Here is a 72,089-nt window from a genome sequence, read left to right as displayed (position 1 = left end):
TGTAGTATCTTTGTCTGGCTTTGGAATTAGGGTGATGTTAGCTTCATAGAATGAGTTAGGCAGCTTTCCCTCCACTTCAGTTTTTTTGAAGAGTTTGAGCAGGATTGATCTTAATTCTTTCTTGAATGCTTGGTAGCATTCACATGTGAAGCCATATGGTTCTGGACTTTTCTTTTTGGGGAGCTTTTTGATGACTGATTCAATCTCTTTACTTGTGATTGATTTGTTGTGGTTGTCTATTTCTTCTTGAGTCTATACTGGTTTTTCATGCTTTTATAGAAAGTTGTCCATTTTCGCCTAAGTTTCATACTTTATTAGCGTGTAGTTGCTCATAGTGTCCTCTCATTGTCTCCTTTATTTCTGCAGGGTCAGTGGTTATGTTTCATATCTGATTTTATTTATTTGCAACTCTCTCTCCCTCTCTCCCTCCCTCTCCCTCTCTTAGTCTAGCTAAGGGTCTATCGATTTATTTATTTTCTCAAAGAGCCAGCTTCTGGTTTTCTTGATTCTCTGTATGGTTTTCATGTTCTCAGTGTCATTTATTTCTACTCTAATCTTTGTTATTTCTTTACTTCTGTTTGCTTTGGGGTTAATTTGCTGTTCTTTCTCTAGTTTCTCCAGGTGAACAGTTAGTTCCCCAATTTTTGCTCTGTCTTCTATTTTAATATAGGCATTTAGGGCAATAAATTTCCCTGTCAGCACCACTTTTATTGCATCCCTTAAGTTTTGATATGTTATATTTTCATTTTCACTTCCCTTGAGATATTTACTAATTTCTCTTGTAATTTCTTCTTTTACCCACTGGTTGTTTAAAAGTGTGTTGCTTTCTCTCCATATGTTTGTGAATTTTCCAGCCTTCCACCTGTTATTGATTTTCAACTTCATTCCGTTATCCGAAAAAGTGTTTTGTATAATATCTGTTTTTTAAAATTTATTGAGACTTGTTTTGTGACCCAACATGTGGTCTATCCTGGGGAATGATCCATGACACTTGGGGAAAATGTGTATCCTGCTCTTCTGGGATGTAGTGTTCTATAAATGTCTGTTAAGTCTAGTTCATTTATTGTACTATTCAACTTCTTTGTTTCCTTATTGATCCTCTGTCTAAATGTTCTATCCATTGATGGAAGTGGTATAATGAAGTTTCCAGCCATCATTGTGGAGATGTCAACTTATCCCTTCATGTTGTCCATGTGTGCCTTATGTATTTTGGGACATTCTGGCTCAGCACCTAAATATTTATGATTGTTATGTCCTCTTGATGACTTGCCCCTTTTATTAATATATAGTGTCCATTTTTTGGTCTCTTTTAATTTTTTTACATTTGAAGTCTAATTTGTCTGATATTAGTATAGCTACCCCTGTTCTTTTCTGGTTGTTGTTTGCATGAAATATCTTTTTCCAACCTTTCACTTTCAACCTATTTTTGTCATTGTATCTAAACTGAGTCTCTTGTAGACAGCATATAGATGGGTGCTGTTTTTAATCCATTCTACCAGTCTGTTTCTTTTTATTGGCCAGTTTAATCCATTAACATTTAATGTTATTACTCTAAGGGCTGTACTTTTTTCTACCATTTTGTGTTTTGGATTTTATTTGTCATATCTTGTTTTTTCTCTCTTCCCTTTTACCCTTCTTCATACTTCATTTCTACTCTCTTCTCCAAACCTCTCTCTTATCTTTTCCTTTCAGCCTGTAGCACTCTCTAGTATTTCTTATGGAGCATGTCTCTTATTCACAAACTCTCTTGGTGTCTGTTTGAGAATATTTTAAATTCTCCCTTATTTTTGAAGGACAGTTTTGCTGGATATAGAATTCTTGGTTGGCAGTTTTTCCCTTTCAGTATCTTAAATATATCATACCACTGCCTTCTCACCTCCATGGTTTCTACTGAGAAATCCGCATATAGTCTTATTGAGCTTCCCTTGTATGTGATGGATTGCTTGTCTCTTGCTGCTTTTAGAATTTTCTCTTTGTCTTTGACATTTGACAATCTGAGTAGTAAGTGTCCTCGTGTAGGTCTCTTCAGGTCTATACAGTTTGGGGTATTCTGTGCTTCTTGGATCTGTAATTTATGTCTTTCATAAGCGGTAGGAAATTTTTAATGATTATTTCCTCCATTTGTTTCTGCCCATTTTCCCTTCTCTTTCTGGGGCACCCATTATGCGTATATTCACGTGCTTCATGTGGTCATTCAGTTCACTGAGACCATGCTCGTATTTTTCCATTCTTATCCCTATCTGTTCCTTTGTGTGTAGGATTTCAGAGTCCTGTCGTCTAGTTCACTAATCCTTTCTTCTGCTTCTTTAAATCTCTGTTGTAAGTCTCTATTGTGTTTTTCATCTCTTCTATTGTGCCTTTCATTCCCATAAGTTCTACAATTTGTTTTTTCAAACTTTTGGGTTCTTCCTTATTTTCACCCAATATCTTCTTTATATCCTTCATCTCTTTTGCCATGTCTTTCCTCAACTTGTTGATTTGATTTTTGAATTGATTTACTGTGTTTGTTTGAACATCTTTAATGAGTTTTTTCAACTCCTGTATCTTGTTTGAAGTGTTAGTTTGTTCCTTTGACTGGGCCATATCTTTTTTTTTTTCCTATTGTGACTCTTAATTTTTTGTTGGTGTCTAGGCATCTGGTTTCCTGAATTAGTTTATTCTAGAGGTCATTTTCACCCTTTTACCTTGGATTTTCTTGTTGATTGGCTTTGTTCTCTATCTCTTCTTTGTTATTCAGTTCAACTTATTCTAGACTTCTAACATAGCTTCTGTTTAACTGATAAGAACTTTTAGCTCTTGTTATTCTGGTTCTTGCGCTGCCTATATGTCTCTCTCACCAGCTGGTTGTCAGATTAGCTCTGCCTCCCAGTCTCCCCCCGAAACCAGGCACCCAGTGTAGCCTGTGTCTGGGGGGTAGTCACTGAGCACCATAGCAAGTTCTTTGTGTGTGGTAAAACAAGTCTGCTGGATTCCAGCAGTGCTCTGTTTTTCATTGGCCAGCAAGCCCTGGGTTTGTTTTAGCACTGCTTTAACAGTTGGGTCATTTCTCAACTTAAACAGGGCTGGGTTTTCCCACGCAGGGGGTGTGTAACAGCTCCAGTGGGCTTGGGATAAGGTCTGGAGAGGTTCTGAGAAGTTCTAAAAATTCTCTTGCACTTTCTGGTCTGCGCAGCAGGTGGCACTGTTTGATGGCATAATGGTCCTCAGAAGGTGTTTACATTCTGGATCTGAGCCTGTGTCTGACCAGGCAAGACTAAATTACCTCTTGGAGCCTGGCTGAGTCTGGCTGGGCGGGGCTGAATTGCTGGGTGGGGCTGAATTACCTCCTGAAGCCTCTTTCTGACTGGGTGGGGCTGAAGCTGTGGGGTTCCTGTGCCCTCACTTTGCTGATCCCAGTCTGACTCAGTGTGGGTCTGTGCCTCCCACTCTCCCTAAGGCAGAGGACTCCCTCAGCTGCCACAGTTTTCATCCGTCCCCCAGGCAAGTTTTGGGCCACTGACTACTCTGTTCCTCAAGGGTTGGTGAAGGGCTTTCAGACCCAGGGCTGGAAACAGTTTCTGCCCATGTTTTCTCAGACTTCATTCCTCACTGATCTTGACCTTGGAATATCCTCCCCTATCCTTCTTGTCTCCAAATGATGGGGCTCTGTCTCACTGCTGTGAGCAATTTTATAGTCTGTGTCCCTGGTGGGAGGTGAGAGGAATTCCAGCTGCTGGTTCTGTGTTCTTTCCATGCTGTGGGATGGAGTGAGAGTGAGGGGAGGGGGCTAGCCAGCCTGGAGTGGAGTTCTCCTACCTGTTATCTCTCTTCTTCTTCAATTCAGTATCTGTAGGGTCCTTTTTCCAGCCATACCCTTCTCCAGAGTTCTGAATAAGTCAGAGTTATCCCCTATTTTTGCTGAGTATTTCGGGATAAGTTTTCAGTAGCTGTTTATATCACCACGTTGATGACGTCAGCCCCCAATTTGATTTTTTTTGTCAATTTTGTTCAGTTTTATGACCAGCTTTTTGAGGAGAGGGTGTGCTGATCTTAGTATCCTTGGAGTCCTAGAGTTTAGCACTCTAGCTAGAGTCCTGACCTTCAACATCCTTGACTTTTATCCTTCTTTTTAATATATTTGCATTTAATTCTACATATTTCCTTCTTACAATAACTTACTCTGAATTGCTTGTTTAATAATTTATAATTTCCATTTTAATTGTTTCTTTGCCTCACAGGCCATTTATAAGTGTATTTCTTAATTCCAATATGTGCAGGATTTCAGTAATTCTTTTTGTTATTTATTAGTGGCTTCATTAAACCATTTAAAAATAACATACTCTAGACCAGTAGCATTTTGTCCCCCTGAGGACATCTGATGATATCTGGGGATGATATTTGTTGTCATAAATGGGAGAGAGGGTCTGATTCTGGCATCTGTGGGTAGAGGCTGGGCATGCTGCTAAATTTAGTATACTGCACATTATGGCCTCTCCCAAGAAAGAATTTGCCAGTCCAAAATATCAATAATGCTGATGCTTAGAAACAACTTTAAACCTTTGAAATTTGTCAAGACTAATCTTAGGTCTAGCTTACCATAAATTTGGAAAATGTTCCAAACCTTCTGGAAAAAAAAAGGCTGTTCCATCCCTTTTAAATGCAGTATCCTCTATTTGTTCATTAATTATTTTGTTAATGGATTTTGTATTCTTATTAAATTTTCACCTGCTTGTTCTGTCAGTTCGTAAGAGTGGTATGTTAAATTGTCCCATTATCGTTATGAATTTATCAGTCTTTTAAGTTTTGTCAGTTACTGATTTTTATATTCTGAGTATTTTTTTAGACTCATAAGAATGTAAATTTTTTTTCTATCTTCTTGGCTAATAGACCTTTTGTCATTATGAAAGTCTCTCTCACAATGCTGCATACTTTACCTGATACTAGTATAACTACACCAGTTTTCTTGTTAGTGTTTCCATATTTTTTCCATACGTTTATTTTCAACCTCTTTGTATTTCACTATAGTTAAGTTGTCTCTTACAAGAATAATATGTTGGGTTTTGGATTTTATACACTTTAATAATATTTGCCATTTTATTGGGATATTTCTGCAACTTATATTTAATATTATTACTAATATAGTTCAGCTTATATCTGCCATCTTACTGTTTTCCATTTTTCACCTTTTCTTTGTTCTTTTTATCTCAATTCTTTAAACTGTTCTGATACAGCAAATATTTTTATTCTATTCTCTTTATTTTCTTTTTTGTTAGAGTTTTTTTTCTCATTATTTTAGAGGTTAGGTTGACTTAAATATCACATGCATCCTCAACTTATAAGAGTTTAATGTGGATTAGTACTTTATTTCTCCCCACACAATTCTAAGAATTCAGAATACTTACCCTCTGTTTATTATTTAACATCTTTTGTGTTATTTGTTGTCATGTGTTTTATTTCTCTGTTCTAAAGCCCACAAGATATTATTATACTGTTGTGTGGTGTCAGTATACATTTGTTACCCACATATTTGCATTTCCCATTGGGCTCTCCATTCCATCCTGCACACCCTTGATTGTTATCTGGGATCATTTTCCTTCTACCAGGTACAGGTAGAGGTACATGAGGGAGAGGGTCTGATCCTAGCCTCTAGTGGGGAGAGGTCTGCTGGCAGTAAATTCTCTGTTTTCTGTTTTTGTTAGTGTGAACATGTCTTCCTTATTTACCTTCACTTTTGAAGGTTAATTTTGCTGGGTATAGAATTATAAGCCAGTGGTCATTTTCTTTCAGCACTTTGAGGATGTTTTTCTGTTGTTTTCTGGCCATTATTTCTCTTGGGACATCAACCGTCTGTCCTATTAGTGTTCCTTTGAACATATTGTGCTTTACACTGGCTGCTTTCAAACCCTGGAAGTGAATTCAGAGTAGTTTAGTTGGAGAACCCTAGGGTCCTTGGTTGTGTAGAAGGGAGCATGTGGGCTTGGGGTAAGTACCTCCTCTTGGGCCTTGCAGGTTGCTCACCCCATGGGAAGAGCACAACCAGAGGAAGGCTCAAGCAGAGACTGCTAAAGAAGGGCCAAAGATATGCATCTTTTTTTGTGGGTCAGTAGTGGTACTAATACTAAGCATTGAGTCTATAACAAATATTTAAAGAGCAAAATTTGGACTAAGAGCAAAATAAAATTGGTTATTAGGATGGCAATACACAGTGCAAATATTATAGGCTTTAATAATATAGGAATTATACAAATAAAAATTAGGCAATGAAGGGAAAGAGATGGGAGGTAGAAAGGTATGCTGATTACCACATACGTAACAGCCAGGTATCGAAAGATACAAGTTAAGGCTTAGCAGTAAAATACAGTCTGTTTTCCACAATGCATTTTTCTGTTAAATGAATTAATCATAAGTGATTTGAAGTTGGTAATGATGATGCTGGTATACTATGGAAGCCACACTGATTCATGTGTATTATTTCCCAACATGTTAATATCTCAAACCACCAGTGAAAAGAAGCTGACTGTAGCACAACACACAGGAGTACAGGACTGGACACCATGCTTCAGTTTCCCCAGAGTTTTCGTTTTGCCTCACTTTGTCCATACGCATGGTCTCTGAGGGCTTGTTGCATATTACTCCCCAATCATTGTGCATTTTGTTCTTGTTTCAAGAAGTCAGCTGCTGCAACCCTTATAAATATCTCCTCCCTTCAAGATATTCTCATCTTAATTTTCTTAAGAATGTATTTTCTCTTTATTCCTATATTCATTAGAGCTTTAACATCTAAAAAAATCTTGGTAAGTTCTTTTCATTGGGATTATAATTGTTTTTGCTCTGATACCAAAGTTGCATAGATTTTGAATAATCTGCCCTTAGCTCTATTTGCCCATAAATATGTTATATTAGGGGACAGTTTTAAAGAAATGAGTTTTTCCCCCTCAGTGTCTCTCTCTCTCTCTCTCTCTCTCTCTCTCTCTCTCTCTCTCTCTCTCTCTCTCTCTCTCACACACACACACACACACACACACACGTTAATAACATGAAAAAATACATAATAAATCAGACAGCAGCGAAGGAGGAAGAGAAAGAAGAAATAAACTAATTTTTTGTTGCCCATTTAGGAAACTATATTAATCAGGGTTTCACTAGAAAAACCAAACCAATAGGATATGTACATTAAGAGATTTATTGTATTAAATCAGCTTACATGATTGTGAGGCTGGCTAGGCAACTCCAAAATCCATTGGGCAGGCCATCAGTAAAGGCAGGTTGGAAACTCTTGGGCAAGAGATGATGCTGCATTCTACAGGTGGAATTGGATCAGGCCCACCCAGATTATTGAAGATAAACTCCCTTCCTCAAAATCAACTGACTATAGATGTCAATTACATCTATAAAATACCTTCACAGCAACATCTAGATTAGTATTTGCTTGACTATATCTGAGTACTATAGCCGAACCAAGCTCATGCATAAAACTGACCATCACAGAAACCATCCGATATTTTCTAAAGAGATGATTGATGGCATGGTATCATTTGTAGTTAAAGGTATGAAATTATCTTCTAGCAGATGTGCAAACCTGCCTAAAAATCTGAAGTGCAAAATCAAATAGCAGAGAAAGAGCACATATTGAAATATTGTGATGAAAAAGTATACCATAGAATGTGAATTAGAAGCAAATATATATATATAGATAATATCTATATTTTCTACTAAACTAAAGCTGTCTGTTAAGAGATAAAGAATTTCTGGTTGGATTAAAAAGCAAAACCCAAGGAGTGTGGGGAAGTTGGTGGAGTAGGGAGCTCCAAGACCCAGTCCTTCCACCAAAACAACTATTAAACAGATAAGCACTGCCTAAAGCAACTAATTTGAAACTCCAGAAACCAGAAGAACACCATACAGCATCCAGGGAAGAGCAGAATAAAGAGGCTAATAAATTACAGTGAAGAACTGTAATTGCTCTCTCCACACAGGCAGCTACCAGTGCCAGTGCACCATTCTAATGGCAGGTGTCATGGGGTCTGGTCCTTGGCTAGCTGCTGTTGACAGCAAGGGACTTAAAAAGATTCTGCCCCAAGAACTGGGGTGTTCACAACTGACCACTGACCACGGCTTTGGATTAGTGAATTTAGATTGCTGGGTCCCAGGTCTGAGGGCAGCAGTTTTTTCAGCCCTCCCTAGACAAAGTTTGTGGCAGCCATTGTTTCAACCCTCCCCAGAGAGGGGCAAGGATGGTGGAGATTCAGAGATGCAGGGCTTCCTCAGGGCTGTGGGGAAAGTTAGCTGATGTCTTACATTTGCTGAGCAGGCCAGGAAAACTCAGCTTTGGGAAGCCATCAGAGAAGCTCTTGGTGTCCTTCCTGGCCCCCTTCACAGGGCACTTTGGAGCTTGTCGGCACCCCCTTCATGGGTCCTTGACCCTGTTTTGGCTGGGAAAGACTGAATTGAGAAAGCACTCCCTGGGGTGACTCTCCTCCCAGAATTTGCCCTGCAGGCAAAAGAAGCATGAGACAATGAATGGAGTGTAAAAAATTCCTCTTGGGACAGTCTGACACAAAGGCCTGCTGGCTTCAGATACCTGGGAGAGGGAGGTTTGTCCCTTGGGAAACAGAGGGGACAACAAACTCCTGTAAATAGGGAAACTGCAACTGACGAGCAAACCCCAGGACAAGACAGAGGCACAATAAGACAGGGAAAACCCTGCACAGTGTATTTGCCTTGGGCAGACCTTCCTGATAGGAGGGCTGAAGCTCAAGAAACAATCTGTCTTATCACCAGCTGTTTACAATACCAAGAAACATACATCCCAGAGAGTAAATCCCAGAGTTAAATTTTTAAAATATTGAAATGAACAGTGTGCAACAAGGGTACAAGACAAAGAAATAGGAAATGATGGCCCATCCAAAGGAAGAGGATAAAAATACAGAAAACACTAAGAAAGAAAATGAGAATGTAAACATACCAAAGAAAGCCTCTGAAAAAAGATCTTAAAAAAGGAGATGAATGAAAGTACAGAGAAGGAACTACAGGATATTAGGAAAACAATGAATGAACAATATAAGAGTCTAAGTAAACAGATTAGAAATTTTAAAAAGGAACCAAACAGAACTACTGGAGTTGAAGACCATAATAACTGAAATGAAAAATGCTCAGGACGGTTTAAATAGCAGAATGGAGCTGGCAGAAGAAAGAATAGTGAACTTGAAAACAAGACATTTGAAATGAAACAGGCTAAGGAGTAGAAAGAAAAAAGAAATATTAAAAGTGAAAATAGCCTAAGACAGCTAAGAGACACCATCAAGTGCATGAACATACAAGTTATAGGAGTCCCAGAATGAGAAGAAAGAGAGAAAGGGGCAGAAGGAAAAGTCAAAGAAATAATGACAGAACATCCCCAAATTAGCAAAAGATATGAGTATGTACATCCAAGAAGCACAGAGAACATTAAACAGGATATGCATGAAGAAAAATATACCCTTCATACATTGATTACACTATCAAATGCAAAAGATGAGAGGGTTCTGAAAGCTGCAAGAGAATAGCAACGTGTTGTATACAAGGGAATCCCAGTAAGATTGAGTGTCAATTTCTCATCAGAAATCATGGAGGCAAGAAGGCAGTGGGTTGAAATATTTAAAGTTCTGAAGGATAACAACTGTCAGCCAAAAATTTTATATCCAGTGAGACTCTCTTTCAAAAATGAAGGAGAGACTAAGCATTCTCAGATAAACAAAAGCTGAGGGGGTTCATCACCTCAAGACGTGCCCTACAAGCAATGCTAATGTGAGTTCTTCAGACTGAAACAAAAAGACACTACACAGCAGTTCAAAGCAGCATAAAGAAATAAAGATCTGTGGTAAAGGTAACCATATGGATAAGTATAAAAGCCACTATTATTGTATTGTATTGTTTGGTATGTGACTCCACTTCTTACTTCCTACAGGTGCCAAAATGCAAATGCATAGAAAGTAATGATAAATCTAGGTTTCTGGACATACAATGTACAAAGATATGTGGTAACAAGTACAAAAAATGGGGGAGGTGTGACTGGGGCATATAGGGAATGTATGCTATTGAAGTTAAGTTGGTAACAAATCAAATAGAAGTGTTATGTATTTAGGAAGTTATATTTTAACTCTATGGTAACAACAAGATGAAAAATATATCAAGATAGAAATGAGAAGGCATTCAGTACGGTACAAAGAAGAAAACAAATATCAAAGTAGGCTATCATGGGCATGAGGGACAAAAAAGCTGTAAGACTTACAAAGGCTAAATAGAAGATGGCAGAAGAAAGACCTATATTATCAGTATTGACTTTAAAAGTAAGTGGATTAAACTCTCCAGTCACAAGGCAGAGATTGGCAGAATGGATTAAAAAAACAAACAAACAAACCATGACCCAACTATATGCTGTCTGCAAGAGACTCACCTTAAAGTCTGTGAAACAAGTAGGTTGACAGTGAAAGGATGGGAAATAAATATACCATGTAAGTAGTAACCAAAAGAAAGCTAGGGTAGCTATATTATATCAGATAAAATAGACTAAATCAAAAACAGTTACAAGGGAAAAAATGATCATTACATACTGATAAAGGGGACAATTCAGCAGGAAGATGTAACAATTATAAATATATATGCACCTAAAAGCAGAGCCCAAAATATATGAAGCAAATACTGACAGATTTGAAGGGAGAAATTAATAGTTCTACATTAGTGGTAAAAGACCTTAACACACCACTCTCAATAATGGATAAAAATCTAATCAGAAGATTAATAAGGAAATACAGGACTTAAATGATACTCTAAACCAGCTAGGCCTAACAGACATATAAGGTTGAATTCAAGTCAAAAATCTTTTTTAAAAAGGCATTTTATAAGACTAAGGAGTACAGTGCTCAATGAATACATAAAATGGTCATATGGAAAGTTCCATAAGCATTCTTTTTAGGAAATCTGAAATCAAAACAAATCACAGAATATCTAGAAGGGAATTAATTGTAAAGATCGAGTCCTATACATTCACATGGTACAAGTATATATTGAAAGATACACAATGGAAAGTGAATGTGTTTAAGTATAAATGCAAAGCTCAGGCTCATTGTAATTACAATAGATATTTCTAAATAGTACATCATTGTATTTCTGTCAATCCCCCTCCTCACAATTAGAAACTGCCAAGTTTATATAATTTCATAGGGGAAGTCTAGCAAACCTTTATTGAATGATAATTCTAAAGTTGTATAAGCCAGTTATCATTTATTAAGGGAAAAACGTTCCAAATAATTTTATGAAGTAAGCAAACATGGGTATCACGGTTCAATGAAGAGTACACAATAATAGAAAACTACATGAAATCTCATGTAAGTTAATTCAAAAATCTAAAGTAAATGCAGATGCAATTCATAAACATATTAGAAGAGTGATGCAGTAAGTTTAAGTGTGATTTATTCCAGAAATGCAAGAATGGGTCACTATTTTAACAGTCTAGTAATATAATAACATTAATAGATATACAGAGAAACCTTGTGTTTATTTCCATAATCATAAGAAAAAAGCATTTGACCATTATATGTCTATTCCTGTTTTAAAACTCTCTGTAAAATAGGAATGGAATGTTAATGTATTACTTAAATATATAATTTAACAAAAATATTAAATACATAGAAATACATCTAAGAAAAGCTATGTAAGACTTTTAAATAAAAATATGTTTTATTCAGAGATTTTAAAGAAATATCAAATAAATGGAGTGATATAAAATGATTATGGAGTTTAAATATTTTGAAGGTATCATTTCTCCCCAAAGAAATATATAGATTTCATATAATCCTAATTAAAATCCCAGAAAATTGTTTTGGTTTGTTTTGTTTTAGTGGAAATTGATGAGCTGATTTAAAAATCTATATGAAATTGCAAAGGGCCAAGAATACTGAATACAGTGTGAAAGAACAAAATTAGATTATGGAATTAAATGTCAAGTAAAGTAAGAAACATGCACAGTCTACACACTACCCCAAATCTACCCCTAAATCTATACCCCAAACTACAAATAAAAAAAGATCTATTGTACTCCATCCATTATACTCTAGTGGATATCAGTTTATAATGCAGTCACATTAGTTAAGACAATGTAGTATTTTATAAGGACAAATAGACTGGCACAGAACAAGGAGTCAGAAACAGGCAAGGTATACAAGATAAGATCACTATGACACCATTTAAATAAATCAAAAGTAGTCTGCAAGTTATTATACTGTATATATTTTTGGATACATATAATTGTATATAGGAAATGTAAACAGATACTGAGGACAGTAGATTCTTCTGTGAAGCAATATTGGAAAACAGTCTGAGGAAGGGGCACTTAACGCGGTGTACCTGTGTTGGAATATTTTATTTTATGGAACAAAGATATTTGAAGTCAATAAATCAAAAATGCTAAAATTTGCTGATGTTGGTTGTTGATTACATCATATTTGTTAGTTTTTTCTCTATGCTTGAAATACATTTTGTGATTTAAAATGCAACAAATAAGTAATGATTGAAAATGGGAGAAAAAAGAAAAAGGAATCTCTGATTTCTATAATGGACCCAGGAACTGGATTTGGAAACTTTATGGGGAAAATAAAAAGATGTAAGAATATGACAATTAGCCAAGATGTTATTCAAATAGAGAAACAGCATGAAGACATTTTCAAACGTAACACAACTTGAGCATACAGCATCTTTTAGTCCCTTTTGGGAGTATGGTAGGGGTGGTGGAAATAAAGCTACCCAATAATGAAATCCAGCCAAATGAAAGAGAATGAAGAGTGTAGTAAAAGGAGCAATGCAGCACCCAATGCCAGAAGCTGGGGGTGCAGAGTCTAAACCTTCCAGATAGAATGAAGTATGACCCCAACTCAGAGAACACAGCATGGAAGTTCTTTATTGACAAAAGTACTCCATGATCAAACCTAATCAAACAGGGAAGAATCAAAACAAAATACTCAGAAATGGATAACTCCAGTGAAGTGACTAGTGATGAGAAATGAATTAATTTAAATAAAGAATTAAATCAGTTCTATGTTGGACACTATGATTATAGAATGTAAATGTTCCAATTCTTGACAAGGAAATTTGGGGGATGTGGTGGAGATCTTGGCAAGAAATTTAAAAGGGCTACCTACTAACCTCTTTTAGTGTGAATTCAATCACTACTGCTTAAAATGAAGTAGAATTTTAAAAAGTATAGTACCTCCACAGTCTCTTAAAGTTGGAAATTCATAGTTTTAACCTTGAATAATTTCAGGCATTAATATCTCTTGTGGAAAAGAATCAGCTGAAGTTAAGCAGTTTCCTTATTTTCATTGCTTTTCTTTTTCCTGTTAAAATCAGACAACATTTTCATTAAAATAACATGGATAGCAGGATCCTGTTTTAATAAGATTGTTTCCTTCCTTCTGTCTGTCCAATCGTCTGTCCATCTGTCTGGCTATGTGAATCAAAAATCTAGAAAAATGAATAATTTATGGACAGTATGATTTTTGGGTTTTTAAAATTTTGTTTTGGTTGTACTTTTTTTGATACTTTGCCATATTTGAAAAGTTTATGAAGAGCATTTGTAATTTGAACTATACAGACATTTGCTGCAAAAATCAAAATGGGAGCAGATATAGAAAGTTTTGTATAAAACAGCTGATAGGTCCTCATGACTGCTGGGCTACTGGGAACAAAGGAGGAGGACGATTTAAAATTGTGCTGAGAGAAGAATGGCAGAACCACAAACAGAATAGCAGAGAACAGGATTGGTGGGAGCAAGCAAATTCCTTCTGCCTTGCATACATGAGTTTCTGGGGTTCGATATAGAGATACAGGGTTCAGGCTTACAAGAGGGAACGCATGAGAAAGAAATATTTAGGAGTCAACGCTTTAGAAAAGTGAGCTGGAGTCATTGAAGAAGATGGGATTCCAGGGGTGGCACGTGCCTGGGGAGGGCCTATGGGTCCTGACAAACTTACAGCATCAGTGAATTCAGGCAGGACCAACAGAAGGAGATATTCTATGAAAAGGGTCATCTCCAGTCACTGAGCATAAAACCAGGGCAGAAAATGGCTGAAGCATGTGTGACCCAAATTTATCTCAACACTTCACAGTGCAGGTTGCAATAAAAATATCTATTTTGGGCCCTGCCATTCTCAAATTTCAGACTCTGCTTGGGTCACGGTGACACTGGAATTCTTTCTCCACTTCAGCATTCACTCATGGCATTTGGAAAGGGAGAAAATCACACCATAGTTGATTTATCAGTCTGCCTGGGGCTCCAAGGATTTTCAGTGGAAACCAGACTCAGAGTCTGAATGTGCCACTGACTTTTTAATAAAATATTTTTGTTGGATTTTTTTTTAATGAATACACTTATCAAGACCTTATGTTATTTGAAAATACTTAACTAAAAGCCAGCATATTGAGTTTAGAACTATTAAATGTATTCCCAGTTAGTAGGCTGGAGGGCTGGGTTAAAGATTATTACACACATCTGCTGTCATCCATCATACCTTAATGCCAGTTAACTATCACTTCTGGGCTGGAGTAAATCAAGTCAGACTCTCTCACCAGGTGAGCCCAGTTACCACCTGTTACTTTGGCTGGGTGAGAAGCCTAGCCATGATATTTATTTAGTAGAAATATTTGACTTTGGCAGACTGTTAAAAGAAGTAATATTTCAAAATAATGCAACAGAGCAATATTTATGAAACTATTTGCACAGTGTTACCAGGATGCTATCTCTCCTCTCCCATTGTAAATCACTGTCCAGCCGGGTCAGAGGAGCAGGTTTGCCAACTATTTAGATCCTGGAAGATCTGTAGCAGAGATTGTTATGTTGAAGAAATATGGATTAACAGAATTTATTGGTGGGGGAAATTCTGGCATCACAAGAATTCCACACGGGAATGTGGAAAAGAACTGACAGATTGAAACCCTTGACTTGGAGGGGAATGCAGGGAAAGAAGAATGAAAGCAAACCATGCTCACACCCAATAAGTATGCCTAGCCCTGCCCCACTCCTCTCGACCCTCCCTGGCTGGAGCCAATCTACTTTGAGTGGTTGATCCTATGTGATTGCAGCTTGGCCACATTAGTTGATCAGGAACTTCCCAGTGGCCCTGTCCACTTGTAGTTAACATTCTTGAATCTGGGCATGACATGGATTGGAAGTGACATACACCAAACTCTGTGTGTCCTGGAGCCAGCCTCAGTGGCTCCGCCACTGTCACATCAAGCTCCATCACTCTTGGCAGCTCATTGGCTGCACCCATGACAACTGTCAGAAACTTTCAAATGTCTGCTCTTTTCTCCATCATGATTGCCTGTGCAGCCTGGACAAGGAAGGGATGACATTTGGGACAAGGGAGGAACGGGCAGTGCCTTCCTCTTTCTGCCTTCTCCACCTGTCAGTTTGGGTTTTCTCTCAGCATATCAAAGTCTGGACCCAGTTGCCTTGTCATTTAGAAATGCATGTGGTAGTAACCAGATCTGAAAACCATGTGGGGGAGAGAGAAGTTGGGCACGTCTCCTTAGAGAATGACACATCGCTAGGAAATTAAACAAGCAAAAGAGGCATCACAGGAGGCTATCTGTGACCTTTGGAAACATGCTCCTTTGGGAGATAGATGGATGCTCTCAAGTCATCTATACACATGAATTCCTTTGCATTTCTTTTCTCTTTCCCTTAAAGTGGAATAATTTGGCATAGACGTATCCAAAACAGCAGAAGTTTTCTTGCTGGGAGGTCTTAGTTGCCTATTGATTTTTCTTTTTCTCCCTTTAATGACATGTTCATTTTAACAAAGGATAGAGGAGCAAAAATATGGGTCTTTGTTAAAGCCAAGTTCCTAGGCTGTTGTAAGCTCTGCATGAATGCATGTCTGCACATTCTGTAATTCATTCTCCCTGTTAACGTTATTGGGACAAATGTGTAAACGAGGAAGTGCTGTTTCTGGTCCATCCTCATTTTTCCTAGTAGCTTCAACAGATAGTACCAGGGTTCCTTTGCCTGCCTTTTTTGTGGATCAAAAAGAATATTTCATTTTTTTGTTTAGTTTGTCTGAGTTGTTATGAAATTCCGTACAGATTTCACACAAACTTTGTCACTCAATTGCTTCATCCCCATCACTTCCAGTGGGCTTCATCTCTAGGGCTCTTGCCATTCTTATTCTCTGATGCTCCCTTTTTCATAGCATCTTGTTATGTTGTAGAGGCAATATAGCTTACACGGCTCTCAGAACTGACAAAATGCCACGCAAACATTGTTTTTGTTTTGTTTTTCAAGTTTTATTGACATATATTCTCACACCATACAATCCAGTCACGGTGTACAATCAAAGGCTCACGGTATCATCACATAGTTGTACATTTATCACCACAATCAATTATAGAACATTTACAGTATTTAACAAATGAACAACCCATACCTCTTATTCCCCCTTATTAAACCCTAGCATTGGTGTGGTACATTTGTTACTGTTGATGAAAAGGCTATTAAAATATTACTGTTAACTATAGTCCAGGGTTTACAATAGGTACATTTTTCCCATGTTCCACTCTGTTTTTAACTGCTTGTAATAATGACATGCATTTGTTCTAGTTTATGAAAAAACTTCATGTATTTGTACTATTAATCACCATCATCGTCCATCACAGGGTTCACTGTGTTTTGCAGTCCCATGTTTTAACCTCTAGCTTTCTTTCTAGGGACATATATGACTTTAGACTTCCCCTTTCAACCACAATCACACACATAAATTCAGTGCTGTTATTTACACTCACCATAATGTGCTACCTCACTTCTATCCATTTCCAAACATATAAATTCAACCTAGTTAAAAATTCTGCACGCATTAAGCATCTGCTCCCCATTCTCTACCCTCATTCTATCACCTGGTAACCTATATTCTAGATTTTATGTCTATGAATTTACATATTATAATTAGTTCATATCAGTGAGATCATACAATATTTGTTCTTTGTGTCTGACAGATTTCACTCTATGTAATGTCCTTAAGGTTCATCCATGATTCTTTCCTTCTTACTGCTGAATAATATTCCATCAAATGTATATATCACATTTTGTTTATCATTTCATCAGTTGATGGACACTTGGATTGTTTCCATCTTTTGGCAATTGTGAATAATGCCACTGTGAACATTGGTGTGCAAATGTTTGTTCTTATGCCTGCTTTCAGTTCTTCTGGGTATATACCAAATAGTGGTATTGCCAGGTCATAGGGCAACTCTGTACTTAGCTTTCTGAGGAATTGCAAAATCATCATCTGTAGCAGCTGCACCATTGTACATTCTCACCAGTGATGAATAACGTGTTCCTATTCTCCATTTCCTTTTCAACACTTGTAGTTTCCTGCTCGTTTAATAGAGGCTATTCTAGTAGGTGTGAAATGATATCCCATTGTTGTTTTAATTTGCATTTCCCTAATAGCTAGTGAAGCTGAACATCTTTTTACGTGCTTTTTAGCCATTTGTATTTCCTCTTTGGAAAAATGGCTATTAATGTCTTTTGACCAATTTTAAGTTGTATTGTTTGTTCTTTAATTGTTGAGATGTAGAATTTCTTTATATATTCTGGATATTGAGCCCTTATCGGAAATGTGGTTTTCAAATACTTTCTCCCATTGAGTCAGCTGCCTTTTCACCTTTTGACAAAGTCCTTTGAAGCACAGAAGTATTCAATTTAGAGGAGATCCTATTTATCTATATTTTCTTTCTTTGCTTGTGCTTTGGGTGTAAGGTCTAAGAAACCACCACCTATCACTCAATCTTGAAGATGCTTCCCTACATTTTCTTCTAGAAGTTTTATGGTACTGGGTCTTAAATTTATGTCTTTGATCCATTTTGAGTTAATTTTTGTGTAGGGTATGAGATAGGGGTCCCCTTTCATTCTTTTGGATATGGATACCCAGTTCTCCTAGAACCATTTATTGGAAAGACTGTTCTTTCCCAGTTGAGTAGACTTGGGAGCCTTGTAAAATATCAATTGCTCATAGATCTGAGGATCTGTTTCTGAACCCTCAACTCAATTTCATTGACCAGTGTTTTTCTTTATGCTGTTTTGATCACTGTAGCTTTATAATATGCTTTAAAGTCAGGAAGCATGAGTCCTTACACTTCGTTCTTTTTAAAGATGTTTTTGGATGTTTGAGGCCCCTTACCCTTCCAAATAAATTTGGTAATTAGCTTTTCCATGTCTGCCAAGTAGGCTGTTGGAATTTTGATAGGTATTACATTGACTCTGTAGATGAATTTATATAGAATTGACATCCTAATGACATTTATCCTTCCAATCCATGGATACAAAATTTTCTTCCATAAATTTATTTAGGTCATCTTTGATTTCTTTTGGCAGTGTTTTATAGTTTTCTGAATATAGGTCCTTGGCTAAGTTTATTCCTAGATATTTGATTCTTTCAGTTGCTATCGTAAATGAATTTTTTTCTTGATTTCCTCCTCTGATAGGATGTTTTTGTTTGTTTGTTTGTTTGTTTGTTTGCCTAACTGCTCTAGTTAGAATTTCTAGCACAGTGGTGACAGAAATCCTTGACTTACCTCCAGATCTTACAGGTGAGCTTTCAGTCTCTCACCATTGAGTATGACGTTAGCTGTGTGTTTTAAATATATATGTTCTTTATCATGTTGAGGAAGTTTCCTTCAATTCCTACATTTTGAATTGTTTTTATCAAGAAACAATGCTGGATTTTGTCAGATGCCTTTTTGGCATCAATTGAGATATTCATGTGCTTTTTCCCTTTGGCTTTTTTAATTTGGTGTTTTACATTAATAGATTTTCTTGTGTTAAACTATCCTTGAATCCCAGAATAAAACCCACTTGGTCATGGTGTATAATTTGTTTGATGTGCTGTTTGATTCAGTTTGCTAGTGTTATGTTGAGGATGTTGGTATCTATATTCATTAAAGAGATTGGTCTGGAATTTTATTTTTTTGAAATATCTTCATTGGGCTTTGGAATTAGGGTGATGTTGACTTCATAGAATGAATTGGGTAGAGTTTCCTCCTCTTCAAATTTTGGAACATTTTGAGCAGGATTGGTATTAATTCTTCTTGGAATGATTGGTAGAATTTACCCGTGAAGCCATCTGGTCCCCGACTTTTCTTTGTTGAGAGGATTTTGATGAGTGATTCAGTCTCTTGTGATTGGCTTTTCGAGGTCTGTTTCTTCTCAAGTCAGTGTAGGTTGTTCATGTGTTCTAGGAAATTGTCCATTTCATCTACATTCATCTGCATTGTCTATATTGTTGTCATACAGTTGTTTACAGCATCCTCTTACGATCTTTTTACACTTGCGGGGTCAGTGGTAGTGATCCCCCTCTCATTTCTGATTTGATTTATTTGCGTCTTCTCTCATTTTGTCTTTGTCAGTCTAACTAAGGGTTTGTCAATTTTATTGATCTTCTCAAAGAACCAACTTTTGGTTTTATTGATTCCATTGCTTTTTGTTCTCAATTTCATTCATTTCAGCTCTAATCTTTGTTATTTCTTTCCTTCTGCTTGCTTTGAGATTCTTTGCTGTTCTTTCTCTTGTTTCTCCAAACAGTAAACCTTTGATTTTAGCTCTTTCTTCCTTTTTACTGTACATGTTTAGGGATATAATTTCCTTCCCAGAACTGCGTTCACTGCATCCCATAAGTTTTGATGTCATGTTCTGATTTTCATTTGTTTCTAGATATTTATTGATTTCTCTTGTAAGTTTTTCTATGACCCATTGATTGTTTAAGAGCATGTTATTTACCTCCATATACTTGTGAATTTGCCAGTTCTCCATCTGTTATTGATTTCCAGCTTCATTCCAATATGGCCAGAGAAAGGGCTTTATATAATTTAAATCTTTTTAACTTTATTAAGACCTGGTTTTTGTCACAGCATATGGTCTATCCTGGAGAATGTTCCATGAGCACTTGAGAAGAATGTATATCTTGCTGTTTGGGGGTGAAATGTTCTTTATATATCTGTTAGATCTAGTTTGTTTATCTTATTATTGAGGCTGTTTCCTTATTGATCCTCTGTTTAGATGTTATATCTATTGATGGGAGTGTTTTGCTGATGTCTCCTGGTATTATTGTAGAAACATGTATTACTCCCTTCAGTTTTGCCAGCAGAAAGCATCATGTACTTCGAGGCACCTTGATTAGGTGAATTGATGTTTATGACTGCTACTAATTCTTGGTGAATTGCTCCTTTAATTAGTATATAATGTCCTTTTTTATCTTACAACGTTTTTGCATTTCAAGTCTATTCTTTCTGATATTAGTATAGCTATCCCAGCTTTATTTTGGTTGCTGCCTGTGTGGAATATCTTTTTACCAGCCTTTCACTTTTAAGCTATTTGTATCTTTGGGTCTGAAATGAGTCTCTTATAAATAGCATATAGATGGGTCATATTTTTTTTATCCATTCTGCCAATCTGTGTCTTCTGATTGGGGAGTTTAATCCATTAATATTCAATGTTATTACTGTAAAAACACTATGTACTTCAACAATTTTATCCTTTTGCTTTTACTTGTCAGGTCAATTTTTTCCTCTTTTTACACTTCTAGTTATCCTTACTGATAATCTTCATTTCTATACTCTCCTCCAAGCCTCTCTCTCCTGTCTTTTCTTTTCAGCCAGCAAAACTCCCTTTACTATTTCTTATAGGGCAGATCTCCTGTTAACAAATTCTCTCAGATTCTGTTTATCTGTGAATATTTTAAACTCTCCCTCACTTTGGAGGACAGCTTTGCCAGATAAATTCTTCCTGGCAAGTTTTCTCTTTCAGTATCTTAAATATATCTTACCACTGCCTTCTTAACTCCATGGTTTCTGATGAGAAATAGCACTTAGTCTTATTTGACTTCCCTTACATATGGTGAATTGCTGTTCTCTTGCTGCTTTTGGGATTCTCTCTGTCTTGGGCATTTGGCCGTCTGATTAGTATTTGTCTTGGATTGGGTCTATTAGGATTTATTCTGTTTGAAGTATGTTGGGCTTCTTGGATTTGCATATTTATGTCTTTTATAAGGGTTGGAAAATTTTTGGCTATTATTTCCTCAAATATTCTTTCTGGCCATTTTCTCTTTTCTTTTCCTTCTGTGACATCCATGATTCATATATTTGTGCACTTCAGGTTGTCAATTTCCCTGAAACCTTGCTCAAATTTTTCCATTCTTTTCCCAATCTGTTCTTTTGTCTTTTCAAATTTGGAAGCTCAGTCTTCTAACTTGCTGATCCTTTCTTCTGCCTCTTCTAATATGCTGTTGTGTGTCTCTAGAGTATTTTTAATATCATCTGTTTTGTCTTTCATTTCCATAAGATCTGTTATTTTTCTTTTTATGCTTTTGAATTCTTCCTTATATTCACCCAGTGTCATCTTAATATTCTTTATCTCTTTAGCCATCTCCTTTATTTGACTTAGAAGATTCATTTGGATATCCTTGAATAGTTGTTCCAAGTTCTGTATCTCCTCCAACGTTTTAATTTGTTCCTTTTACTGAGTCATATTTTCCATATTTTAGTATACCTTGTGATTTTTTGCTAATATCTGGGTATCTGATTATCTTGATGGGTTTATTCTGAAGGCTGTTTTCTTTCTCATTTCTAAGATTTTGTTGTTGATTGGGTTTTATTAAGGCTTTTCTTTGACAGTTTGTTTGCCAGTATTTCCCATACAAAACAGGACCGGGTACCCCTGCAGGGGATGTAGACCAGGTCTAAAAGGCACTGAGAGAAGGTCAGGAAAGACACCAAAAAGCCTCCCCCTCCTTTTTTAAATTTCTGTGTCACCAGGCTGCACTTTCTGGCCTGCCCAGCATGTGATACTCTTAAGCTATCTGTTTCCCTCAGCTCAGTGAAGGCAAGCTGTTATGGCTCTTTGCTAGTTCTGCCTCTGATGCATTCAAAACAATGGCACCTGGTGGCATCTGATCAGGATGGGCTGAAACTGGGGGATCCCATTCCAATATCTGGTTCAACAGTAGGCTGTGTCCCCCTCTGTACTTGGGGTGGAGGACACCACTGGTCATCCCAGTATGCAGCTGCCCCCAAAGCAAGAATCAAGCTGCTTGCCACTTCCTACCTCTAGGGTTGGGGATGGGTGCCAGGAGCCACAGATGGAATTACTCACAGTCTCTGACTACAGTTGATCAGTCTCTTCATCCTATGCTTCCTTTAAAGTTGTGCTGAACTCCCTTGGATATCCCCAAAACAGGTGATTCAGACCATTTCTGCCTGGCTATTCATTGCTTTTGGGAGAGAAATAGGTTCTACCTCTCCCTCCCTATTCCTCCATTTTGGAAGCCAAGCCATGCAAACATTTTGTGCTTTTATTAAGCCTAAAAGAAACACTTCTTTCCATTTACTCTGGGAACTTTCCTTTTTAGGAAGTTACATCAAAGCAGAGTATTAAATTGGGGCTGATTTCTCTGGCTTTGGGGTGGGGGGCAGTCACATTTCAGTTGTAGTGTGCTCTAGTTATTGCTGAGCTGTGCTGTGAGGCCTGTGCAGTTCAGTGCAGTAGGAGATGCACTGGCTCTGGAATCAGACGTGGTGTCTCACCCCAGTTCTGTCCCCAACTCTTTTCTAAACCTTGGGAAAATGACTTCCCCCATTTTGTACCTCTGTTCTTGGAAATGGAATGGGAAGATAGAATTATGCTTGCCTCACTCATAGGATTGTTTTGAGGTCCAAATGAGAGGGAATGGTTTTAATTTACTTTGAAAAGAAAAAAATATATCAGTGGAAAAAGTGGCTTTATATGATTAGTACACATTTATATTCTAGATAAGTGAGTGGGGTTCAGTGATTTGATTTTTCCTCAACTATACATAAGAAGGAAATGGAAGCAGAAGCCATGTTTGTGTGGTGCAGCATTGCCTAACATCTGAGAAGTGAAGAAGTAGAGAGAAATAGCTAGAGGAGGGGGCAATTGTAAAAGATGTTTGGTATATATTTTTTTTCATTTTTATTGAGATTGTTCAGATACCATACAATTATCCAAAGATCCAAAGTGTACAATCACTTGCCCCTGGGTACCCTCATACAGCTGTGCATCCATCACACTTAATTTTTGTTCAATTTTTAGAAACTTTTCATTACTCCAGACAAGAAATAAAGTGAAAGATGAAAAAAGAAAAAAGGAAAAGGAAACTCTAATCCTCCCCTATCCCTAACCAACCCCCCTCAATTGTTGACTCCTAGTATTGATATAGTACATTTGTTACTGTTTATGAAAAAAATGTTGAAATACTACTAACTGTAGTATAGAGTTTGTAATAGGTATATAGTTCTTCCCTATATGCCCCTCTATTATTAACTTCTAATTGTATTGTCATACATTTGTTCTGGTTCATGAAGTGATTTGTACAGTTGATCATGGACATTGCCCACCATAGGATTCAGTTTTATACATTTCCATCTTTTGACCTCCAACTTTCCTTCTGGTGACATATATGACTCTGAGCTTCCCCTTTCCACCTCATTCACACACCATTCGGCACTGTTAGTTATTCTCACATCTTGCTACCAACACCCCTGTTCATTTCCAAACATTTAAGTTCATCCTAATTGAACATTCTGCTCATACTAAGCAACCACTCCCTGTTCTTAAGCCTCGTCCTACATCTTGGTACCTTATATTTCATGTCTATGAGTTTACATATTGTAATTAGTTCCTGTCAATGAGACCCTGCAATAATTGTCCTAATGTGTCTGGCTTATTTCACTCAGTATATTGCCCTCGAGGTTTTGCCATCATCCCATTTTTTTTTTAATATGGTTTTGTTCACTCACCATACATTCCATCCCAAGTAAATAATCGATGGTTTTCTGCATGGTCATACATTTATGTGTTCACCACCTTCACTACTATCTATATAAGAGCATCTACATTTCTTCCACAAGGCAGGAGGGAGAGTCGAAGGTAGAGAGGCAAAAGAAAGAGGAAAAAAAAATGACAGCTAGGAAGCAGCAAAAGGAAAAATAACGCTAAATCAAAGTAGAATAAAGAATCAGACAATACCACCAATGTCAAGTGTCTAACATGCCTCCCCTATCCCCCCCTCTTATCTGCATTCACCTTGGTATATCACCTTTGTTACATTAAAGGATGCATAATACAATGATTCTATTAGTTACAGTCTCTAGTTTATACCGATTGCATCCCTCCCCCAATGCCTCCCCATTTTTAACACCTTGCAAGGTTGACATTTGCTTGTTCTCCCTCGTAAAAGAACATATTTGTACCTTTTATCACAATTGTTGAATACTCTAGATTTCACCAAGTTACACAGTCCCAGTCGTTATCTTTCCTCCTTTCTTGTGGTGTCCCACATGCTCCCCATCTTCCTCTCTCAGCCATACTCATAGTTACCTTTGTTCAGTGTACTTACATTGTTGTGCTACCATCTCCCAAAATTGTGTTCCAAACCACACACTCCTGTCTTCTATCACCCTGTAGTGCTCCCTTTAGTATTTCCTATAGGGCAGGTGTCTTGTTCACAAAGTCTCTCATTGTCTGTTTGTCAGAAAATATTTTGAGCTCTCCCTCATATTTGAAGGACAGCTTTGCTGGATACAGGATTCTTGGTTGGCGGTTTTTCTCTTTCAGTATCTTAAATATATCACACCACTTCCTTCTTGCCTCCATGGTTTCAGCTGAGAGATCCGCACATAGCCTTATTAAGCTTCCTTTGTATGTAATGGATTGCTTTTCTCTTGCTGCTTTCAGGATTCTCTCTTTGTCTTTGACATTTGATAATCTGATTATTAGGTGTCTTGGCGTAGGCCTATTCATATCTCTTCTGTTTGGAGAACGCTGCGCTTCTTGGATCTGTAATTTTATGTCTTTCATAAGAGATGGGAAATTTTCATTAATTATTTCCTCTATTATTGCTTCTGCCCCCTTTCCCTTCTCTTCACCTTCTGGGACACCAATGATACGTACATTATTGTACTTTGTTTCATCCTTGAGTTCCCGGAGACGTTGCTCATATTTTTTCATTCTTTTCTCCATCTGCTCCTTTGCGTGTAGGCTTTCAGGTGTTTTGTTCTCCAGTTCCTGAGTGTTTTCTTCTGCCTCTTGAGATCTGCTGTTGTATGTTTCCATTGTGTCTTTCATCTCTTGTGTTGTGCCTTTCATTTCCATAGATTCTACTAGTTGTGTTTTTGAACTTTTGATTTCTGCCGTATACATGCCCAGTGCTTCCTTTACAGCCTCTATCTCTTTTGCAATATCTTCTCTAAACTTTTTGAATTTATTTAGCATTAGTTGTTTAAATTCCTGTATCTCAGCTGAAGTGTACGTTTGTTCCTTTGACTGGGCCATAACTTTGTTTTTCTTAGTGTAGGTTGTAATTTTCTGTTGTCTAGGCATGGTTTCCTTGGTTATCCAAATCAGGTTTTCCCAGACCAGAACAGGCTCAGGTCCCAGAGGGAAGAAATATTCAGTATCTGGTTTCCCTGCGGGTGTGTCTTAGAAAATTGCTCCACCCTTTGATGCCTCAGGTCACTGTGCTTTTCTGCCCAGCAGGTGACGCCTGTTAGCCTATAATTCTTGACTGGTGTGAGGAGGTATGGCCGTGTTCCCCCTGGCTCTGGGGTCTGGTTCTGAATGGAAAGGGCCCCGCCCCTTTCCTCCTAGAGAAGACAGACCCCTCAGGTGGAGGTCATTAGCATTTCAGTGGTCTCGCTCTCTGCTTGTGGTGTCTCCACCCTTCCCAGAGTCACAGCGCTGGAAACTGAAAATAGCTGGGGCTTTCTCCACTGAGCCAAAAAAGAAACAGATAGTCCCTTTCAGACCCAGTCCAAGGCGACCCTCCGACTCTCCCAGGTCAGTTGTTACCCAAAGCCTCTGTCTGTTTTTTGGGGATGCGTACCTGTAGTGAGCAGTTCACGCTTGCTACTTAAAACCCCAGTTGGAGCTCAGCTGAGCTGTATTCGCTTGCTGGGAGAGAGCTTCTCTCTGGTACCACGAGGCTTTGCAGCTCGGGCTATGGGGGAGGGGTCTCATGGCTTGGTTCCGCAGGTTTTACTTACAGATTTTATGCTGTGTTCTTGGGCATTCCTCCCAGTTCAGGTTGGTGGATGATGAGTGGATGGTCTCGTTTGTCCCCCCGCAGTTATTCTGGATTATTTACTAGTTGTTTCTGGTTTTTTGTAGTTGTTCCAGGGGGACTACTTAGCTTCCACTCCTCTCTATGCCGCCATCTTGCCCGAGTCCTATATTTAAATTTCTAGATTAGAACAGAAGGATTTAAGAGCTTCCACGTAACTTGCGTGAGATAGAACTATTTGTACTCAGAAATAAAAGGTGAGAAGATGATTATAAGACCACAACATCATGGACAAATGAACATGGCCTTTGAACAGGTAGATTACCCCAGAAGAGGTAGGTACTTGCACTTACCTAAGTCACATCCTGAAGCTGACAAGGATAACCAGACTTGAGACCTCATTGTGGATGCAAGGAGATGTGAGGGGGCCATTTTATTCCTTGCTCAGCATTCCTACTTTTGCGCATATAGTGGAGACAGTCACTGTTCAGAAGTAGTGCCTCTACCTCCTCCTTGGGGGATATGTTAGTGATGTGGGAAATGAGGACTCTGGCCATAGGATGCTGACCACTTCTAGACTCTCTTTCTGTGCTCCCTGCCTGCCTGCCATGCATTTGTTTTACATTTTTTTCTAGTTGCCGTGAAGTAGGTAATGTCATGAGTGCAGGGCAACCGCACCATGAAATTGGCAATAGGTTGTACAATCTTGACTATGGGCCTACACTGTCAGTTCTGTTTCTCTGGAGAACCCCAACTAATACACATCTATTCTGCACTGGTGGGACCACTCCTAGAGTTTTGAGCCCTGGTTGAATGGAACACTTTGTGCAGGACACAGAGAAATTGGAGCAGGCCCACAGAGACAAAGCAGGATGGTCAGGGGATGTGACCGTGGGATCTGAGGAACTGGGATGTATCTCTCGGAGAAAGGAGGCATGAGGGCTATCTTCAAATATCCAAGTGGGTTAGTCAATCAGCAGAGAAAGCTAGCTTAATTAGTGTGGCTGGAAGAGAACCAGGTGGTGAATATAGGGAAGAGTTTTCTAACAGATCTAATCAAAATAGAATGCCCCTGTGGAGTGAGTTGTTAATGACCAGAGTATTGTATAGATAGAATGCATGCATTAGGAAGGACTTAAAAGGGTGAGGTATTATATGGGTATCCAGGTCTGATAGGCTGTGATTCTAGGAATTACTCATATGACCCTTGTCTGGCACATCCTTGAACAGTTGTAATGATCTAATTCTGAATGTGGGTTCTCATCCCCCTTTTTCCTTATTAGTTCACTCATGGAAGCTATCCCAGTGCCTTTCACTTGAGCATTTGATAAATGTTTACAAATAAATGAGTAGTAGACCCTCAAATATTTTTGATATAGTTATATGTTCAGTAATATTTGACTAGTAGATTAATGAACAAAGAATGATATTAAGTATTAGCAAAGTTGTTTTTCTCTTTCCATACTCCTTATTGTTAAAAATAATTCTTCTTCATTTGGGTAACTGTTCTGGTTTGCTAATGCTGCCATTTTTCAAAATATCAGAAATGGATTGGCTTTTAAAGAGGGGGTTTATTTAGTTACAAAGTTACAGTTTTAAAGCCATAAAGTGGCCAAGGTAAGGCATCAACAACAGGGTACCTTCACTGAAGGAAGGCTGATGGCGTCCCAAAACTTCTGTTAGCTGGGAAAGCATGTGGCTGGCATCTGTTTGCTCTCAGTTGCATTTCAAAATGGTGTTCTTCAAGATGTCAGTCTTCAACAGCCATCTTCCAAAATGTCTGTCTTAGCTGCAGCTCTGAGTTCCTTCTGTTTGTCAGCTCTTTTTTATGGCTCTAGTAAACTAATTAAGGCCCATGTTGAATGGGTGGGGCCACACCTCCACAGAAATTATCTAATCAGAGTTATCACCTACAGCTGGGTGGGTCACATCTCCATGGAAACAACCTAATCCAAAGGTTCCACCCTAATCAACACTAACATGTCTGCCCCCACAAAATTGCATCAAAGAACATGGCATTTTGGAGGACATAATACATCCAAACCAGCACAGTAACATTACTCTTTAACAGTCTTTTACAGAGGGGTTGAACAAAATAGGCTGAACATCCTTGTGGTATCTCCTGGTTTGAAAAAGAGTAATAAATTTTACATTTTACAAAGGATTCTCACATCTATTATCTCTTTTTAAGCCTCGAAACAACTCCATAAAGCTGATATGTTTCCAAATGAAGAAAACAAGGCCCAGAGTCAGAAAAGGCATTGTTCAAAGACATAAAGCTAGTGAGTAGCAGAGCCTGAACCCAGATCTTCCAATTTTAAGCTGTGTGATCTTTCCACTGTATGCCACTTGCCTCTAATAAAGGCTGTATGTGAAAAGAAGAAAGGTTGTGGGCTTCCATCTGGTCAGGCTGGTCAGACCCTCCTGTGCTTCATTTCCTTGTCTCTCTTTGTCTTCCTTGGGTCCTTCATCCGGTACAGTTGACTGTTCACTGAGAACATGGCTCTGCCTTGCCTGGATGCTGAGCTGACAGTGATGCTACGTGAACATGAGCGGGACATAACTTGTCTTTATGAATCTCTAGTCCTTGCAGACTTATGAAGCAACTCGATTGAATGCTGAGTCTGTTTGGCAGGGAGACAGGGACAGGGCAGCTGCAGGTTGGCACCACACCCTAGGCTAGTCCATCACAAGCCACCTCGCTTGGAGGAGGTAGAAGCTGATGCAGTGGCTTCATACTGGGACTGCTGGCAGCTCTTGCCTTGGGACCTGGCTCACAAGGTGATCTTTGAAGAGAAAGCCCCAAACAGCATCAGATGGGCTCTGAGGGTAGCCTTGCAGCTGCTTAAGTGTTTTGGAGAAGGGATGTCTATTAAATAAGTTCAGCATTCTCTTCTCTTCAGTCATATCTTCTCTCACTGTTAATTTTCTTTATCTCTCTACTTGAGAAAACAGCATGAAAAAGAGCATGTTATCCTAGTAATCAGATAAAGTGTCCTCATGCTGTTCATTTAATAAACATAAGCATCTGTGATGTGCCTGGTGTTAGGCTAAGTTCTGAGAACATAGAACTGAAAGATACTATTTCTATCATCAGTGACTCACAGTTTAGTGTGAAAGACAGCAATTAGGCAAACAACTAAAAGAAGGGGTTATTTGTGCTATTACTGAGGTATTTTCAAGGTGCTGTAATTGGTTCCTGAAGAATCAGTGTAAAATAAGTGATAATCCAATATACACTATAATAAAAATTTTCCCAAGAAGAGGTCTATAAAGGAATCACCACATATCAGATAACTTCATGAAGAGACTAGCAAATATCTCCTGAAGAAATTTAATTCTTGTGATAATTGAATAGAGATTCAAGTACATATGAAAGTCACCAACCTGTATTCCAAAGTCAAAACCTTAAAAGGATCAAAATCACAGAGGGTATATTCTCTAACCACATATTCACACAAATTAAATAGGAACATACAGCAAAAATCTCAAATTATCAAATATTTGGAAATTAAACAACATACTTCTAAATAACCCATAAGTCACAAAGGAAATCACTACATACCAACATGAAGCCAAAGCAGTATTTAGAAATTCATTACTTTAAATGCTTTTTTAGAAAAAAAAGAAACATAGTTTAAAAATCAAGGACCTAAGTTTCCATATTAGCAAACTAGAAAAATAAAAGTAACTCAAAATGAGTGAAAAAAAGAAAATGGTAAAGAAGAATGGCACATTAATGAAATAGAGAACACACATACAAGACAGAAAATCAGTGAAATTAATATCTCGCCCTAAGAAAAGAAACATTAATAAGCTTCTGGGAATACTAATAGAAGGATGAAGAGAAAAGAGGATGTAAATTACTAGTACTAGGAATATATGAAACTTCATCCCTACCAATCATACAGACATTAAAAAGATAAAAATAATTTGAATAGCTGTTCTAACTGGGATAAAACAGGTAACTTCTTGACAACTGGGATGAAATGGGCAATTCTTTGAAAGACATAAATTATCAAAAGTCATACAGGTAATAATAAAAAATATATATGTCTATTTAAAAAAAAAGTCTAATTCATAAATAACAATCTTTCCCTAGGAAAATTCCAAGCCAGCTGGCTTCTTAGGGAATTTTAAAGAAAATGAGTACCAGATTTTAACTAACTCTTAGAAAATAGATGAAGATAAATTAGTTTCCAAGTCATTTTATGAGGACTGCATTACTCTGACATCAAAACTAAAGTTATTTTGCAAATATTCATAAAGGAAAATGGTAGACATAATATTAATAGTCACTTTAGCAAGGTCCCAGGTTGAAAGATCAATATATAAAAAGCAATCATTTGATTTTGAGATCTATTGCAATTTGAAAAATTCCATCTACTATAGGACTAAAAATACTTAGATATGAAAATTAAAAATATATACAAGACATTTACTGTGAAAACTGAGAGAATTAAAAGAAGACCTAAATCAATATAGACATAGACCATGCTTATGGATTGGAAGACTCTATGTGATTAAGAGCTCCATTCTTCCTAAATTCATTTTAAGATTCAGTGCAATCCCAGTCAGAGTCCCAGAATACTTCTTTGTAGAAATTGATAAGTTGTTTCTAAAATTTATATGAAAATAAAAAGCCCCGAGGATAGTCAAAACAATTTTGAAAAAAGAAGAAAAATGTTAGAGGACTAATATTACTTGATTTCAAAAGTTCTTTTTTCATAAAACTACAGTAAACAAGACATTGTGGTCTTATGCAAGGATAGATATATAACTCAAAGAAACAGAATAGACCCACACTATATGGTCAATTGAAATTTCCCCTTTATGTTATATTTCTTGGTAGAATTTGTAGGTATACTGAAAGATCATGCAGGAAATACTGAGTCCCCGTATACCCACCCCCATTTTTAAACTTTTGCATTAGTGTGGTACCTTTGTTACAATTGATAAGAGAGTACTATTATAATTGTATTATTAATTATTGACCATACTTTACATTATAGTTCTCTGTTTTTTTTTTGTACAGTGCTGTTTTTTTTTTAATTAGAGAAGTGGGTTTATGGAAGAATCATGCATAAAAGACAGGACTCCTATACACCACCCAATTATTAACACTTTACACTGATGTGGTACCTTTGTTACAATTAATGAAAGCAAATACTTGACAGCGCACTATTAACTATAGTTCATAATTTAACTTAGGGTTCGCTGTTGGTGTTATGCAGTTTCATTAATTTTCTTAAAATGTTTATTCTAGTACCATATATATAACCTAAAATTTCACCTTTGAATCACATTCATTGTTGTTAATTACATACACAATGATGTTCTACCATCACCACCATCTGTTACCAAAACTTTCCCAGCATTCCAAATAGAAACTCGGTAATTTTAAAGCCTTAACTCCCTATTCCCTATGCCCACCCAGTACTCTGGAAAGCCATATTATAGACTGACTGTATGTGTTTGCTTATTCTATGTCTGGCTTATTTCACTCAACATGATGTCTTCAAATTTCATCCATGTTGTTGCATATATCAGAAATTCATTCATTTTACAGCTGAATAATATTTCATAATGAACATATACCATATTTTGTTTACCCATTCATCAGTTGGTCGCTTGGGTTGCTTCCATCTTTTGGAAATCATGAATAATGCTGCTGTAAACATCCTTGCTTTCAATTCTTTTGGGTATATAGCCAGAAGTGGGAGTGCCAGGCCATATGGTAATTCTACACTTAACTTTCTGTGGAAATGCCAAACTGTCTTCCACAGTAGCTGCACCATTTTACATTCCCACCAGCAATGAATGAGCGTTCCTGTTTCTCCACATCTCTGCAACACTTGTAATTTTCCATTTATTTTAATAGTAGCCACTCTGGTGGGTGTGAAGTGGTATCTCATTGTGTTTTTGATTTGCATTTCCCTAATACTAATGATGTTGAGTATCTTTTCCTGTGCTCTTTGGTCATTTTTATATCTTCTTTGGAGAAATGCCTGTTCAAGTCTCTTGCCCATTTTTGAATTGGGTGGCTTGTCTTTTTGTTGTTGAGTTGAAGGATTTCTTTACATATTCTGCATACTAAGCCTTTATCAGATATGTAGTTTCCAAATATTTTCTCCCATTGAGTAGGTTGTATTTTGACTTTCACAATGAAGTCCTTTGATGCACAAAAGCTTTTAATTTTAATGAGGTTCCATTTATCTATGTTTTTTCTTTTGTTGCTTGTGTTTTAGTATAAAGTCCAAGAAACCATTGCCTAACATAAGGTCCTGAAGATCCTTCCCTACATTTTCTTCTAGAAATTTTATAATTATGGCTTTTAAATTTAGGTTTTTGATCCATTTTGAGTTGATTTTTGTACATGGTGTGAGGTAAGGAACCACCTTTGTTCCAGTTTGCTAAAGCTGCCATTATGCAAAATACCAAAAAATGGGTCGGCTTTTATAAAGAGAGTTTGTTTGGTTACAGATTTATCGTCCCAAGATGATAAAAGTGTCCAAACTAAGACATTAACAAGAGGATACCTTCACTGAAGAACAACCAGTGGTGTCCTGAACACCTCTATCAGCTGGGAAGACACATGGCTAGTGTCTGCTGGTCCTTTGCTCCCGGGTTGTGTTTCAAAATGACTTTTCTCCAAAATGTCTCTAGGCTTTTGTCTTAGCTCCTTTCTCCCAGTTACTGTGCATCTTTGCTTCCTTCTCCCAGGGCATTTCTCTTTAAGCATCTGGGGGGTCCTCTCTTAGCTTATCTGGGGCAAACTCTTGGGCTTCTTCTCTTAGCTTTGCGTCTCCAAATGTCATTCTGTCCACATTTCCAAGCATCTCTAAGTGTCAGCATCTCTGTTAGCTCTTGAACTCTCTTAAGTACTCCAGCGAACTAACCAAGACCCACACTGAATGGGGAGGGTCCACACCTCCATGGAAATAATTTAATCTAAGGTCTCACTCACAGGTTTGGGTTAACAGATCCTGGCTATTCTGCAGTCCGTAGAGTTCCAAACTGGCACAACCTTCATTCTTTTTCTTAACTATTTTTTATTGTGAAATATAATATATATACAGATATGTGAATAGTTTTAATGTATGATTTACATGTACTTATAGAGCAAATTTCAAAGAATGTTAGGGATTACAGTCCACAATGTCAGTTGTTTCCTTATTTGAAAAATAACATATATATATATATAAAGGTGAAAGCTTACATGTAATGACTTAACAAGTAGTTGGAGAGAAAATTTCAAAGAATCTTGTGGGTTACCATTCCACAATTTCAGTTATTTCCTTCTAGCTGTTGTAATACCCTGGAGACTAGAGAAAATTGACATAAAGATTCAGTATTTGTAATCTTTTTTGAAATCCTATCTTGTCTGTTGCTACTCCTCCCTCTTGTTCAATTACTGTCTCAATCTTCAGGAATATCTGGGCAGCGACCACTGTAACTTGTTCATATTGAAGAGAGGTGTTGACATTATGGGGAAGAGGATGCATCTGGTTAATGTTCTTGAAGAGGCTGTTGCCTCTGGGTTTGGTGACTTATATGGCATAGGAAAATTCTGGAGGATTTAAGTTTCTGAAAAATAAAATTATTGAGTGAAATTTTTATAGAGTCTCAGATCTAGGTATCTCAGGACTACTGTAGGTAAAGGCTTGGTATACTGTGGCCGCTTGGAATATCTAGCTGGAGCTTTCATAAGAGTAACCTCCAGGGGAGCCTGTCAACTCTATTTGAAATCTCTTAGCCACTGTAACCTTATTTTGTTACCTTTCTTTTCCCCCTTTTGGTCAAGAAGGCATTTTCAATCCCTTGATGCCAGGGCCAGGCTCATTCCTGGGAGTTGTGTCCCACATTGCCAGGGAGAGTCACTCCCCTGTGAGTCATCTCTCACATAGGGGGGAGGTTAATGAATTTATTTGCAGGGTTGGGCTTAGAGAGAGAAAGGTCATATCTGAGCAACAAAAGAGGTTCTTTGGAGGTACCTCTTAGGCCTAATTATAGGTAGTGTTCTAGTTTGCTAATGCTGCCGGGATGCAAAACACCAGGAATGGATTGGCTTTTATAAAGGGGGTTTATTTGGTTACACAGCTACTGTTTTAAGGCCATAAAGTGTCCAAGGTAAGTCATCAACAAATGGGTACCTTCACTGAAGGATGGCCAATGGCATCTGGAAAACCTCTGTTAGCTGGGAAGGCACGTGGCTGGCGTCTGCTCCAAGTTCTGGTTTCAAAATGTCTTTCTCCTAGGATGTTCCTCTTTAGGCTTTAGCTCCTCAAAAATTTCACTCTTAGTTGCTCTTGGGGCATTTGTCCTCTCTTAGCTTCTCTGGAGCAAAAGTCTGCTTTCAAAGGCCATCTCCAAAATGTCTCTGTAAGCTGAAGGTCCTCTCTCAGTTCCAGTGCATTCTTCAAAGTGACCGTTTTGGCCATAGCTCCTCTTCAAATGTCACTCACAGCTGCACTGAGTTCCTTCTGTTTGTCAGCTCATTTTATATGGCTCCAGTGATTTAATTTAGACCCACCCTGAATGGGTGGGGTAACACCTCCATGGAAATTATCAAATTAGAGTCATCACCCACAGTTGGTTGGGGCGCATTTCCATGCAAACAACCTAATCCAAACGTTCCAACTTAATCCCCACTAATATGTCTGCCCCACAAGATTGCATCAAAGAATATGGCTTTTTCTGGGGGGCATAATACATTCAAACCAGTACAGGTAGGCTTAGCCTTCCCTTTTACAGCTATAAATTTCACTAGAGCAAGCCTCAAGATTGAGAGCTTGACTTATTAAGTAGAGGGTTTCTAATTTCACATAGTTTATATTCTGTCCAAGATAAACAATCAGTAGCTCATATTATCTTCACTTAGCAACAAGTAACTAATTTAGTAACTAACTAACACTTAGTAACAAGTGTTACTCCCAGTTTTAAACAATTATAACACAAAACACCCCAAAGCTCTTATCATCCCCTAATTATTTATTCCTAGTGTTAATGTGGCACTAGTAAGGTATTCTTATTAAATATAGTCCATAGTATGTGATAGGTAGATTTTAATATATACCATTCTGTTGTTAACTCTTTATACCAGTGTCATACCTTAGAAGTATATCATGAAAGCACTTATTTATATTGTACTGCTAATCTGTGGGATACATGCCTTTAATCAACCCCTTGAAATCATGCTCACCTTCAATACAGCACTGATACTTATAATCCCATTAATGAACTGTAATCACCCCTGGCCATTCCCATACCTTTAAGTTCAACCTCATTAACAGGTGTGTACATTCTAGGTAATCATTCCCTCTCCTCTAACTTCTGTCACTCTCTAGGACCGTATATTCTACATTTTACAACACTGATTTTACATTATTCAGGGAGTTCGTACTAGTGATAACATACAATATCTCTCATTTTTGTCTGACTTATTTCACTTAGCATTATGTCCTCAAGGTTCATCCACGTTGTCACATGTTTCAGGAGCCCATTCCTTCTTACTGCTGCATAGTATTTCATCATATATACCACATTTTGTTTATCTGCTCTTCTGTTGAAGGACATTTGGATTGTTTCCATCTTTTGGCAATTGTGAATAATGCCACTATGAATATTGGTGTGCAATTGTCTGTTTGTGTCACTGCTTTTAGATCTTCTGGGTATATACTTATTGGAATTGCTGGATCATAGTGTAACTCAGTATTTAGTTTTCTGAGGAGCTGCTGATGTTTCCTCCACAGTGGCTGTAGCTTTATACGTTCCCACAAGCAGTTAATAAGAGTTCCAGTTTCTCCACATCCTCTCCAGCATTTGTAGTTTCTTGTTTGCTTAATGTCAGTTATTCTTATTGGTGTGAGATGATACCTCATTGTGGTTGTGATTTTCATTTCCCTAATACCTGGTGAAGATGAACATTTTTTTCATGTGTTCTTTAGCCATTTGTATTTCCTCTTTGGAGAAATATCGTTTCATATCTTTTGCCCATTTTATAATTGAGCTGATTGTACTATTGTCATTGAGTTGTATGATTTCTTTATATATGGTGGATATCAGTCTCTTAACAGATAAAAGGTTTCCAAATATTTTTTCCCATTGATTTGGCTGCCTCTTCACCTTTTTGAGAAAGTCCCCTGAGGCACAGAAGCTTTTGATTTTAAGGAGTTCCCATTTATCTATTTTTTATGTAATTTTATTGAGATATATTCACATACCATGTAATCGTTCAGAGTGTATAATCAGCTGTTCACAGTATCATCTTAAAATTGTGCATTCATCGCCACAGTTTTTTGAACATTTTCATTACTCCAAGAAATAAAAATAAGAATAAAAATAAAAGTAAAAAAGAACACGCAAAACATCTCATATTCCTTTGCCCCCTATTATTCATTTACTTGTTATCCCCCTTTTTTTCTACTCATTTGTCCATACTCCAGATAAAAGACGTGTGGGCCACAAGGTTTTTGCAACCACACAGTCATCCTGTATAACCTATGTAGTTATGTGATCATCTTCAAGAATCAAGGATACTTACTGATTGCAGTTTAGCGGTTTCAGGTATTTCTTTCTAGCAATTCTAGTACACTAAAAACTAAAAACGGATGTCTATACAATGCATAAGAATAACCTCCAGAATGACCTCTTGACTCCATTTGAAATCTCTCAGCCACTGAAACTTTATTTTTTTTCATTTCTCTTCCCCCTTTTGATCAAGAAGACTTTCTCAAACCCATGATACTGGGTCCAGGTTCATCCTCAGGAGTCATGTCCCACATTGCCAGGGAGATTTATACCCCTGGGAGTCATGTTCCACATAGGGGGGAGGGCAGTAAATTTTACTGAGTTGGCTTAGAGAGAGAGGCCATATCTGAGCAACAAAAGAGGTTCTCTGGGGGTGACTCTTAGGCACAATTATAAGTAGGTTTAACTTCTCCTTTGCAGTAACAAGCTTCATAAGGTAAAGCCCCAAGATAGAGGGATTAGCCTGCTACAATGGTAGTCTCCAATACTTGTGAGAATACCAGGAATTCCCCAGGTGGAGAAGTTTAATAGTTCCAATTTTTCTCCAGTCCCTCAAGGGGGCTTTGCAAATACTTTTTATTCTCTGCCCAAATTACTCTTGGATGTATCGGGGTTTCATGCTAACCTGTACAGATCAACCAGATCTCACCCCCATATTCAAGGTTCCATGTAATCATGATGTTTGAGTAAACTGACTATACAAGTTAAAGTATATAGCATGCTACAGCAAGTATAGATTTTCCACCAAATAAACATCTCTTCCTTTGGTCTCACACAGAAGTCAAAGTTTTAAAATATAGTCAATATCATCCTTTTCCCTTTAGTCTAGTTTACCTTGGTCCTAACCAAGTCCATTTTGTTCCTATCTCTAATTAAAGTCTGATCTCTTTTTTCAGCTTCTTTAACGTTTGCTGTATGGGGCAATGCTGACATTTATAGCTACCAAATTCTGGCTCTGGATCTCAGGTGTCACACAGATACCCAAAGTTCCAGAGTTATGCACAAATAGCTCATTATCTCAGAATTTAGAAATAACTATTACAACTCATGAATAGATGTGACTGCTGTAAGAGCTTACAATCTAGGAACCTTTACCATAAGCCTTCCCCTGATAACCTGTGCTCTCAGATTCAATTCTGAGTTCGCACATTATAGTTAGTCCACATTAGTGAGTTGCTATAATGTTTGTCTTTTTGATTCTGCCTTATTTCACTCAACATACTGTCCTCACAGTCCAGTCACCTAATTGATACCTCACAACTTCATTTCTTCTTGATGCCGCTCAGTATTCCATTGTATGTATACACAGTTCACCATTCCATTTATCAGTTGATTTACCCTTAGGTTTCCTCCATCCATTGTGAATCATGAATACTGCCACCATAAACACCAGTGTGCAATGTCAATTCATGTCCCTGCTCTCAGTTCTTCCAAGTGTATAACCAATACTAGGGTTGCAAGATCATATGGCAACCCCATAGTTAGCTTCCTATGGAACCACCACATTGCCCTCCAGATGGAATGCCCCATTTTACTTCCCACCAAGAGTGAATAGGTACATCCCTGTCTCCACATTTTCTCCAGCACTTGTATCCCTATGTTTATTTTTTAAACAGTTTTATTCACATGCTATACAATCCATTCTAAGTATACAATCAATGATTCCAGGTATAATCACATAATTATGCATTCATCACCACAATCTATATGAAGATGTTTCCATTTCTTCTTCAAAGTAAGAGGAAAAGGAGAAAAAAATGAAGAGCAAAAATATAAAAGATAGAAGAAAAATAAAAATCAAATAAAGTAAAATGAAAAGGTCAGACAATACCACCACCACCAGGAATCCATATCACTCCCTTATATCCCCCTCTTATAGACATTTAGCTTTGTTATATTGCCTTTGTTACAATTAATGGAAGCATCTTTCAATGTTACTGTTAACTACAGACTCTAGTTTGCACTGATTGTATTTTTTTCCCTATAACATCTAATTTTCAAATCACTCGAGGTTTTCTTAGTTATACAATCCCAGTCTTTATCTTCTATTTTTCCTTCTAGTGTCATACATGCCCCTAGGCTTCCACTTTCAACCACACTCACACTTATCTTTGTTCAGAGTTCCCACAATATTGTGCTACTATCACACAGTATTACACAATCCATTTCTGGAATCTATACAATCAATCCTGCCAAAACTTATGTGCTCCTTCAGCATCAAATACCCATTTCTAACTTCTTTCTATCTCCTGACAACTTTGTTCTCAACTTTAACTCTCAAATTTCACTCATCAATGTTAGTTCATATTAGTGATTCCATAGAGCATCCGTCTTTTCATTTCTGGCTAATTTCACTCAATGTAATGTCTACTGTCTGCCATTTTCTCTTTTGAATGTGATATGTCAGATATTATTTTTATTTTTTTCTCTCCTTTTGCTCTTACTGATAGTCTTCATTTCTACTCTCTTCTCCAAACCTCTCTCTCCTGTCTTTTCCTATCTGTCTGTAGTGCTCCCTTTAGTATTTCTTGTAGAGCAGGTCTCTTGTTCCCAAACTCTCTCAGTGTGTGTTTGTCTGACAATATCTTAAACTCCCCCTCATTTTTGAAGGACAGTTTTGCTGGATATATAATTCTTGGTTGGCAGTTTTTCTCTTTCTGTATCTGAAATATATCATGCCATTGCCTTCTAGCCTCCATGGTTTCTATTGAGGAATCCTCGCATAGTCGTATCAAGCTTCCTTTGTATGTGATGGATCGCTTTTCTCTTGCTGCTTTCAGAATTCTCCCTTTGTCTTTGACATTTGATAATCTGATTATGTGTCTTGGAGTGGGTCTATTAGAATCTATTCTATTTGGAGTACACTGTGCTTCTTGGATCTGCAGTTTTATGTCTCTCATAAGAGATGGAAAATTTTCAGTGATTAATTCCTCTATTATTCTTTCTGCACCTTTTCCCTTTTCTTCTCATTCTGGGACACTCATGATATGTATATTCATGTACCTCATGTTGTCATTCAATTCCCTGAGATGGTGCTCATATTTTTCCATTCTTTTCCCTATGTGTACATTTTTGTGTAGGATTTCAGACATTCTCTCCACTAGTTCCTGAATCCTTTCTTCTGCCTTTTCAAATCTGCTGTTGTATGTCTCCATTGTGTTTTTCATCTCTTCTGTTGTGCCTTTTGTTCCTATAACTTTTGCCAATTGTTTTTTCAAACTTTCGAGTTCTTTCTTATGTTCACCCAATATCTTCTTTATATCCTTCATCTCTTTTGCCATATCTTCCCTCAATTCATTGATTTGATTTTTGAATTGATTGGGCATATTTGTTTGAAGATCTTTAATTAGTTGTTTCAACTCCTGTATCTCATTCGAAGTGTAAATTTCTTCCTTTAACTGGGCCATATCTTTGTTTTTTCTAGTGTGATTCGTAAGTTTTTGTTGTCTAGGCATCTCTTTCCTTGATTACCCCAATCAGATTTTTCCAGACCAGACAGGCCCAGGTCTCAGGAAGAGGGTGTAATCAGTGTCAGGTTTCCAGTTCTTATGCTGTGATCTCAGCTGTTCCACCCATTCCAGACTGGTTTACAATGTTTTTCCAGTCACAGATGTCCCCTAACAGTTGTTCCAGACAATTTACTAGTTGTTCCTGGCCATATGCTAGTTCCAGAGGACTAACTAAATTCCACACCTCCATAAGCCACCATCTTGCCAGGATTCTGTGACTGGATATTGAACCTAGAAAATTGTCAAAATATTGATAGAAATAGGAGAAGCAAAAAGAGATGTCAATATTTGGGGAGAGGAAAGGGAAGGTGGAAAGTATTTGAGTTAGAGGGCCTCTATTGAAAAAGAGTGTCCCTAAGAGGAGTGCTTTTATGTTTAGCTCTTCAATCATTTTGTGTATTGTTTGAGGATAAAGTTTATTTTCCCTCCAATGGATAGCCAGTTGTCCCTAAACAATGTAGTAAATAGATCATTCTTTTCCTATGATTAGAAATGCCATTTTTATTATAAATAAATTCATATATATGCTTGTTACTGTGTTCTCTCTTGTGTTTCACTGATCTGTTGGCAATTCCTACATCAATATCATACAGTTTGAATCAATAAACTTTAAATATTATAATGTATTATGCATACTATTTATAATATATACTATTTACTATAGCTTTAATATCTGATAGGGTAACTTATTTTTGTACTTAAAATTATATAAATAGTTTTGTGAGGGAATGGTTCTTGCACATTATCTTCCATATGAAATTTTGAATGCATTAAGGAAATTAATCCATTTATCTCCTTCCATTAAATCATGTGGGGATTTGGCTTGGGATTGTATTATCCGTATAGATTAATGTGGAGATATGACATCTTGCCAACTTTAGGTCTTCCCTTCTAGAGTTGTAGTATTTTTCTTTGTTGAGGTCCTTTATGTCTAGAGTAAAACTTAAACTTTTTTTTCTATAGGACTCACATTTTCTTTTAGGTTTATTTCTGAGTATTTTACAGATTTTAATTGCTGTTAAGGAATCATTTCTTGTTGGTATATGGAAAATCTATTGACTTCTTTCAAATTGAATTTTATTGAGATTGCTCACATATCCTACAATCATCCAAAGATCCAAAGTGCACAATCAGTTGCCCATGTTGCCATCATAGAGCTGTGCATCCATCACCACAATTAATTTTTTAAAAAGTTTTAGAACATTTTCATTACTCCAGGAAAGAAAGACAAAAAAGAAAACTCAAATCATCCCATATCCTTAGCCACCCCCCCTCCATTACTGACTCATACTATTGGTATGGTACATTTGTTACTGTTGATGAAAGAATGTTAAAATACTACTAACTGTAGTACGTAGTTTGCAATAGGTATATTTCCCTATATACCCCTCTATTATTAAGTTCTAGTTATAGTGTCATACATTTGTTCTAGTTCATGAAAGAGATTTCTAATATTTGTACGGTTAATCATGGACGTCATCCACCACAAGTTTCACTGTTTTATGCATTTCCATATTTTAACCCCAACTTTCCTTCTGGTGACATACATGACTCTAAGCTTCCCCTTTCCACCACCTTCACATACCATTCAGCACTGTTAGTTATTCTCACAATAACTTGCTACTGTCACCTCTGTCCATTTCCAAACAGGTTTAAGTTCAACCTAGTTAAACATTCTGCTCATAATAAGCAACTGCTTCCCATTCTTTAGCCTTGTTCTATATCCTGGTAACTTATATTTCATGTCTATGAGTTTACATATGATAATTAGTTCATATCAGTGAGACCATACAATATTTGTCCTTATGTGTCTGACTTATTTCACTCAATATAGTGCCCTCAAGGTTTCTCCATCAACTGTTTGTTTTTGAAGACAGTTTTGTTCACCCACCATACATTCCGTCCTAAGTAAACAGTCGATGGTTCCCTGTATAATCACATGTTTATACATTCACCACAATCACCATTATCTATATAAGGACACCTCCATTTCTTCCACAAAGAAGGAGGAAAAGTCAAAGAAGATAGAAAGACAAAAGAAAAAGAAAGAAAAAAATGACAGCTAAAAAGCAACAAAAGGAAAGATAGAATTAAACTAAAGTGCAATAAAAGAATAAGACAACATCACCAATGCCAAGAGTCCCATACCCCTCCCTTATATCCCGCTCTTACAGGCATTTAGCTTTGGTATATTGCCTTTGTTACATTAAAGGAAGCATAATACAATATTTCTGTTAACTATAGTTTCTAGTTTGCATTGATTATATTTTTCCCCAATACCACCCCAGTTTTTCTACATTCTTTATTGTGAAATATAACATATGTTCAGAACCATGATGACATTCAAAGTATTTAACAAGTAGTTACAGAGCAAATTTCAAGGAATGTTATGGGTTACAGTTCCACAATTTCAGTTATTTCCTTATTGTGAAATATAACATATACACAGAAAGGTGATAACTTTCAAAGTACAATTTAACAATTATATATGTAAATTCACAGGATGTTACGGGTTACAGTTCCGCAGTTTCAGAGTAGCTATAGAGCAAATTTCAAAGAATATAATGGGTTACAGTTTCACCATTTCTATTATTTCCTTCTAGCTTTATAATACCTTAGCATCTAAAAAATATATTTATATACAGATTTGGTATTTGTAATCCTTTGTTACATCCTGTTGCCTGTCGCTGCCCTTTCCTCTCAGTTAATCACTTTCTCAATCTTCAGGGATGTCCAGGCAGTGACCAGTATAACTTGTTCATATTTAAAATGGGTGTCAACATTATTGGGAAGGGGGCTGCAAGCTGGAGCTTGTGAAAGAGTAACCTCCAGAATAGCCTCTCGACTGTATTTGAAATCTCTTAACAACTATAACCTTATTTTGTTACCTTTGTTTTCCCCCTTTTATTCAAGAAGACATTTTCAATTTCTAAATGCCAGGGTCAGGCTTATTCCTGGCAGTCATGACCCATGAATGGGGGAAGTTAATAAATTTATTTGCTGAGTTGGGCTTAGAGAGAGAGAGGCCACATCTGAGCAACAAAAGAGGTTCTTTGAAGGTGCTACTTAGGCATAATTATAGGTAGGCTTAGCATCACCTTTACAGTCATAACTTTCACAAGTGCAAGCCTTAATTTGGAGGGCTTCACTTATTAAATAGGAAGTTCCTAATTTCACATAGCATATATTCTTGTCTCATGTTATCTTCATTTAGTTATACAATTGTCATCATTCTTGATTTTAAACATTTATCATAAACAAAATCACCACAAATCTCTTATCAGTCCCTGATTATTCATCCCTAGTATTAGTGTAGTTCTGGTAAGATATTCCTAATAAATATAGCCTATAATATGCAATGGGTAGTTTTTCCCATATACCACTCTGTTGTTAACTCTTTGAACCAGTGTCTTACCTTAGAAGTATATCAAGCAAACAGTTATTTATATTGGTAGTGTTAATCTGTGGGATATATGACTCTAAAGAACCACTTTTGATCATGTTTGCTTTCAGTGTGGCACTGATAACTTATAATCCCATTAACAAACAAAAATCACCCTTGTCCATTCCCATACCTTTAAGTTCACCCTCATTAACATGTCTGTACATATTAGGTTATCATTCCCCCTTCAAGAGCATCTGTCTATCTCTAGGTCCCCTATGATCTGCATTATGAGACACTGATATTACATTGTTCATAGTAGTGGTAACACATAATATCTCTCCTTTTGTGTCAGACTTATTTCACTCAACATTATGTCTTCAAGTTTCATCCATGTTGTCATATGTTTTAGGACTGCTTTCCTTCTTACTGCTGCATAGTATTCCATAATATGTATATACCACATTTGGTTAATTCACTTGTCTGTTGGAGGACACTTGGATTGTTTCCATCTCTTGGCAATTGTGAATAATGCCACTATGAACATTGGTGTACAAGTATCTGTTTGTGTCACTGTTTTTAGACCTTCTGGGTAGATACCAAGATGTTAAATTGCCAGTTCACAGGGTAACTCAATATCTAGTTTTCTGAGGAGCCACCAAACTGTCTTCCACAGTGGCTGTAACATTATACATTTCCACCAGCAATGAATAAGAGTTCCAATTTCTCCACATCCTCTCCAGCATTTGTAATTTCCTGTTCATTTAATGGCAGCCATTCTTAATGGGGAGATGATATCTCATTTTGGTTTTGATTTACATTCCCCTAATATCTAGTGAAGATAAACATTTTTTCATATGTTTTTTAGCCATTCATATTTCCTCTTCAAAAAAATGTCTTTTCATATCTTTTGCCCATTTTATAATTTGGCTGTTTGTATGATTGCTATTGAGTTGTAGCAATAGCAACAATAGAGACTGTAGTAGATCAGTCTCTTATCAGATATATGGTTTCCAAATATTTTCTCCCTTTGAGTTGGCTGCTGCTTCAACTTTTTGACAAAGTCCAAGCTTTTCATTTTGAGGACATCCCATTGGTCTATTTTTTCTTTTGTTGCTTGTGCTTTGGGTGTAAGTTCTAAGAAACTACCTTATAATACTAGGTTTGAAGATGTTTCCCTACATTATCTTCTAGGAGGTTTATGGTTCTGCCTCTTACATTGAGCTCTTTGACCCATATTGAGTTAATTTTTGTATAGGGGGTGAGATAAGGGTCCTCTTTCATTCTTTTGGATACCTTATAAAAAATCAGCCATAGATCTAGGGGTCTATTTCTGATTCCATTTATCAACATGTATATCTTTGTGCCAGTACCATGCTCTTTGGACAATTGTGGTTTTATAGTAGGCTTTAAAGTCAGGAAGTGTAAGTCCTCCCACTTCATTCTTCTTTTTAAGAATATTTTTGGCAATTTGCCACCTCTTTCCCTTCCAAATAAATTTGATAAATAGCTTTTCAAAGTCTGTCAAGTAGGTTGTTGGAATTCTGATTGGAATTGCATTGAATCTGTCAATCAATTTGGGTAGATTTGAAATCATGATGATGTTTAGCATTCCTATCAATGGACACAGAATATCTTTCCACCTATTTACATCCTCTTTGATTTCTTTTAGTAAAGTTTTGTAGTTTTCTGTGTAGAGATCTTTTACATATTTGGTTAAGTTTATTCCTAGGAACTTGATTTCTTTAGTTGCTATCATTAATGGAATTTTTTTTAAGTGTCTCTTTAGTTAAGTCATTTCTAGTGTATAGGAACATTACTGACTTTTGTACATTAATCTAGTATCCTACCAGTTTGCTAAATTTGTTTATTATCTCAAATAGCATTGTCATCAATTTCTCAGGATTTTCCAAATTTACATTTATATCTTCTGAAAATTATGAGTTTTGCTTTTTCCTTTCCAATTTGGATGCCTTCTATCTCTTTGTCTTGCAAGATTGCACTGGCTGGAACTTTGAATAATAGTGATGAATAATAGTGGCAACAGTGGGCATCCTTGTCTCATGCCCAATTTAGGAGGAAAGTTTTCAGTCTCTCACCATTGAGTATTAATGCTGGCTGTGTGTTCTACGTGTATGCCCTTTCTCATATTGAGGAAGTTTCCTTCAATTACTGCTTTTGAATTGACTTTATCAAAAATGGATGCTGAATTTTGTCAAATGCTTTTTCAGCATTTATTGAGATGATCATTTGATTTTTCCCTTTCAATTTGTTTATGTGGCTTATTAAATTGATTTTCTTAAATGGAACCACTCTTGCATGCCTGGAATGAACCCCACTTGGTCTTGTGTATGATTCTTTTAATGTGTCTTTGGATTCTGTTTTCAAGTATTTTTTGAGAATTTTTGCATCTGTATTCATTAGGGAGATTGACCTGCAGTTTTCCATTCTTGCAGTGATTTTATCTGGTTTTGGTATTAGAATGATGTTAGCTTCATAAAATGAGTTAGGTAGTGTTCCTTTTTCTTCAATTTTTTGAGAGAATTTGACAGGAATAGTGTCAGTTATTTTTGGAAAGTTTGGTAAAATTATCCTTTGAAGCCATCTGGCACTGAGCTTTGATTTGTAGGAAGCCTTCTGATGAATGATTGGATCTCTTTACTTGTGATTAGTTTGTTGAGGTCTGCCATTTCTTTCCGGGTCAGTCTAGGTTGTTCAGGTATTTCCAGGAAACTATCCATTTCCTCTAAATTGCCTAGTTTGTTGGCATACAGTTGTTCATAGTATCCTCTTATCATTTTTAAAATTTCTTTCAGATTCACACTAATGCCCCCCCTCCTCATTTCTGATTTAGTTTGGGTCTTCTCTCTTTTTGCCTTTGTCAGTCTAACTAAGGGTTTGTCAATCTTGTTGATCTTCTCAAAGAACCAACTTTTGATTTTATTTATTCTCTCTATTGCTTTTTGGTTCTCCAGGTCATTTATTTCTGCTTTAATCCTTGTTATTTCTTTTCGACTACTTGCTTTAGGATTAATCTGCTGATCATTCTTCAGCTTCCTCAGTTGTTCACTTAGGTCTTTGATTTTAGCTCTTTCTTCCTTTGTAATGTATGCATTTTTACTATAAATTTCTCCCTCAGCACCACATTCACTGCATCACATAGGTTTTGATATGTTGTGTTCTCCATTTTGCTGGTCTCTAGATATTTACCAATTTCTCTTACAGCTTCTTCTTTGACTCACTGATTGTTTAGGAGTATGTTGTTTAACCTCCACATATTTGTGAATGTTCTGGTTCGTTGGTGGTTACTGACTTTTAGTTGCATTCCATTATGGTCAGGGAATGTGCTCTGAATAATTTCAATCTTTTTAAGTTTCTCAAGGCTTGTCTTTACCCCAGCATATGATAAATCCTGGAGAACATTCCATGAGCGCTAGAGAAAAATGTATATTCTGGTAAGTTGGGATGTAACACTCTATATAACTTTTCTAAGTGTAATTCATTTATGACATTGTTTAGGTTCTCAGTTTCCTTATTGGTCCTCTGGTTGTTCTATCTATAGAATAGAGTGGTGTATTGAAATATCCCACTATAATTATGAAAATGTCTATTGCTCCTTTCAGTTTTGCCAATGTTTTTCTCATGTACTTTGGAATTCCTTGATTGGATGCATAAACATTTATGATTGTTATTTCTTCTTGGTGAATTATCCCTTTTATTAACATATAGTGTCCTTTTTGTCTCTTATGACATCTTTTTATTTAAAGTCTCTTTTGACTGATATTAGTATTACTATCCCTGCTTTCTTTTGGCTGCAGCTTGTGTAGAATATCTTTTCCATCTCTTTGTGTCTATTTCTTTGTGTCTCTGGGTCTAAGATGAATCTCTGGTAAACACCATATTGATGGATCATACTTTTTAATCCATTCTGCCAATCAGTATCTTTTAATTGAGGGGTTTATTCCATTCATGTCCAATGTTATTAATGTGAAGGGAGTTCTTGAATCAACCATCTTATCCTTTGTTTTTTATTTGTTAGAAGCATTCCCCCTCTCTTTTTTTTTTCCTTTAAGTTACCCTTACTAATACTCTTCAGTTCCATGCCCTCCTCTAGACCTCTCTCTTTTTTTTTTTTTTTTCTCAGCCTGCACAGCTCCCTTTTGTATTTCTGGCAGGGCAGTGTCTCAATAACAAAGTCTTTCAGCATTTGTTTGTGAAAATTTTAAACTCTCCCTCAGTTTTGAAAGAGAGCTTTGCTGGATAAAGAATTCTTGACTGGCAATTTTCTCTTTCAGAGTCTTAAATATGTCATACCACTGCCTTCTTGACTCCTTGGTGCCTGCTGAGTAGTCATTACATAGTCTTATGTTGTTTCCCTTGTATGTGGCGAATCGCTTCTCTCTTGATGCTTTCAGAACTTTCTCCTTCTCTTCAGGATTTGACAATCTGATCAATGTATTTCTCAGAGTGGGTTTATTTGGGTTTATTTTATTTGAAGTTTGTTGAGCATGTTTGATTTGCATATTTATGTCATTTAGCAAGGTTGGGAAATTTTCCCTGTGTCTAGCCCTTTACTCTTCTCTTCTCCTTCAGGGACACCAAGGATTCTAATATTTGTCCACTTCATGTTGTCCATCATTGCCCTGAATCCATTTCAAATTTTTTTTATTTTTTTCACCATTTGGTTTTTTGTGAATTTGCTTTCAATTGTAGTATCCTCTAGTTCACCTATTCTTTCTTCTACCTCTTCAAATCTCCTGTTGTGGGCCTCTACTATATTTTTAATTTGATCAACAGTATCTTTTATTTCCATAAGATTGTTTAACATTTTAGTTCTTCTTTTAGACTCTTCGTTATGTGCTCCTAGTGTCTTCTTCATGTCCTTTATGTCTTTAGCCATCTCATTGACATTTCTATGTAATTCTTTAATTAATTGCTCCAAATTTTGTTTCTCTTCTGGCTTTTTAATTTGTTCATTTGACTTCTCCATGTCTTCTAGATTTCTCAGGTGCTTCATGATTTTCTGTTGGCTTTGGGGCATTTGCTTGTCTTGATAAGTATATTTTGGGAAATGCAGGATTATTTGAGCATTTATATATAACTTGGCAGAACTACAGACAGACTGGCAAGGGGGTAAACCCCAATGTTGCTGATGCTTCTGGAACAGGAGATGGTGACTGTCCAGGAGCCCCAGACATTGAGAGAGGCTGAGTCAGTTCTGATTGTGCCCAGGACCCTCAGGTATGGACTGAAACTTCTAAAGCACTTGAGATAGTTCAAGCATAAGGCGACATTCGGTCCACATGCACAGTGGTCCGGCATTCCTAGCCATGAACCAGGCCCAAGGTGATCCCCAGGAAAGCCCACAGAAAGACGCCTCCTCAGGCCAGTGTCACCACCCCATTTTTAACATGTCGCAAGGTTGACATTCATTTGTTCTCCCTCATGTAAAAACATATTTGTACATTTTATCACAGTTGTTGAGCACTCTAGGTTTCACTGAGTTCTATAGTCCCAGTCTTTAACTTTCCTCTTTCCTTCTGGTGTCCCACATGCTCCTAACCTTCCTCTTTCTACCATACTCACAGCCATCTTTGTTCAGTGTGCTTATGTTGTTGTGCTATCATCACCCAAAATTGCGTTCCAGAATTCTCAGTCCTGGCTTTTCCTATCTGCCTGTAGTGCTCCCTCTGGTATTTCCTATAGAGTAGGTATCTTGTTCACAAACACTTTCATTGTCTGTCAGAGAATATTTTAACTCTCCCTCATATTTGAAGGACAGTTTTCCCAGATATAGGATTCTTGGTTGGTGGTTTTTCTCTTTCAGTATCTTAAATATACCACACCACTCCCTTCTTGCCTCCATAGTTTCTACTTACAAATCTGCACATATGGTTCCTACTGAGAAATCCGCACATAGTCTTATCAAGCCTCCTTTATATGTGAAGGATCACTTTTCTCTTGCTGCCTTCAGAATTCTTTGTCTTTGATAATCTGATTATTAAGCATCTTGGTGTAGGTCTATTCAAATCTATTCTGTTTGGGGTACGCTGTGCTTCTTGTATCTGTAATTTTATGTCTTTCGTAGGAGATGGGAAATTTTCATTGATTATTTCCTTTATTATTGCTTCTGCCCCTTTTCCCTTCTTTTCTCCTTCTGGGATACCCATGACATGTACATTCATGTACTTCATGTTGTCATTCAGTTCCCTGAGATGTTGCTCATGTTTTTCCATTCTTTCCCCTGTCTGTTCTTTTGTGTGTAAGACTTAAGGTGTCTTGTTCTCCAGTTTCTGAGTGTTTTCTTCTGCCTCTTGAGATCTGCTGTTGTATGTCTCCATTATGTTTTTCATTTCTTGTGTTGTGCTTTTCATTTCAATAGATTCTGCCAGTAGTTTTTTCAAACTTTTGATTTCTACCTTATGTTCACCTAGTGTTTTCTTTATAGCCTTCATCTCTTTTGCCATATCTTCCCTGAACTCATTGATTTGGGTTTTGATTTGATTTAGCATATTTCTTTGAAAATCTTTGTTTCATTAAAGTGAAACAATATCTCAACTGTATCTTAATTGAGGTATAAGTTTGTTCCTTTGGGCCATATCTTCATTTTTCCTAGTGTAATTTGTAGTTTTCTGTTGTTTAGGCATCTGGTTTCCTTGGTTACACCAATCATATTTTCCCAGACCAGAATGGGTTCAGGTCTCAGAATGGGGTTATATTCAGTTTCAAGTTTCCCTGAGGGTGTATCTTAGAATATTGACAGACTTTCCTGTGAGGTTTCTAGCTGCTGTGCTTTTCCTGACCTGCCCAGCAAGTGGCACCTGTCAGCCTGTCGCTCCTGACTGGTGTGAGGAGGTGTGGCCCCTTTAGTTCTCAGCTTAGATTGTTTCTGGTTTGATTATTTCCTTCCAGGCCCTGAGATCTGAGTTCTTAAGGGAAGGCTGGCACTAGAGCTAGGCCCCACCTCCTTCCTTTTAGGGAAGATAAACCCCTTAGGGAGTTATCTTCTGCAACTGAATTATTCCTTTGTCTCTCTGACTCTTATCTCCACCCCTGTCTGGGTTGGAGCACTGCAAACTGAAAATAGCTAAGGCTTTCTTCCCTGAGCCTCTCAGGTTGAGAGAAAGAAAAAGGGAAAGAAAGCCTCCTTTCAGAGCCAGTCCATGGCTCCCCGGGTTTGCCCATTGGTAAGAGAGTGTGCCTGGTCTTCTGGGCTCCCCTTCTCGGGCCATAGGCGTTTTCTTACTCTTTAAGGTCAGTAATCACTAAAAGCCTCTGTCTGACTCTTAGGGGTTTGTCTATGTTTGTAGATTGTATTCAGCAGTCCCATTTGTTAATTAAAACCCCAGCTGGAGCTGGGCTGTGCTATATTCACTTGCTAAGGGACTGCTGCTTTCTCCTACAGCGAGGTCTTGCAGCTCAGCCTGCTGTGGGGTTAGGGGACTCCCGGTGCAGTTATGCAGTTGTTGCTTACAGATTTTATGCTGTTATCTCAGCCTTTCCACCCAACCAAGGTTGGTATATTATATATGGACAGTCAAGGTTGTCCCCCAGTAGTTATTCCAGATTATTTACTAGTTGTTCCTGGTTGTTTATTAGTTGCTCCAGGGGACTAACTAAATTCCACTCCTCTCTATGCCACCATCTTGTCCCTCCCTCCCCATTTATCTATTTTTTCTTTCATTGCTTGTGCTTTGGATGTCAGGTCTAAGAAGCTACCACCTATTACTAGGTCTTGATGTTTCCCTATATTATCTTATAGGAGTTTTATGGTACTGGCTTTTATATTTAGGTCTTTGATAGACTTTGAGTTAATTCATGTATAGCATTTGAGGTAGGGGTCCCTCTTTCATTCTTTTGTATATGGATATCCAGTTTTCCCAGCCACATTTGTTGAAAAGGCTATTCTGTCCCAGTTCAGTGGATTTGGAGGTCTTGTCAAAAATCACTTGACCATAGATCTTGAGGTCTATTTTGAAACTCTCAATTTGATTCCATTGATCAGTATGTCTATTTTTTTTTCAGTACTGTACTCTTTTGAGCACTTTGGCTTTATAGTAGGCTTTAAAGTCAGGAACTGTAAGTCCTCCTACTTTGTTCTACCTTTCTTAGAATGTTTTTGGCAATTTGAGGCTCCTTTCACTTCCAAATAAATTTGATAACTAGCTTTTCCAAGTCTGCAAATTTGGTTGTTGGAATTTTTACTGGAATTGGCTTTGAAGCTATAGATCAGTTTGGGTAGTATTGACATCTTAATGATGTTTAGCTCTCCTATCCCTGAACGTGAAATAACCTTCCACCTATTTAGATCCTCTTTGTTTTCTTTAAGCTTTGTAATTTTCTGTGTAGAGGTCTTTTACATCTTTGGTTAAGTTTATTCCTAGGTACTTGATTTTTTTTAAGTTGCTATTGTGAATGGATTTTCTTTCTTGATTGCCTCTTCAGTTAGGTCATTACTAGTGTATAGGAGCATTACTGACTTTTGTACATTAATCTTGTATTCTGCCACTTTGCTGAATTGGTTTATTAGCTGAAGTATCTTTTTCATCAATTTCTTAGGATTTTCCAAATATAGGATCATATCATCTACAGATAATGAAAGTTTTACTTCTTCCTTTCAAATTTGGATAACTTTTATTTCTTTTTATTGCCTAATTGCTCTGGCTAGAACTTCTAGCACAATATTGAAGAATAGTGGTGACAGTGGTCATCCTTGTGTCATTCCTGATCTTAAGGTAAAGGCTTTTAGTCTCTCACTGTTGAATATTATGCTGGTTGTGGGTTTTTCATATATGCCCTTTATCATATTGAGGAAGTTTCCATCAATTCCTGCTTTTTGAAGTATTTTTATCAAAAAAGGATGCTGAATTTTGTTGAATTCTTTTTCAGGGTCTATCGAGATGATCATTTGATTTCCCCCTTTCAAATTGCTAATGTGTTGTATTACATTGATTGATTTTCTTATGTTGAACCACCCTTGCATGACTGGAATGAACCCCACTTGGTCGTGGTGGAGAATTCTTTTCATGTGCCTTTGGGTTTGATTTGCAAGTATTTTTGTTGAGAATTTTTGCATCTATATTCAGTAGGGAGATTGGCCAGTAATTTTCCTTTCTTGTAGTATTTTTCTCTGGTTTTGGTATTAGAGTGATGTTAACTTCATAAGATGAGTTAGGTAGTGTTCCTTTTTTCTTCACCTTTTTGAAAGAGTTTGAGCAGGAATGGCGTAAGTTCTTTTTGGAATGTCTGGTAAAATTCCCCTGTGAAGTCATCTGGCCCTGGGCTTATTTGTAAGAAGATTTTTGATGACTGATTGGATCTCTTTACTTGTGATTGTTTTGTTGAAGTCTTCTGTTTTTTCTTGGGTCAGTCTAGGCTGTTCATGTTTTTCCAGGAAATGGACAATTTCCTGTATGTTGTCTACTTTATTGGCATACAGTTGTTCATAATACCTTCTTATGATTTTAAAAATTTCTTTGGAATCCATAGTAGTGATCCCTGTCTCATTTTTTACTTTGTTTATTTGGGTCTACTCTCTTTAATTTTGTCATTCTAGCTAAGGGTTTGTCAATCTTGTTTATCTTCTCAAAAACCAACTTTTGGGTTTATTTATTCTATTGTTTTTTTGTTCTCCAGATCATTTATTTCTGTTTTAATTTTTGTTATTTCTTTCTTCTACTTGCATTAGAGTTAGTTTGCTGTTCAGTCTCTAGCTTCTTCAGTTGTTCAGTTAGGTCTTTGGCTTTAACTCTTTCTTCTTTTTTAATGTATGCATTTAGAACTATAAATTCCTCTCTCAGCACTGCCTAGGCTGCATTCCATGGGCTTTGATATGTTGTGTTATTTTTTTCATCCATCTCTGGATTTTTACTGATTTCTTTTGCACTGATCCACTGATTGATTAAGAGCATGTTGTTTAACTTCCATATATTTCTGAATGTTCTCATTCAGCTGCATTCCATTGTGGTCACAGAATGTACTTTCAATAATTTCAATATTTTTAAATATATTGAGACTTGTTTTGTACCCCAGCATATGACCTATCCTAGAGAATATTCCATGAGCACTACAGAAGAATGTATATCCTGGTGATTTGGGATGTAATGATATAGGTCTATTAAGTCTAATTCATTTATCACATTGTTTAGGTTCTCAGTTTCCTTATTGGTCCTCTGTCTAGTTGTTCTATCTATAGAAGATAGTGCTGTAGTCAATTCTCCCACTATTGTAGAAATATCTATTGCTCCCTTCAGTTTTTCCAGTGTTTGTGTCATGTACTTTTGAGCTCCTTGATTGGGCGCATAAACATTTATGATTATTTCTTCTTGGTGAAGTATCCCTTTTGTTAATTTATAGTGTCCTTCTTTGTCTCTTATGACATCTTTGCATTTAAAGTGTATTTTCTCTGATACTAATAGAGCTATGCCTGCTTTCTTTTGGCTCAGCTTGCATGGAATATTTTTTTCTATCCTTTGACTTTCACTCTCTTTGTGTTGCTAGGTCTAAGATGAGTCTCCTGTAAACAGTATATCCATGGATCATACCTTTTAATCCATTCTGCCAGTCTGTATCTCTTAATTGGGGAGTTTAATCCATTCACATTCAAAGTTACTGCTATAAAGGCAGCTCTTGAAGCAAACACCAAACATCTTATCCTTTAGCTTTTATTTGTAAGATCTATTTTTCCCCTTTCTCTCTTTTCTCCTTTACTTTACCTTTACTAATACTTTGCAGTTCTCTGCCCTTCACCATACATCTTTCTCCTTTCTTTTTTTCACAGCCAGTAGAACTCCTTATAGTATTTCTTTCAGGGCAGGTCTCTTCTTAAAAAATTCTCTCAGCATTTGCTTGTCTGAAAATTTTAAACTTTCACTCAATTTTGAAGGAGAGTTTTGCTGGATAAAGAATTCTTGGCTGGCATTTTTTTTCTTTCAGAATCTTAAAATATGTCATAAAACTGACTTGTCTCCATGGTATCCACTGAGTAGTCAGTACTTAGTCTTATGTGGTTTCTCTTGTATGAATGGATCACTTCTCTCTTGCTGATTTCAGGACTTTTTCCTCTTCAATATTTGAGTCTGATTAGTGTATGTCTCAGAGTGGGTCTATTTGAATTTATTCTATTTAGAGTGTATTGGTCTTCTTTGATTTCAGATTTATGTCTTTTATATGGGTAGGTAAGTTTCCCCAACTATTTCCTCAAATACTCTTTCTAGCCCTTTACTCTTTTCTTCTCCTTCTGGGACACCAATGATTCTTATGTTTGTGCACTTCATGTTGTCCAACATTTTCCTGCGATCTGTTTCAAATTTTTTTATTTTTTTAATCATTTGTTCTTTTGTGCATTCACATTCGGTTTCTCTGTCCTGTAGTTCACTGTCTCTTCTGCCTCTTCTAGACTGCTGTTGTTTGTCTCTAGTATATTTTTAATTTGATGTACACTATCTTATTTCCATAAAATCTGCTATTTTTCTATTTACTCTGTCAAATTCTTCCTTATGCTCTTCTAGAGTCTTCTTTAGCCAACCCATTGACATTGATTTGGAGATTTGTGTGTACTACTTGGATTAATTCCTTCAAGTTCTGTGTCTTCCATGGCTTTTTAATTGGTCATTTGGCTTGTCTATATCTTATTGGATTTTCATATGCTTTGTGATTTTCTGTTGACTTTGTAGCATTTGCTTATCTTGATAAGGTTATTTTGGGAAATGCAGGACTATCTGGACATTTGTTTAAAATTTGGCAGAATCACAGCTTGATACAGTGCACTTTCCCAGTCTTCCCAACAGATGGTGCTCTTGAGCCACCTCTTCCCCTCATGTCTGTTTTTCCCTGACTGTGGCTGCATGCTTTGCGGGGTCCAAACTCGTTGTAAATTAAATCAGTGCAGCAGTTCTCCATGTGCACTTGAGACTGCCAGCCCTGGGGTTGGAGGGTGGGCCCTGTTCAGTTCAGCATAGAAGGTCCCAGCTCGCCATGCACCTATGAGCCTCTGGGGTGGGGTAGGGTCTCCTGGTGTTTCTGTGTGGCACCCTTGCTTATCCCTGCCTCTTGCCCGTGCACACCATGATCTTCTGTGGAGGAAGTTTAAATGCACCAAGTTTTCTGTGTGCGGTCAACATAGGTCTGCTGGTTCCTGAGTTCCCTCACAGGAACTCCTGGCCACAGGGCTGAGAAGGGTTATCTCCCCAGCTAAATGCTACGATGGTTGTGTGTGAGTGTGGAGCAACTCCCTCCCCTGTTCAGCCATCCAGCTTGCAGCTGCCAGCCCCAGCAGAAGCCCCAGTTGAATAACTCACCCTGTCCTTTCAGACGTAATTTCCCTGCTTTTTCAACCAAGTCCCCACTATATATTGATATATTGTAGAGGTCCTTCTCTGGCTGCTCGTACCCTGGAACTGCTGTCCTGGTTATTTTCTGCCTTTTCTCTAGTTATTACATGGGGGGAAAGTTTGCTCTGCCTCTCCTACTCTGCAATCTTCCCAGAAGTCACCTTCATTCTTTTGCAATTGGAGATCCAGTTTTCCTAGTACCATTTATTGAAGAGACAATTCATTCCCTAATGTGTGGTCTTTGCTTCCTTGTCAAAAATCATTTGGCCATAAATGTGAGGGTTGAATTCTGAACTTTCCATTCTATTCCCCTGGTCAATATTTCTGTCCTTACACCATTACCATGTTGATTTGATTACTATGGCATTGTAGTAAGTTTTAAGATCTGGATGTTTAAGACCTCTAATTTCATTTTTCTTTATCAAGATGACTTTGGCTATTTGGGGCTTGTTGCCCTTCCACATAAGTTTGATGATTGGCTTTTACATTTCTACAGAGAAGGTTATTGGAATTTTGGGCTTGTTTTCAATCTCTAAATCTCTCTGGGTAGAATTGGCACCTTAACAATATTTAATCTTCCAGTCCATATATATGGAATGTCCTTCCATGTATTTAGGTCTTCTTTGAGTTCTCTTAGCATTGTTTTATAGTTTTCTGTATACAAATTTTTTATATCCTTGATTAGCTTTATTCTTAGATATTTATTCTTTTAGTTGTTATTGTAAATGGCATTTTTTAAAAAATTCTTATTCAGATTGTTCCTTACTGGTGTGTAAAAACACTACTGATTTTTGGTTGTTGAACTTGTACCCCACTTTGCTGAATTAATTTATTGCTCTGTGAGCATTGTTGTCGATTTTTCAGGATTTTCTGTATTCAGGATCATATCATCTGCAAAGAGGGTAAGTTTTACCTCTTCCTTTCCATTTTGGATGCCTTTTTTTACTTTTTATGACCTAATTGCTCTGACTAGAACTGACAGTACAATGATGAATAACAGTGGAGAGTGGGAATCTTTGTCTTGTTCCTGATCTTAGAGGGAAAGCTTTAAGTCTTTCATCAATAAGTATGATGTTAACTGTGGCCTTTTCATACATGCCTTTTATCATTTGGAGGAAGATTCCTTGCATTCCTAATGTTATAAGTGTTTGTATCAGGAAGTGGTGCTGGATTTTGTTAAATGCCTTTTCTGCATCAATTGAGATGATCATGTTTTGTTTTTTTTCCTTCATTCTGTTAATGTGGTGTATTACATTAATTTACATTCTTATGTTGAACCACTGTTGTATACCTGGGATAAATCCCACTTGATCATGGTGTATAATTATTTTCATGTTCTGTTGGATTCAGTTTGCTAGTATTTTGTTGAGGATATTTGCATCTATATTCATAAGAGATATGAGCTATTATTTTTCTTTTGTTGTGGTACCTTTATCAGGCTTTGTTATGAGGGTAATTCTGGCCTTGTAGAATGAATTAGGGAGTTTTCCCTTCTCTTTAATTGTTTGGAAGAGTTTGAGCAGGACTGGTGTTATGTCTTCCTGGAATGTTTAGTAAAATTCCCCTGTCAAGCCATGTGGTCCTGGGATTTTCTTTGTTGGGAGATTTTTTTTTTTTTCATTTTTTTCATTTTTTTTTTTATTAAATTCAGTTTTATTGAAATACATTCACACACCATACAATCATCCATGATATACAATCCATTGTCCACAGTATGATAACATAGTTATGCGTTCATCACCACAGTCTATCTCAGAACATTTTCCTTACATCAGAAAGAACCAGAACAAGATAAAAAATAAAAGTGAAAAAAAACACCCAAATCATCCCCCCATCCCACCCCATTTGTCCTTTAGTTTTTATCCCCATTCCTCCACTCATCCATACACTAGATAAAGGGGGTGTGATCCACACGGTCTTCACAATCACACTGTCACCCCTTGTAATCCACATTATTATATAATTGTCTTCAGGAGTCCAGACTGCTGGGTTGGAGTTTGGTAGTTTCAGATATTTACTTCTAGCTATTCCAATACATTAAAGCCTAAGAGGTGTTATCTATATAGTGCATAAGAATGTCCACCAGAGTGACCTCTCGACTCCATTTGGAATCTCTCAGCCACTGAAACTATTTCGTCTCATTTTGCATCCCCCTTTTGGTCAAGAAGATACTCTGAGTCCCACGATGCCGGGTCCACATTCATCCCCGGGAGTCATACTCTGCGTTGCCAGGGAGATTTACACCCCTGGGAGTCGGGTCCCACGTAGGGGGGAGGGCAGCGAGTTCACCTGTCGAGATGGCTCATTTAGAGAGAGAGAGGGCCACATCTGAGCAACAAAGAGGTACTCAGGGGGAGACTCTTAGGCACCATTACATACAACTTTAGACTTTCCTTTGTGGTAATGAGCTTCATAAGGGCAAGTCCCATGCTTGAGGGCTCAGCACATCAAACTGCCAGTCCCAATGTTTGTGACAACATATGCTAGGGGATCAGCATCTTAAAGTTTAGAGATAGGCCTTACAATTCAGGGATAGAGTTAACTGCTGTAAGAGCTTACAATCTTGGGACTATTACAATTATTGTGTCCACGTTAGGCTATGTTCTAAGATTCAATTCTGAGTTTACACATTGTAGTTAGTCCATATTAGTGAGGCATCATCCCTCTCACCATGTTTTCTCCAACACTTTTACTCCTATATATATATTTTCCTACAATTTTATAAAGTTATATTCACATACCATACATTTATCCACAGTGTACAATCAGTTGTTCATGGTATCATCATAAAGTTGTACATTTATCACCACAATCAGCATTTGAACATACTGATTACTACAAGAAAAATTGTTTTTTTTTTTTAGCAATAAGAAAAAATGATAAAAAGAAAAATAACATGTCATAGAAGACAATATACTACTAAGGACAGCAAATAACACCACTACCAAGAATCCCATATTACTCCCCTATATCCCCTTCTCATATACATTTAGCATTGGCGTATTGCCTTTGTTACATTTAATGTAAGTATATTACAATGTTACTGTTGACCATAGACTCCAGTTTGCTTTGATTATGTTTTTTCCTGAATACCATCCCTTTTTCAAATTTCTACATGGTTGACATTCATTTGCTTTCCCACATGCAAAAACATTTTTATATTTGTATATTTAGTAACAGTCATTGGCCACTCCAGTTTTTGCCACGTTATACAGTCCCAGTCTTTATCATCTATCTTTACCTCTGGTGTCATACATTCTCCTATCCCACCTCTTTCAGCTTTACTCGCAGACATCTATGTTCAGTGTACTTACAATACTGTGCTACCATCACACAGTATTATGCTATCTATTTCTGGATCTATGCAATCAGTCCTAAACATTCTGTAGTACTTCAGCATCAAATGGCTGATCTCTGCCTTCTTTCTATCTCCTGGTCACCTGTGTTGTCAGTTTTTAACTCCCAAAGTTTGTTCATTAATGTCTGTTCATATTAGTGAGACCATACAGAATCTGTCCTTTTGTTTCTGGCTAACTTCACTCAACATAATGTCCTCAAGGTTCATCCACATTATTACATGATCCATGTCTTTGTTCTGTCTTACAGCTGCATAATATTCCATCATGTGTATATACCACAGTTTGTTTATCCACTCGTCCTTTGATGGACATTTGGGCTGTTTCCATCTCTTGGCAATTGTGAATAATGCTGCAAAAAACATTGGTTTACAAATGTCTGTTTGTGTCTTAAGTTTCAGTTCCTCTGAGTATATACCCAGCAATGGAATAGCTGGGTCATATGGCAAATCTATATTTAGCTTCCTGAGGAACCTCCATACTGTCTTCCAGAGTGGCTGCACCATTCTACATTCCCACCAACAATGAATAAGTGTGTCTCTTTCTCCACATCCTCTCCAGCACTTGTCATTTTCTGTTTTTTGGATAATGGCCATTCTGGTAGGTGTGAGATGATATCTCATTGTGGTTTTGATTTGCATTTCCTTAATAGCCAGTGAAGTTGAGCATTTTTTCATATGCTTTTGAGCCATTTGTATTTCTTCTTCAGAAAAATGTCTGTTCATGTCTTTTGCCCATTTTTTTATTGGATTCTTTGTCTTTCTGTTATTGAGATGCAGGATTCCTTTATATATTCGGGATATTAAACCCTTATCTGATATGTGGTTTCCAAATATCATCTCCCATTGTGTAGGTTGCCTTTTTACTTTTTTGACAAAGTCCTTTGATGTACAAAAGTGTTTAATTTTGAGGAGATCCCATTTGTCTATTTGTTCTTTGATTGCTCGTGCCTTGGGTGTGAGGTCTAAGAAACCACCTCCTTTCACAAGATCTTTAAGATATTGCCCTACATTTTCTTCCAAGAGTTTTATGGTCTTGATGCTAATGTTTAGGTCTTTGATCCACTTTGAGTTAATTTTGGTATAAGGTGTGAGATGGACATCCTCTTTCATTCTTTTGGAAATGGATATCCAGTTCTCCAAACACCATTTATTGAACAGGCTGCTCTTTCCCAGTTGCTTCGGCTCCACTGCCTTATCAAAGATCAGTTGTCCATAGATGTGAGGGTCTACTTCTGAACACTCAATTCGATTCCATTGATCAGTATATCTGTCCTTATGCCAATACCATGCTGTTTTGAGCACTGTAGCTTTGTAATATGCTTCAAAGTCAGGTAGTGTGAGACCTCCCACTTCACTCCTCTTTCTCAAGACATTTTTGGCTATTCAGGGCATCTTACCCTTCCAAATAAATTTAGTTATTGGTTTTTCTATTTCTGTAAAGTAAGTTGTTGTGATTTGAATTGGTATTGCATTGAATCTGTAAATCAGTTTAGGTAAAATTGCCATCTTAACTATATTTAGTCTTCCAATCCATGAACATGGTATGTTCTTCCATTTTTTCAGGTCTTGTTCAATTTCTTTTTGCAGTTTCTTATAGTTTTCTATGTAAAGGTCTTTTGTGTCCTTGGTTAAGTTTATTCCTAAATACTTGATTCTTTTGGTTGCTATTGTAAATGGGATTTTTTTCTTGATTTCCTCCTCTTGTTGCACATTACTTGTGTATAGGAACACTACAGATTTTTGTGTGTTGATCTTGTAGCCTGCTACTTTGCTGTATTCATTGACTAGTTCTAGTAGCTTTGCTGTAAATTTTTCTGGATTTCCCTACATATAGAATCATGTCATCTGCAAATAGTGAAAGTTTTACTTCTTCCTCTCCAATTTGGATGCCTTTTATTTCTTTTTCTTGCCTAATTGCTCTAGCTAGAACTTCCAGCACAATGTTGAATAGCAATGGTGATAGTGGGCATCCCTGTCTTGTTCCTGATCTTAGAGGAAAAGCTTTCAGTCTCTCCCCATTGAGTGTGATGTTAGCTGTGGGTTTTTCATATATTGCCTTTATCATATTGAAAAAGTTCCCTTCTATTCCTATCCTTTGAAGTGTTTTCATCAGGAAAGGATGTTGAATTTTGTCAAATGCCTTTTCTGCATCAATTGAGATGATCATGTGGTTCTTCTGCTTTGATTTATTGATGTGGTGTATTACATTAATTGATTTTCTTGTGTTGAACCAGCCTTGCATGCCTGGAATAAATCCCACCTGGTCGTGGTGTATAATTCTTTTAATGTGCTGCTGGATTTGATTTGCGAGTATTTTGTTGAGGATTTTTGCATCTATATTCATTGAAGAAATTGGTCTATAATTTTCTTTTTTTGTAGTATCTCTGCCTGGTTTTGGTATTAGGATGATGATGGCTTCATAGAAAGAGTTAGGTAGCTTCCCCTCTTCTTCAATTTTTTTGAAGAGATTGAGCAGGATTGGTACTAATTCGTTCTTGAATGCTTGGTAGAATTCACATGTGAAACCATCTGGTCCTGGGCTTTTCCTTTTTGGGAGCTTTTTGATGACTGACTCAATCTCTTTACTTGTGATTGGTTTGTTGAGGTCATCTATTTCTTCTTGAGTTAATGTTGGTTGTTTATGCTTTTCTAGGAAGTTGTCCATTTCATCTAAGTTGTCTAGTTTATTAGCATATAGTTGCTCATAGTATCTTCTCATTATCTCCTTAATTTCTACAGGGTCGGTAGTTATATTTCCTTTCCCGTTTCTGATTGCATTTATTTGCATCTGGTCTCTCTTTTTTTTTTGTTAGCCTAGCCAGTGGTCCATCGATTTTATTGATTTTCTCAAAGAACCAACTTCTGGTTTTGTTGATTCTCTCTATTGTTTTCCTGTTCTCAATTGCATTTATTTCTGCTCTGATCTTTGTTATTTCTTCCCTTCTGCTTGCTTTGGGGTTAGTTTGCTGTTCTTTCTCTAATTCCTCCAGGTGAGCAGTTAACTCTTCAATTTTTGCTCTCTCTTCTCTTTTAATATAGGCATTTAGGGCAATAAATTTCCCTCTCAGCACCGCCTTTGCTGCATCCCATAAGTTTTGATAAGTTGTGTTTTCATTGTCATTTGCCTCGAGGTATTTACTAATTTCTCTTGTAATTTCTTCCTTTACCCACTGGTTTTCTAAGAGGGTGTTGTTTAGCCTCCATATGTTTGTGAATTTTATGACCTTCTGCCTTTTATTTATTTCCAACTTCATTCCATTGTGGTCTGAGAAAGTGTTTTGTATAATATCAATATTTTTAAATTTGTTGAGACTTGCTTTGTGACCCAACATGTGGTCTATCCTAGAGAATGTTCCATGAGCACTTGAGAAAAAAGTGTATCCTGCTGTTGTTGGATGTAGTGTTCTATAAATGTCTGTCAAGTCTAGTTCATTTATCATACAATTCAACATCTCTGTTTCTTTAGTGATCCTCTGTCTAGATGTTCTATCCATTGATGAGAGTGGTGTATTGAAGTCTCCAACTATTATTGTAGAGGTGTCTATTTCTCCTTTCAGTGATCGCAGAGTTTGCCTCATGAATTTTGGGGCATTCTGGTTTGGTGCATAAATATTTATGACTGTTATGTTTTCTTGATGAATTGACCCTTTTATTAATATATAGTGTCCTTCTTTGTCTCTTTTAATTGTTTTGCTTTTGAAGTCTAACTTGTCTGATATTAATATAGCTACTCCCGCTTTTTTCTGGTTGTTGTTTGCATGAGATATCTTTTTCCAACCTTTCACTTTCAGTCTATGTTTGTCCTTGTGTCTAAAGTGAGTTTCTTGTAGACAGCATATAGATGGGTCCTGTTTTTTAATCCATTCTGCCAGTCTGTGTCTTTTTATTGGGGAGTTTAATCCATTGACATTTAGTGTTATTACTGTAAGGGCAGTACTTTCTACTATCATTTTGTTTTTTGGAATTTATATGTCATATCTTATTTTTTCCTCTCCTTTTACCTTTCCTGATAATCTTCATTTCTGCACTCTTCTCCAGCTCTCTCTCTCCTGTCTTTTCCTATCCGCCTGTAGCACTCCCTTTAGTATTTCTTGTAGTGCTGGTCTCTTATTCACAAACTCTCTCAGTGTCTGTTTGTCTGAAAATGTTTTAATCTCTCCCTCATTTTTGACGGAAAGTTTTGCTGGATATAGAATTCTTGGTTGGAAGTTTTTCTCTTTCAGTATCTTAAATATATCATGCCACTGTCTTCTTGCCTCCATGGTTTCTGCAGAGAAATCTGTACATAGTCTTATTGACTTTCCCTTGTACATGATGGATTGCTTTTCTCTTGCTGCTTTCAGAATCCTCTCTTTGTCTTTGACATTGGACAATCTGACCAGTAAGTGTCTTGGAGTAGGTCTATTGGGATCTATTCTATTTGGGGTACGTTGTACTTCTTGAATCTCTAATTTTCTGTCTTTTATAAGAGTTGGGAAATTTTCAGTGAATATGTCTTCTATTACTCTTTCTGCCCCCTTTCCCCTCTCTTCTCCTTCTGGGATACCCATAACACGTATATTTGTGCGTTTCATGTTGTCACTCAGCTCCCTAAGACCCTGCTCATATTTTTCCATTTTTTTCACCATCTGTTCTTTTGTGTGTATGAATTCGAATGACCTGTCTTCCAGTTCACTGATCCTTTCTTCTGCCTGTTCAAATCTACTGTTGTGTCCCTCCATTTTGTTTTTCATCTCCTCCATTGTGGCCTTCATTCCCATGAGTTCTGCCATTTGTTTTTTTAAGTTTATGAATTCTTCTTTATGGTCAGCCAGTGTCTTCTTTATATCCTTCAGCTCTTTTGCTATATCTTCCTTCATTTCATCAAATTTATTTAGCATTAGTTGCCTCCACTCCTGTGTCTCAGCTGAGCTATTAGTTTGTTCCTATGGCTGGTCCATGTTTTCATGTTTCCTGGTATGGCTTGTTATCTTAAGTTGTCTAGGTATCTATTTCTCTTGATTAGTTTATTTTGGAGCTTGTTTTCTGTCTTTTACTTAGTGGTTTTCTTGTTGGTTGGCTTTGTTTTCTGGCCTCTGTTATTCAGTTCAGCTTATTCTAGACCTCTAACTTAGGTTCTATTTAGTTGATCAGAATTTTTCCCCTCTTGTTTTTTCTGTTTCTTGCTCTGCCTCTATGTAACCTTTTTGTGAGTGGGTCTCCTCAGATATGGTCGACCCTAGTCAGATTTTCCCAGTCTGGTGAGGCCCAGGTCTCAGTGGGAGGGTATGGAGTTTTCCTGAGAATGAGACCCTCCTATGAGGCCTTTAGAATTGGTGCTTTTCCTCTCCTGTCCAGCAGGTGGCGCTGGCCAGCCCGCAGCTCCCCCACCAGTGTAAGGAGGTGTGGAGCCTTTAGTTCTCCTGGTGACTCTGATCCTGTCGGGGGCGTGGCTGACTGAAGCTGGAATCTGAATTCCAGCCCCTGGGGTCTGAATTCCCAGAAGGAGGACTGCCAGTTGAGCTGGGCCTCCCTCCACTCTCCCAATCCTCAGAATTCCAGTTGTCTTTCAGGGGCACTATTCCCTTCTCCTCTCTCCTCTTTGGGGCCTCTCCAGGTAGATTCCTTGGTCAGCCTGAGTTGCCAATTAAAGACGGGGGTGGAGGCCTTCAGTAGTGAATACGGAATTCAAAGACACTGTAGGTACTCTGTCTCCCCTCAAGCCCAGCCTAGTCCCTCAACCTGGGCTTTCCGATAGAAAATAACCACAAATTTTAATTTTTTATTTAAAAAAAAAAAAAAAAAAAAAATATAAAATAAATAATGAAAAATAAAAATGTAAAAAAAAAAAAAAAAAAGAGTCTCTTGTAAACGTTTTTCCCCAGCCTGGAAGTTTTGTCAGTGTCAGAATAGAGCATTTAAAGATATGCTTTGGGCTATTGTCTGATAATTACTCTCCAACCGCTTCAGTTCCACCCCTGCCGGGGCTATTGAAATGCAAAAAGATAAGGGATCAGCGAGAAGCCAGAAGGGACAAAATGTAAGGGAAAAAAAAATGGCTTTTTTGGAGTCTGGGAATGGGTGCCCGCTTTTACGTGCCCCCACTTCTTGGAGCCCAGCTCTTCTTTAGCACCCCAGCTCCCAAAGTTAGTTAATTAATTTGTTAATTAATTCTGCAGTTGAGGCTGGTTTGAGCCTCCCTTCTTGCCCTCAGCAGATTGCCGTTTTTTGGGTTTTTTTTTTCCCCCCTTTCAGGGAGCTGGCAGCAAGACAGTCTGTGAGGTCTGGGTGGGGAGGGGCGCCAGACCCCCGGTCCAGGGAACTTACAATGTTCGCTGCGATCTCAGCTTTTCCTCCAATTCCAAACTTGTGTCCAATGTGTGACTGGTTACTGGAGACCCGGGAAACACTGTTTCATATAGTTCTTGGGTAATTGCCAGCTGCTCTAGGGGAGAGCGAAATTCTGCTCCTCACCACTCCGCCATCTTGCACCGCCTCTGATGCATACTCTTGGGAGATTTTGATGATTGATTCAACCTCTTAACTATTGATTGGTTTGTTGAGATTTTCTGTTTCTTCTTGAGTCAGTGTTGGTAGTTTGTGTATTTCTAGGAATTTTACCATTTCATCTTAGTTATCCAATTTATTGGAGTACCATTGCTCATAGTATCCTCTTATAGTCCTTTTTATTTCTTTGGGATTTTCATTTCTGATTTTAGTTATTTGTGTCCTTTCTCTTTTTTATTCATTAGTCTGTTTGTCAATTTTATTGATCTTGTCAAAGAATCCATTTTGGTTTTGTTGATTCTATTTTTTTTATTCTCTATTTCATTTATTGCTTCTCTAATCTTTATTTCCTTCCTTCTCCTTGCTTTAGGTTTAGTTTGCTCTTCTCGTTCTAGTTCTTCCAGTTTTGTGGTTAGGTCTCTAATTTGAAATTACTTTTTTAATGTAACCTTAAAAGCTATATATTTCCCTCTCAGCACTGCATTTGTTGCATCCCATAAGTTTGGTATGTTTTATTTTCATTTTCATTTGCCTCTAGATATTTCCTAATTTCTCCTGTGATTTCTTCTCTACCCGATTGGTTTCTAAAAGTAGGTTGTTCAATTTCTGCATATTTGTGAATTTACCATTTCTCTGTATTGATTTCTAGCTTCATTCCATTATGATTGGAGAATATAAATTGTATGGCTTCAGTATTTTTGAATTTATTGAATTGAATTAATGTTTTGTGACCCAAGATATGGTCCATCCTTTAGTATGATACATGTATACTTGAGAAGAATGTGTATTCTGTTGCTGGATGAGGAGTTCTACATGTGTCTGTTAGGTCTGGTTGGCTTAGAGTATCATTTAAGTCTTCTATTTCCTTATTGAACTTCTGTCATGATGTTCCATCCATTATTGAAAATGGCACATTAAAGTCTCCTATTATTAATGTAGAACCATCAATTTTTCCTTCAAATCTGCCAGCTTTTCCTTCATGTATTTTGGGGCTCTGCTATTAGGTGCGAATATATTTGTAAGCGTTATATCTTCTTGTTGAATTGACCCCTTTATCAGTATATAATGACTGCCTTTGTCCCTCATAACTGTCCCTCATAACTGTTTTTTACTTTTTACTTTACATCTGGCAAATATTTGTATCAAGACTATACAAAGAATTCCTAATAATTGATCTTAAGAAGAAAAACCAATTAAAAGGGTAAATGATTTGAATGGATACTGCACAAATGAAGATATATGAATATCCAATAAGCAAATGAAACATACTCCAAATTATTCATCAGGGGAACGTAAACAAAAATAATAAGATAACACTGCATTCATGCCATAATGACTAAAATATTAAAAGACAGTTAATACCAAGTGTTAGCTTGGATGTGGCACAAATGAAGCTCTCATACTTTGCGGTTGGGTGTGAAATATTGTAACTCCGTTGGAAATAATTTAGAAGATATAAAATAAAGCTAAGGATACTTTTACCATATAACCCACTACTAGGTACTTTACCATATAATCCACTTCTAGGTATTTTCTCCAAATAAATAAAAATATACGTAAACAAAAAGATATGTGCAAAAATGTCTATAGAAGCTTTTTTCAAAATACTCCCAAGGCAGAAAAAAAGGCATTTGTCCACAAAGGATAATGGATAAACATGTTGAGCTATCTTCATTGCTGGAATACTCTTCAGTAGTAAAAAGCAACAATGTAGATTAATCTCATAAATATTATGCTGAACAAATGAAATTATACACAAAAAGTACATACTGTATGACTCCTTTTGTAGAAGTTCATGAAAAAAACAAAATAACTTACGGTGACAGAAATAAATCAGTTGTTGACTAGGGTCATGGGTGGGGAGACTGCAAAGAAGAATAAGGGAACTTTTAGGAGTGATGGGACTGTTCATGTCTTGATTGGGGTTACAGTTATACAGGTATATATAATTGGCACAATTTGTTGAATTCTAAACTTACAATGAGAGCATTCATTGTAAATCATACCTAAATAAAGTTAATGAGAGGGCAGAGGGAGCAGTGGAGGAAGGAAGGAAGGAAGGAAGAGAATTATTCAAGTATAGCAATTAAAATAAGGTAATGTTGACAAAACAAAAGACAAGTAGATAAGTCAAATAAAACCAACAGCCTGGAAATAACTTCACACATACATACATACTTGGTAATAAGAAAAGTGTCATTAAAAGAGAAAGATAGGTTGAAGTGGAACAATTTGGCAGCCATAAAGTCAAAAAACTTTAATTCTTTCCCGATCATTCCACCACACAGTGAATTCTGGGCTGATCAATAGCTAAATAAGAAAGAGGAAATGTTAAAGCTAGTATGAGAAAATATAGAATAACTTTATGATTTCAAGATACTGAAGAATTTCCTAAGACAGCTCACAGCTCCTGCATCTCCCCATAGATATATCATAAAAGTTAAGAAATTTTATCACATCAAAATGGTTTATGTCCCCTCAAAAACAATAAAATTTAAAACACATGTGCAGAAGATATTTGCTAACACTTTAAGCAAAGATTTAGATTTAGGATGTCCCAATAGTCTTAGTGCAGTTATAAGATTTAAGCATGCAGAAATGGCAACGAAAACATTTTAAAAGTTAATTATTTTAATTTTCAAATATTGATGTGTTTCTTATTAAAATTCAAAATAACTGTCTTATGCCATAGAATGTATAAGTGGATTTTTGAAAATTTGTAAAAATGAAAGAATTGCATTTATAACCCTGGCTGGGCCTGAACATCCTCCAGAGAACAAGGTTTTGATGAACACATGGCAGACAGCTTAGATATGACCAACTACCCTGTGCCCCACGAGGAAAAGTCTAATGGAGACAGGACAGGTGACCGTGGTGGCCAGGTGAGGGCTCCTCAGTCTGCTGAGCCACTGTCTGAGAAAGTGTCATTTGGAAACCATTACACACAAAATTTTAAAATTAAATTTTACTTTTCAAATTTTCCACAAAATTAGTGGAAAAGCAATGCAAATAAATATATAGACAAATGATGTTTTTGTAATTTGGTAGAATTTTCATTTCTGGAATCATTAAAGCTTAAAACGTCACTAACACTTTTAGAACACCCTAAAATAATATAAACATAATGAATGTCTCCAAATCTCCAAATTCAATAACTTATCTTAAATTCTTTCCTCATAGTTCTATCAATTGTTTCAAACATTTTTGAGCCTATATTGGTGGGTACATATGTATTCGTGATCATGAAACCTTGATATAGTATTTCCTTTTTAAATGCTATTCCATCCCTCTTTGCTCTTTATGGGATGTTAAATGAAAGTAACAAGGTGCAGAACATTATATGTGCATTCATTTGTATAAGAAGAAGAAGAGGGACACACACACACACCTATGTATGTATATATGTATTTGCGTGCACTAGTTCCTAGCTCTGCTTGGATGGGGAGAAACAGTATCTTAAAATTAAGGGAGGAGGAGGCAGTTGTGAGGATTCATGCTTCAGATTTACAGGCATTGAGGAACAGAAGGCCATAGTCTTTCCCAGTCTCTGCCAAGCTGTGTAGAAGAGAAAATAACCTCCAACTAAAACCCCCTGAGAAATGCTTTAATAGCTAAATGGGGAAAATGCAAAGATAAGAGAAAACCTCAAAGATAAGATTTAGCCTTCAGTAATGGAGCTACCTACAACCACAGCTTAGGATTTTTAACTCCAAGTAAAACCAGTGTTGAGTGTTGACTGGCCTAAGGATTTTTTTTTAATTTTTAAAATTTTTGTAAGTATTTTATTCACACACCATAGAATGCATCCAGTGTATACAAAGGATTTCATTTAATCACAGAGTGAGTTGTACTTTCATTACCACAATCTAGTTAGTACATTTTCATTGCTTCAAAAAGAAAAACTCCATCCCCCTCATACACCCACTATTATTGACACTTAGCATTGTTGTGTTACCATTGTTACAACTGATGGGAGAAAATTTGAAATATTAGTGTTCTGGTTTACTAATGCTGCCCATTATGCAAAATACCAGAAAAAGGACTGGCTTTTATAAGTGGGGTTTATTTGGTCACAAAGTTACAGTCTTAAGGCCATAAAGTGTCCAAGGTAAGGCATCAACAACAGGTACCTTCACTGGAGAAAGGCCACTGGCATCCGGAAATCTCTGTCCGCTGGCATGTGGCTGGCATCAGCTTGCTCCCAGGTTGCATTTCAAAATGGCATTCTCCAAAGTGTTCCTCTTGGGGCGTTTTGTCCTCTCTTAGCTGAAGCTCTTCCAAAATGTTGCTCTAAGTTGCTCTCCAAAATGTCACTCACAGGTGCTCCAAATTCCTTGTCTTTGTCAGCTTTTTATATGGGTCCAGTGATTTAATTCAGACCCACTCTAAATGGTCAGGGTAACACCTCCATGGAAATTATCCAATCAGAGATCTTGCCCATAGTTGATTGAGTCACATTTCCATGGAAACACTCAATAGGTTCCAACTTAATCAACACTAATACTAATACATCTGCCCCCGCAAGATTACATCAAAGAACATGGCATTTTGGGGGACATAATATATCCAAACTGGCACAAGAGTTAACTATACTAAATGGTTTTCATTAAGTGTATTTTTCCCATATACCACCTATTATTAACACCTTGTAATTTTTTTAATTTCAGTTTTATTAAGATACATTCACAAACCATACAGTCATCCACAGTGTACAATCACTTCTTCACAATACCATTATATAGTTGTGTGTTCATCACCACAGTCAATGTTTGAACATTTTCATTACCATACACAAAAAAGAATAAGAATAAAAATTACAGTAAAAAAAGAACATCCAAAACATCCCATACCCTAACCCGAATTCCTTCCTATTATTAATTTACTTTTTGTCCTCATTTTTCTACTTATCTGTCCATACACTGGATAAAGGGAGTATGAGCCACAAGGTTTTCACAGTCAAATGACCACACAGTGTAAGCTGTGTAGTTATACAATCATTTTCAAGAATCAAGGCTACGGGGTTGCAGTTCAACAGTTTCAGGTATTTCCTTCTAACTATTACAATATACTAAAAACTAAAAGGGGATATCTGTATAATGCATAAGAATGAAATCTGGAATGACTTCTTGACTCTATTTGCAAACTCTCAGCCACTGAAATTTTATTTTGTTTCATTTCTCTTCCCCCTTTTGGTTCAAGAAGACTTTCTCAATCCCACAATGCCAGGGCCAAGCTCATCCCTGTGAGTCATGTACCATGTTGCCAGGGAGCTTTACACCCCTGGGAGTCATGTCCCACGTAGTAGGGAGGGCAGTGAGTTCACCTGCAGAGTTGGCTTAGAGAGAGAGGCCACATTTGAGCAACAAAAGAGGTTCTCTGGGGGTAACTCTTAGGCACAATTTTAAGTAGGTTTAGCCTCTCCTTTGCAGTAATAAACTTCATAAAGGCAATCCCCAAGATCAAGGGTTTGGACTTCTAAATTGGTAGTCCCCAATGCTTGTGAGAATATCATTAATTCCCTAGGCGGGAAAGTTTAATACTTCCACAATTTCCCCCAGTCCCTCAAGGGGGCTTTGCAAATACATTTTTATTCCCTGTCCAGATTACTTTGGGATGTATCAGGGCTTCACACTAACCTGTACAAACCAACCAGATTTCACTTCCAATTCAAAGTTCCATGTAATTATGGGATTTGAGTAAACTGACCATACAAGTTAAATTATATAGCTTGATACAAAAAAATACAGATTTTGCACTTGGTAAACATCTTTTCCTTTGCTCTCATGCAGAAATTGAAGTTTTAAAACACCGTTAATATCGCCCTTTACCCTTTAGTCTGATTTACCTTAGTCCTAACTGATTCCATTTCATTCAAATCTATAATTGAAGTCTGTTCTCTGTTTTCAGACATTTTAACATTTGCTGTATGGGGTAATGCTGACATTCATAGCTGCTGTACTCTGGCTCTGAGTCTCAGGTGTCACACAGATACCCAAAGTTCCAGGGACCAACCAGGTTATTCACAAAGAGCTCAGCATCTCAGAATTTAGAAATAGCCATTACAACTCAGGAATAGATGTGACTGCTGTAAGAGCTTACAGTCTAGGAACCTTTATAATAAGCTTTCCTCCGATAATCTATGCTCTCAGATTCAATTCTCAGAGTTTGCACATTATTGTTAGTCCATATTTGTGAGGCGTTATAGTGCTTTTCTTTTCATTTCTGGTTTATTTCACTCAACATACTGTCCTCAATGTCCATTCACCTCACAACTTCCTTCCTTCTTGTAGCAGCTCGATTTTCCGCTGTGTGTATGTATACACCACAGTTTACCATTCCGTTCATCAGTTTATGTACCCTTAGGTACCTCCATCCACTGTGAATCTTGAATACTGCCACCATAAACCCCAC

Source organism: Choloepus didactylus, chromosome 15, assembly GCF_015220235.1.
Source record: "Choloepus didactylus isolate mChoDid1 chromosome 15, mChoDid1.pri, whole genome shotgun sequence".
NCBI lineage: Eukaryota > Metazoa > Chordata > Mammalia > Pilosa > Megalonychidae > Choloepus > Choloepus didactylus.
This window is presented reverse-complemented; position numbering follows the sequence as displayed.